This window comes from Folsomia candida, unplaced genomic scaffold (genome assembly GCF_002217175.1).
Source record: "Folsomia candida strain VU population unplaced genomic scaffold, ASM221717v1 Fcan01_Sc010, whole genome shotgun sequence".
In the NCBI taxonomy this organism is placed as follows: domain Eukaryota; kingdom Metazoa; phylum Arthropoda; class Collembola; order Entomobryomorpha; family Isotomidae; genus Folsomia; species Folsomia candida.
Genome location: NW_019091202.1, coordinates 4,864,932 through 4,937,020, shown reverse-complemented (window position 1 = coordinate 4,937,020; position 72,089 = coordinate 4,864,932). Strand labels below are relative to the sequence as shown.

General features: G+C 36.9%; 5 protein-coding genes across 7 annotated transcripts; 4 read left to right on the top strand and 1 right to left on the bottom strand.

Annotated features, from left to right (window-relative positions):
* Positions 1 to 17,885: 17,885 nt before the first annotated feature.
* LOC118436682 (O-acyltransferase WSD-like) lies at positions 17,886 to 19,861 on the top strand. The gene is made up of 4 exons (XM_035855199.1): positions 17,886 to 18,314; positions 18,661 to 18,899; positions 19,193 to 19,656; positions 19,803 to 19,861. The coding sequence occupies exons 1-4, from the start codon at positions 17,886 to 17,888 to the stop codon at positions 19,859 to 19,861; spliced, it is 1,191 nt and encodes a 396-aa protein (XP_035711092.1).
* A 4,685-nt stretch (positions 19,862 to 24,546) lies between these two features.
* LOC118436866 lies at positions 24,547 to 25,921 on the bottom strand. The gene is made up of 2 exons (XM_035855510.1): positions 25,637 to 25,921; positions 24,547 to 25,071 (listed from the first exon to the last, which is right to left on the bottom strand). Exons 1-2 carry the CDS (start codon positions 25,762 to 25,764, stop codon positions 24,579 to 24,581), a joined length of 621 nt encoding a protein of 206 aa, XP_035711403.1. The 5' UTR covers positions 25,765 to 25,921; the 3' UTR covers positions 24,547 to 24,578.
* An 11,810-nt stretch (positions 25,922 to 37,731) lies between these two features.
* LOC118436868 lies at positions 37,732 to 39,469 on the top strand. Its single transcript, XM_035855512.1, has 2 exons — positions 37,732 to 38,016; positions 38,582 to 39,469. The coding sequence occupies exons 1-2, from the start codon at positions 37,889 to 37,891 to the stop codon at positions 39,072 to 39,074; spliced, it is 621 nt and encodes a 206-aa protein (XP_035711405.1). The 5' UTR covers positions 37,732 to 37,888; the 3' UTR covers positions 39,075 to 39,469.
* Positions 39,470 to 41,073: 1,604 nt separating this feature from the next.
* On the top strand, positions 41,074 to 45,727 carry LOC110854499 (lipase-like). Its single transcript, XM_022102931.2, has 7 exons — positions 41,074 to 41,961; positions 42,240 to 42,407; positions 42,503 to 42,591; positions 42,671 to 42,773; positions 43,235 to 43,648; positions 43,927 to 44,162; positions 45,171 to 45,727. The coding sequence occupies exons 1-7, from the start codon at positions 41,944 to 41,946 to the stop codon at positions 45,598 to 45,600; spliced, it is 1,458 nt and encodes a 485-aa protein (XP_021958623.2). The 5' UTR covers positions 41,074 to 41,943; the 3' UTR covers positions 45,601 to 45,727.
* A 695-nt stretch (positions 45,728 to 46,422) lies between these two features.
* Positions 46,423 to 53,403, top strand: LOC110854714. Of its 3 annotated transcripts, XM_035855382.1 has the most exons (6): positions 46,423 to 46,647; positions 47,053 to 47,220; positions 49,820 to 49,936; positions 50,371 to 50,693; positions 51,401 to 51,699; positions 52,588 to 53,403. In XM_035855382.1, the coding sequence occupies exons 3-6, from the start codon at positions 49,882 to 49,884 to the stop codon at positions 52,892 to 52,894; spliced, it is 984 nt and encodes a 327-aa protein (XP_035711275.1). In that variant the 5' UTR covers positions 46,423 to 46,647; positions 47,053 to 47,220; positions 49,820 to 49,881; the 3' UTR covers positions 52,895 to 53,403. The 3 variants fall into 3 exon arrangements, 2 of the variants coding, with proteins under 2 accessions (XP_035711275.1, XP_021958867.1); XR_002548357.2 differs by lacking the exons at positions 46,423 to 46,647; positions 47,053 to 47,220 and having other exon boundaries at positions 49,339 to 49,936; positions 51,411 to 51,699; XM_022103175.2 differs by lacking the exons at positions 46,423 to 46,647; positions 47,053 to 47,220 and having other exon boundaries at positions 49,350 to 49,936.
* The last annotated feature ends 18,686 nt before the right edge of the window (positions 53,404 to 72,089 follow it).

Here is a 72,089-nt window from a genome sequence, read left to right as displayed (position 1 = left end):
GAATGTGGATGGTTAGAAGTTTTGTGTAACTTTGTATGATTAATCCACGTTAAACCAGAATCAACTATGATCTACGCGTAAAAATTTGATCTTTTTTGTATGTGCTTCTTTTACATGGAAGGGTCTAACTATAAAATACCAACAACAGGATAACCATACAAAATAAGAAATGTTATGAAACCTGTTTAGAAATAATTCCCTCAAAGAAGAATTATCCAGGAAAATCCAAAAGTTATCAGAATCAGATCGAGTTTTTGGGAAAGGTTTCCGACGCTTTTAAATAGTTGGAATTCATATGAGGGGGTATACAAATTCAGGCACGAACGAGGACTCGTAACCTGAATATGTACATACTATACTACTATTTGCAACTAATTCAAATTGCACTCTACCCATGTTGAATAATAGATATCGTCTGGAATTATATTATTATCCTGGTAAACATACATACAGAAATAAAATATTCGATATACATAAATATAAAAGATATATCTAGAACTATTTTAACTAATGTATACTATCTACTTATCAAGCTCCAATTTTTCTCAACATTGCCAATAAATACACTCCTAAAAATCTGCTGAAGTCACATATACGTACACCATAGTCTGGGTGTTTATGATCCTCCCGGATTGGTAATAGCTTGTTCCTATGCAAGTCAGCTAAATTTTTATTATCACAACGGGACACTTCATTACCTGAGGGTAATGCGCGTCATTTTCGGACACCGATTGGTAATTATCCAATACTCTTTGGCTAAGAGTGTGCATATTCATATGTATCTCTGCATAATGTATGTCTTCAATCTCCAATTTAAGATTACACACACATGTGCATACACACATACATACGTAAACCAGGTATGTATAAATTTGATTAAATTTGATCGAGTTTGAAGATTATTCAAATTTAAAGAAAATAGTGCAGGATATGTATGTAACCACTTACATACATATCTATGTAAATAGTTTATGCATTATTCAAGGTTACCTTTTAGGAGTTGTTTTCCTGCGTTTAAAAATATCTTCAAAACGAACTTTGCTACAAGTTTATTTAGCAGCTAGTAAAGTCTGGCATATTTACTTGTGTCACGAAAATTTCCTAAAACTCTGAAAATGTACCACGACAAAGCCTTAAAACATATGCATCGTGCCATTCATGCCATTCAACGAAGTACTTTTCGCAAGGCGTATTGTTTTCACTGGGACAGCAAAAAACGGCGGGCAATTGCGCTGCAAAATGGGAAAAAATATCGAAACTTTCAAATTCTCTGTAACATCTTTATCTTTCTCCTTACGCCCGTATTCATCGCGAGAAGTTGTCACTTGGCGACCACAATCCGACAAGAAACTCCGACCTCGATAGCTGTCACGTTCACGGTCTCCGCCGCAGTGACGGGTTTTATTCCCTTGGCCTGGTTCTTGCGACGACCATCCGGCCCGAGAAAATATGTCTTCGTTTACGATGCAACTTGGCTGGAAAAGTATTTTGAGGGTAAGCAGCTTATCTTTGAAGCATATCTGTTCAAAAATTTACTTTTCATTCAAAAGTCAGTCAGCACGATTTCCGAGTGATGATTTTCATCCATATCCAGTTATTTCTAAAAAATTGATTGAATTTCACTTCATATAACTTCATTTCTTACTTCGCCCTTTGTATTAAGGATAAGCATACGGTGAAAAATGAAATGAGTGAGAAATCTTTCATTCACGGTCATTCATCTGAAATGGCGGAATGTTTCAATCATTTGTGCTCAAACGATAGGAAGTTCATTTTAATTCACTATCATTCACCATTATAATCACCCAAATGAATGAAAGTGAACAGGTATGCTTCAAAATTGATTTCATTTTACGGCTTTTGTGAATTTCATCCAACCAAACCATCGAGGCAAGATCCTAGATATGTATGTAGTCCTGGGTAACATTGTAGAAGCCGTAAATTCTGTACACTTTTTCAAAACCAAAAATATATTTCTTAGGAAAATCAGCTCGCAATTTTGTTAATAGTCAGATCAAGGGGTCCATTTTGTTGTGCATAAGCTTGCAAAATTATTTCATAGAACTTAAAAACCTTACCAATTACAAAGTGTATTGCCTAATTTTTACATTCTGTTTGTAGCACTTGTAGCACTCTGCCAAAATTATGATCTCAACCCAACCTCACTCCAGGGGGTCAAGACCTTTAACCTTTAGGATCCCAGTCCACGAATGTCATGGAATTTATTAAATTTTCACTTAAATCCCATGTACACGAGTGTCATGGAATTTGTAAAACATCCCACAAATCCCAAGTCCACGAATGTCATGGAATTTTGAAATTTGACCCTGTGTCCCAGATACATGAATATCATGGATACGCGACAAAATGCGTTGAATCCCGTATACACAAATACGTGTATTTTCAAAAAATTACAAATTTGGCGACCGTGGAAACATTGCATGAAATTGAAGGGTTTTGATATGGCGCCCGAGTTAGGGCTTATGGAATCGTGATGGTTGTCCGTCTGTCTGTCTGTCCGTGAACAGGCTAGAGCCAAAACGACTGACCCGATTCACATGAAATTTTTAGTATATGCAAATTGGACAAAGTTAGAAACGAGTTCGCAGATGGGGAAATTGGTCAAGTGGTTGACCGGTGGGGGTCGTCTGAGTGGATGGGGTACTATACACTAAAATTTCAAAATTGTCATAGAAAGCTGAAATTTGGTATAGAGCTTGCTAATGGCTTCTATTGAAAGAATATGAAGTAAAATTGCAAAATCTTACCGAGGGGATCCTATGGGTGACCCATGCCGGTTTTAAGACATTGTCGTAAAAATATAAAAATCGGCATAGGATACTGAATGGGTTCTCATGAAAGTATATGAAGTTCAAAGTGGTCAATGTGTAACCTTAGTGACTCTAGAGGGTGACCCATACTGGTTTTAAAAGTTGCTATTTTCAGCTGGAATTTGGGATAGGGGCTAAAAATGACTTCTGAATAGCAAATAAAACTTTGGAAGATTTGAAAGAAGCAAGTCACAGTGGTCCTGGTAGTCAAGGAAGGATTTGTAAATACTCCACAAAATAACAAATATTCTGCACACATTCGACCATTCCCAACACGGGGTGTGGTAATCGCAGTCCGGTCAATTCGGACAAAAATTTAGGAGCGGTCCGTCCTTGACTAAGGACATTGTATAATTGCAGACAATGTAGGTTTGTGGCTATTTTTGAAAATCGGTATGGGTCATCTCCCTCCTCCACCCCATATTGTCCCTCTGGTTAAATATTTTTAGATTTCCCCTCCGAGTCTTTCATTACACGCCATTAGCACTCAATGTGCTGAATTTCAGCTTTCTAGCGATATTTTCAAGTTTGGTGTCGATTCCACCCACCTATCTATATGACCTCACTCGACAGATTTGGCTCACTTGCGAACTCGATTATTTTTGGCACCTGCAAAATTTGAAGGCAAACCGTTTTGGGTGTATGGTATCGGTGGACCGAAAGACAGACATGGCAAATACATAAGGCCTCACTGGGATAAAAATTTCTGGTTCGGGCTATGCGAAGCTGTACTAATAGGTTTTTCACCACGGTAATTGTATATGTATATGGGAAGTAGTTTTTGTGGATTATCATTGCATGTGATAATACAAATATATTCCGTTGGTTTTTTCTTGAAAATAAAATTCGGGTCAGTGTGGTCGAAAAAGATTCAGCAGCTTGGGTGCGTGAGGACAGATAGCTGACAATTATTTGGGCCTTAAAGGGCATTTAATTGAAGATTAATTAGGGACTTAGTGATACGATTTTTCGTGACAACAATTTTGAAATGGGATCCTAAAGGTTAATAAATTGTTAAACCCATTCTTTTTCGCGCTTGAATATGTCGCGCCATTGATTTTCGGCATCATCTCATTCTCCCCCGCTAGCCCGGCGTACACGGCTATTCGTGCTGTCAGAAACTTTGAACGTCGCGGGAAACTATGCTCCGTCATTGTTCTACTACCGTCTGGAATTCTATCCACACTTGGCGGATTGTTCTTCCTGGCTACGTTGGGGGCATGCATACTTGTTTCGGGTTACGGGGTAGTCTGTCTGTACATTTGGACGGTGGCAATGACCCCAAGGTTAGCCAGGTCAGGCACACCTGTTCATTTTCATTCATTTGACTGATTATGCTCTTGAATGAGTGTGAATTTATTTCCTCTAATTTGAGCGTAAATGACTGGTAGATTTCGACACTTCTGATGAATCCTGGTGAATGAAAGGATTGTTACTCCTTTCATCTTCAACCCTATGCCTACAGCATGGGGCGAAGTAAGAGATGAAGTCCGATATAGTGAAATGAAATTATGTTAAACAAAAATATTGTTTGATTCAAAAGTCAGTCATCCCAATTTCTGAGTAAAAGTTTTGATTCACATTTGGTAATTTTCTTTTAAATTCATTTCACTTCATCGGACTTCATTTCTTACTTTGCTCCATGCTTTAGTAATTTTGTTGAAGATGAAACGAGTCATAATCCTTTCTGTTGCCTTAAATAATGGAATCATTCACAATGGAACCCGTTCTCAACTACATCGGGATCCTCTAACGAGTTATGTATAAGTATTAAAAATTAGGGATCCCATAGCACTTCATTTTTTTCGTTTGAATGACTCATTTGAAGAAAAATATTGGCGGCAAAGTTTAATTTTTAGTGCATATCCGCTGCCGCCCGGGGTGGAAACCCGGGCTGAGGACCAGGGTTGCAGAAATCTCATCTCACCCTCGTAAATCTCATCTCACTGAGATATAATGAGAAATAGTGAGACATGAGAAATATGAGATTTAGTGAGATTTATGAGCCATGCACTAGCGCCACCTAGCGGACGGGGTCATTAACTACATGTTTATCTCATTATTTCTCATATTTCTCACTCAGCCCCAAGTGAGATAAATGATATAAATCATTAAATCTCACTAAATCTCACTCAGTGATATATATCACTTGTAACCCTGCTGAGGACGTGTAGCTTTGCCCCCAAAGGGGCCATTCAACTAAAATTATTTTCGGACTGATTTTCGCTAGACAATCCCAACGTGCATAGCTTTAAAAACTCCCCATCTTCAATCATTTTCGCTAATATGAAAGAACATTCAATCTCATTAAGTGTCATAATCGGTCAAATGAATGAAATGAACATTTAAATATACCATAAGTTAGAAATCTCGATTACCTCAGACTCTCGACTGAAAATATTTCTTGAATAGGTTCAGGGTCAGGACAGGATTGCCTTTCAAAACGGCCGTCCACATGCATAACTGCCACGTGACCATGCTGCATTCCGAAGTGGCCCACGACATGGTGGTGATTTGCCTACACCACGCCGCCATGGTACTGACATCTACGATCGCGTTGTACAACATAATCACCGAGTTGGCGAAGGGAGAAGGAATGTCCTTGATGCTAATCTGGATGGGCGTGGCACTCATCTCAGTCAGCGTAGTGATTGAAATATTCGCAATTTACTTCAACGGCATGGCGTCCACGTGGTCGAAACGGTTTTTGGAAAAGATGCGACTGGCGCATGGAGGGAATAAATATAAGCGAAAAGTTTTGCAGTGCTTTGCTGCCAAATTATATCGCCTTGGAAATCGTGAGTTCGGCGAATACTTTTAAGAATGGGGTTCAGATGGAGTACTTTGCCAATTATTTTACAAGAGTGACCGATAATACCGTGGATTTGTTGTTGGCGAATAAATAATTTTCCAATGTTGCCTTCATAATTAGATGCACCCGGTGGCGACCAGCTAATGTGTTCAAAGAGTTTCCAATTTTTGAATTTATGACGAAAAACACCGAAACGATATTTTTTAACTTTGGTCGGTGTAGGGAAAATCTTAAAATTTGAGAAGTGAAATTTATACAAAATCCAGTTCAAGATAAATTATTAGTGGTGTGCAATGGAGTCATTTTTGTTTTCCAGCAAATTATAATTCATTTCTACAAACCAATTATAAATGGCTGCTGTTTGAATGCTCCACTTTTGTTTAAATTTTATTTGTATCATGCACCATTTCAAATAACTTGAATCTGGATTAAAGCCCGACTAAAAAAATAATTTCTTGAGCAGCAAGTGTCATGCAGCAAATTTAAGTGAGTTAAATTCCAACTTCCAACTGCAGCTGATGCTCAGAACAAGCGAAATAAGTGTCCTATTGCAGAAATAATTCAGGGGTGGATGGGGGTGGATTTGATGGGGGTGGGGGTGGATTTGGGTGGGGGTGGTTTTATAAATGCCGATAAAATTCATCGTCAGTTTTGGATACAAACCACAAAAGAATTTCGTCTTCATTAATCTGGTTAGAGTGAAAAGGTGGCGGTGAAAAATACGCACATGTTTCATGTCTAACGAAAAATAAATTTATTTATTTAATCGTTTTACACTTGCCTGAGATTCTTCATCAGCGTGAGCCGGAAGATATACAATTGGAAATTCTGTGACATCATTCACGTATCTTGCAATTCGTCGATACATCCTGCATGTTGTCGTTCATTCGGTCTATGACCCTGGGACTGATGGATGTAAATCTGCTGGTGTCTGCTGGTTCTGCTATCCATCAATCCATCTTGATGTGTCAGTTTTTGACCATATTCGAAACGCTTTTAAATTGACATGATCATCTGAACAACCTTTTATTTGTGTCATCCCCTTTTTACCCAACCTTTAGTAAATATTTTATTCATTTGTAAGTCAATTGTGTGGTATTGCCGAATGAGGGACGTGAGACGAGTTCGGATAGTTTTCAGTGGAAGTAGATGTTTATTCAGAAAGATGTTCAACCGTACAGAACCAAGAGTGAATACTGCTCACTCTTTTTATCATGTAGAGTCGGAGAAAGTAGAACTTTCTCCGACTTTTACAATTGTTGTACGCAATGTTCTGGTTTCTCTCTTTGTCTGATGCTTATGCATCGTGACACATTTTTGTTTAGAGTGCACTGCCATTGGGGTTTCAATGCAGTTTTAACTAATTGCATTGGGGATTACGCTGGGCCCTGAGAATTTCAAATCCATAGGTTGAATTCGCCACGCGGACCTCGCAACCATATCGAACGAAACAACATACTAAATACTACTACCATGTACAACTAATTCAAATTGCATTCTACAGATTATGAATAATAGATATCCCCTTGAATTATGTTATTATCTTCGCATGCATAAAAACATAAAATATTAAAAACATATCTATTTATAAAGCAATACTTATTTGAACTGCTAGCAATACCATCTACTTATCGAGCTATAATTTCGATCGGCATAGCCAATAAGCATGTTTCTACATAATGCATATCTTCGCAACCTCCAATTTATGATTACATACATACACATGTGCCTACGTAAACCACATATAAATTTAAATTTGATTAAATATGATCGAGTTTGAAGATTATTCCAATGTCAAGAAAATTGTGCTGGATATGTATAAATAATTTATGTAATACTGAAGATTAATATTTACGAGTTGCGTTCCTGCGCTTAAAAATATGTTTGAATCCAAGTTTACTACAAATTTGTGCAGCAGCCGGCAAAGTCGGGCATACTTGTGTCACGGAAATTTATAAAAAATCTGACAATGTACCAGGACAAAGCCTTAGAACATATCCATCGCACAATTCATGCCATCCAACGGAGCACTTTTCGTCAGGCGTATTGTTTTCACTGGGACAGCAAAAAACGGTGGACAATTCCGCTGCAAAATGGGACAAAGTATCGAAATTTTCAAATTCTCTGCAACCTCTTCATATTTCTCTTCACTCCCGCATTCATCGCGAGAAGTTGTCACTTGGCGACCACAATCCGACAAGAAACTCCGACCTCGATAGCTGTCACGTTCATGGCCGCAGCCGTATTGACGGGATCTGTTCCATTATTATTGTTCTTACGACGACCATCCGGCCCGAAGAAATATATATTCCTTTATAATGCAACCCTGCGGCTGGAAAAGTATTTGGAAGGTAAGTGTAAGTAGATAAGCAGCTTATAAATATAGAAACCGTCCATAAATTGCGTCACGCAGAAATGGCGATTTTCTAGGCCCCCTCCCTCCCCCTTAAGCACATGTACATAGCATAGGCACGATATCACGGAAGCCTTAGACCGCCCCCTCTCGCGTTACGTAATTTCTGGACTGTCCCTCATCTTCGAAATTGTTGATTTCGTTTTACGGTTTTTTTTCGAATTTCATCCAAACCATTGAGGAAGTTCGAGAATGTATCGTGTCCATGGTAACATTGTAGAATCCGTAAATTCTTTATATGTACATACAAACTTTTACAAAACTTGGCAAATATTTCTGAGGGAAATTATCTCACAAATTCTTTCAGTCAGATTAAGGGAGCCCCTTTGAGCCTATTCATATATTATGTCATCAAAAATTCTCGATTTTAGTATCTAACGTACACATTTAGGGACAGGGAATTTTAAAATGGAAAGATTGAAAGATCTGAACCACACACCCACTAAAATCATTACGTAACATGTGTACGCTCACTATGATTGTGTAAAAGTTGGCCAAATTATTTCACAAAACTTAAGTATTTTGCCCATTATGTAGTGGATTATTCATATGTAAAAATTCGCATCTTTTGTGGTAGCACTCTGCCAAAATTACGATCTCAACCCAACCTCTCTCCAGACGGTCAAGACCTTTAATAAAATGGGAAGCTCATTTTTCTTCGGGCTTGACTACGTCGCGCCATTGATCTTCAGCATCGTTTCATTCTCCCACGCCAGCCCGGCATACACGGCTATTCGTGCCATCAGAAACTTTGAACGCCATGGGAAACTCTACTCCATCTTGGTCCTACTACTGTCTGGAATTCTATCCTCGCTCGGTTGCTTATTTCTCATAGCGATGCTGAGCGCGTGCATACTTGTTTCGGGCTATGGCGTGGTCTGTTTGTATCTTTGGACAGTGGCAATGACCCCAAGGTCAGGCACACCTGTGCACATTCATTCATTTTACAGATTATTATCGTGAATGATGATAAATTTCTCTCATTTGTGATTGATGGATATCGACTTTTCTGATGAATGCTGGTGAATAAAAGGATTTTCCATTCCTCTCATCTTCAACAGCATGGGACGAAGTAATTAAGAAATGAAGTCCGATGTGAAGTGAAATGATTTTTTAATTAAAATGTATACACTCTCGGCAATTTTTTAATACGATTGTTACCGATATGCAATTCTACCGCTTCGGTAATAATTTATCACCTAAGGGAAACATATACAGAGGCTAAATCCTGCTCAGCCCGAGTGTCAACGCTGTGGTAATAAAAACATTTCCGTCACCGGAGGCAAGTTTCTTACCTTGAGTAGATAACGGTTACCATTCGGTAGAATTGCACAGTATCTCTGCCGGTAACATTCATATCATATCAAAAAAACTTTTCATTCAAAATTAAGACTGAAGATTTTGATTCACACTCTTTCAAACTCATTTCAGTTCACTTCATTTGACTTCAGTTCTTACTTCGCACCATGTATTAAGCATAATGTGAAAAATGCAATGAGTGAGAAATCCTTTCATTCACAGTTACTCATCTGAAATTACTCAAGCTTTCACTCATTTTCATTGAAATCACACGAAATTTATTTTTATTTACTGTCATTCACCATCAAAATCAGTCACATGAATGAAAGTGAACAGGTATGATTATATCACACAATTATTGAGAGTTAAATATTTTTTAACAGGTCCTGGGTCGGGGCAGAATTTCCTTTCAAAATGTCCATCCACATGCATAACTGCCTCCGCCACGTGACCATACTGCATTCCGAAGTTGCCCATGACATGGTGGTGACCTGCCTGCACCACGCCGCCATGGTGCTGATATCTACGATCGGGCTGTACAACATAATAACCGAGTTGGCTAAAGGAGAAGGGATGTCCTTGATGCTAATTTGCATAGGCGTGGCACTCATCTCTTTCAGCGTAATGATTGAAACATTCGCAATTTACTTCAACGGCATGGCGTCCACCTGGTCGAAACGGTTTTTGGAAAAGCTTAGACTGGCGCATGGAGGAAATAAGTATAAGCGAAAAGTTTTGCGGTCATTGCTGCCAAATTATATCGCCCTGGAAATCCTGAGTTCGGCCAATACTTTAAAGAATGGGATTCAAATGGAGTACTTTGCAAATTATTTTACAAGAGTGACCGATAATACGGTGGATTTGCTGCTAGCGAATAAATAATTCTTGGTTTGACACGTGGGTAAAAAATTGAGTATTAGATCAACATTATAAATTTGTATCGTAACGTGTTGCAAAAATTATGTACGGTGGTTACGTTATGCACGGTTTAAAATATAAATAAAGTCAATTTTCTCTGTTGAATGTATTTACAGACATAGATAAACAATTTATGTATTTAGCTGATCACATAATTTAAAGTAATGTTGTCACGGCAGTCCTGGTTTTATAAAGGAGGCATAAATGCATTTCGGGCATGGACAAAATTAACGTGCCTACCAGGAAAAGGAACTACAGGTATGGCATGCTTTTTTGCTTTTGTAAATTTCCAAGTACATATTTACATAACCAAAATGACACTTTGTTTGAATAATTTGTACGAGTACATGTTCATGCACATTTTTAATACAATGGTCACATTTTAGCATATGTACCCAGTCACCAGTACAATAATAATTTTTTAGACTAACAATAAAGTTTATTCTATGTAATTTCATCACAATTTGTCAGAGTGAAGAGCAATAAATACAATCATCTTTTTTCATAAATTTTTTACATATATATATTTAGCTACATAATTTCTAAAATCAAATAATTTGGTTAATCTAAAAAAAAACTACTTATTTTTTAATCAAACAAGAAAGGAAAATGTATACATAAGTCCAAATTCAATGCAGATATATATGTATGTACATACGTAGATGGTCTCATCCCACTGAAAACAGTATTAAAAAATTTAAAAAATGTATACTTCTCCATTTATTTTTCGCACTGTTAAAAATAATACTACCATTTTGTGAAGTAAATGCACTCTGATTTCTAAATTAAGTAAACTATATATGTGCATATCCAGGGTAAACTTTACTCTCTTTCTGAATTTTAACCTTACTCTGGATTACGTGTCGTATACCCAATTTAAAATTGAGACTTGTCCAAGGGAAAACATTATTTTTAAGAGTGTGCTTTAATTTACAGAAAGTTTACCAGCATTAGTGGTCATCGTGAGGAGCGGAGTTGTCCCGCGGCCCGTGGCAAAACACACCCACGAATTTCTTGGCCTTACGGGGCTGGGTCGTCGCGTCGTATTTGGGGCTCGTGTCGTCACTGATGGTCCTTGGCAGATGCATGATTCTGAATATCCGTCCAGTCGAGTTAACACAACCTTGCTTCCAAAAGAGTTACATCGTCCTGAAAAAAAGTTGGCAAATTTTCTAGTGCTCCATATGAATTCGAGTTCAGGATTCGAATTCAAAGTCCGATTCCGACTCTCTGGTCAGAGTCGAATTCATCCATCTGGCAATGGAACCCTTTTGCAAGCTACGCCGGGATTATGTAACGACTTATATAAAAAAATCAAGCCAAAAATAATGAATGACGCTTATCTTTCCGAAAGATAAACGCCACGTGATTCTGAATTTTTGGCTTGATTTTTTGACATAACTCGCAATCCTTGTGTACCCATAGTTTAAAAAAAGTTCCATCGTGAGTCTGAATTCGACATTTTGGGATTCGACTCCAGACTCGGATTCATGTGGAACACTATTAAATAAGCCTTGAAAACACAATTTCTTCCAATATTTATTTCAACTTGCGATGATTTAGATATAAAACGTGTCCATTTTCTTCATCCTCGGGACCGTTGAAGCTAAAGGAAAGGACCAAAAGGTGGAAGATAATTCCAAAAATTACGAAAGTTTTCATACCGAAATTTGTATTGGGTAAGGATTTATTTTCTGTGCGGGTGATTAAAAAATCTCCGTATTAAATTGGGGAGATGTCTGTGAGCGAGGTTGAGGAATAATGGTTCCGGAGGAGTGAAGACGAATTAAGCTACAGCACCGCATTTGACCCAACACCTCACGGCAGGATTTTCGTCGTATGCTCGCAATGCTAATTCATTTTCATAAAAGTAATAATGGGGGGTGAACGGTACCACCTACAGGTTTGCCTGTGATACAACTTTTGAAAGCTGAATAGCTTGCCTACAATATTATGTGGTCACATTTTGTAATTTTGCCTTTGTTCAATTACTATTTTAGTTTAAATATCGGTAAAAATTTTATGTGAGTTTGTATTTTATATAATTTAATAGAGACAAAATTGCAAAATGTGACCACTTAACATTGTAGGCAAACTATTCAGCTTTCAGAAGTTGTAGTAGAAGCAAAGCTGTGGGTGGTACCGTTCACCCCCCATTATCGCTTCTATGTCAAAATTTTTGATCAAATCCAAAATATGCGGTACTAGATCCTGCGCGAGTGCGCCCATTCAAACTTTTGACCGGCTTTCGTCTTCCACCAGTTCCACCACCAAAAATATTTCAGAGTTTTTTCGCCACAACCACCAAAATTATTTCGCACGATTTTTCGTCACTCGACCACCTTTTCTACTTCGAAGGACGACTTTTAGCCAGTTCATGACCACTACAACTATATCGTCCTACCACGTTGGAGGACGATTTTCGCCACCCCAAGAGATGACACAAGGGCCCGTTCATATGTTACGTAAACATTTTATGGAGGGAGGCACGCTGCGGTGGCCTTATGGGGCACTTTCCAACAATTCCCCAGACCTAGTTCTGCATATATTTTTGCATATGTATTCTTCCGTCCTGAGGGCTGGAAGGACCGTCGCAATACTGCGCCCGGCGTTGTGGTTGACCAAATACTTTCAAATTTGAGGGGAAAATACACACACATAGACCTACAACCTATGCCAATTTTAATGTCAAAGGTCAACCGGGGGACCATTTCGCCCGCAGGGGGTGTGGCCCAACGAAATTTCACTGAGGTCCTTCCAGCCCTCAGGACGGAAGAATATGCAAAAAATATATGCAGAACGAGGTCTGGGGTATTGTTGGAAAGTGCCCCATAAGGCCACCGCAGCGTGGTACCGTAATTTGGTAAATCGACGCCATGAACTAAAAAGAATTTGATGACTCAACGAGCAATTTTTAAAATCACTGAAAATATATCTCGCGTTGATGAGTAATGCTACACACGAAATGCATTTTAGGCCATGTTAGAATTTGAGAGGTTTTAAAAATTCCCATTCAAGGGTATGCATACTTACATACGTATATATGTAGAAAAATTAATGAATTTGTAAAGGAACCTCTTTCCCAATTATGATGAGAAGTTTCTGTCACCATTGGGGGGTCAAGCAAATGTTGATGATTATTGACAAAGGGAGGTTAGGTGGGTGTCGAAGAACTTTTCTCGACATAATATATGAACGGGCCCCAAGATACCAGGTGATTGAGTGGTGGTGGTGGGTGTGCTGGTGGTGGCCCCTCTCGGGCCACCGCCGGACAATTTTCTCTGGTGGTAAACTTTCTTACCACTAGAGAACAGATCAAATGCGGTGCCGAAGCTTAATTCGAATTATTCATGTCTGCATTCATACATATCTATTGCTCAAAATTTGCCGTGGTGATGATGCATACATAAATGTTGTCACAAATAGTAGTAGAAAGTGTTCATATGCACGTTCGCACATACATACGTGTACATTCTTAAGAATTTTGTAATACGTGTATACCGGCGGAGGTACTAAATATGCAATTCTTCCGAGTGGTGATAAATTGTCTTCTGAGGGTTAAAAATTGCCTCCGGTGTCGGTTATATTTTTGTTATCATATTTATGTAATAACGGCCACTACTGTAAATTTATCACTCACAATGCGATGACGCCAGCGGTCTCGCTCCGATTTTGATGAAACCACGATAATTATGAAGCCTTAGGTAAATAATTAAACAAGTGTTTCAGGATTTTTCATAATGCTCAGCTTAAACAAAGTTATGATGGTATGAGTTGCCGAAAATTCGCATTTTTCTCCCTTAAAAAAAGAAAACCTTCACGAGAAATTAATTAATTAATTAATTAATTTTAATTAATTATTAATTAATTGTTTAATTCATTATTTATCGCAGGCTACACAATTATCTTGGTTGCATCAAAATCGGAGCGAGACAGCTGGCGTCATCGCATTGTCACACACAAACTGCTACCAATCCGGTATGAAGTGATTACCAAATCAATACTAGTGCCGATTATAAATGTGACTCTACCTGATCCGCAACAGTGTAGGGTAATAATATAAGCTTGAGTCACATTTCCTTATTCTCCGAAAAATGTTTCCATCCTTTATGCCAGACACCTTTTTTCCTTGGGAGACAAGGATTTGAATTTATCGAGCCGAATTAGTGTCTAAATTGAACTATTGTTTTACTCGAGAAATTCCAGATTAAACAAGTTTTGCATTGATTCTGGCAAGTGCAAATTCTTGACAAACTAGTAATACAAAGATTTGTGAATTAACAAATTGACAAGTTGTGCAACGTCAGCAATGAAATGAGAATACATAAATCAAGTCAAATATTTATGCTAGTTGGGCCAAACTTTAGGATATGTGCGTAATATTTTACCCGAATTTTATTTTCCAAGGGGTCTGACCCCGTAGTTGTCAAATGGTTTTTTACCAAGTATGAAACATGGCATCCAAATGATATTTTTCCAACAAACCATTTAACCTCTTTAGTATTATTAATTGTATTAAAAAAATTCCCCTTAGAATGGTGTTGATTTCACAAGTACTTGAGTTTTTTGATGAAAAAACGAAAATCAACTTTATAACATTGATCGGGGATTAGGGAAAATTCCTAACCTTGAGAAGAAAAATATCTTAAAAAATCCACTTTTTACCATAAAGTTTTTCTCAAAATACAAAAAGAAATATTCTTATTTTTGAGAAATTTTGGTGTCAGGGTAATTTATGCGGTGCACATACTCCTGTTTTTTATGATACGATCCTCGACGTCATCACTCTAATTACTAATAGCATTGCAGTGGTGACGTCGAGGGTCGTATCGCAAATAAACGGACTGTACATACATATTTGTGTATTTCGTCGTCAACGGAAAATAAAATACTAGACATTTATTTAGGTGGAAACTAGATTCGCAAGGATAAAAATCTCTTTAAAATGGAGTTCTCCAAACGTAATATCAACTCAGTTTTTCTTTTCCATCCCGCGCTGGTATCCTCCCCACGCTATTAGTATGGTAGGGATACGAAGCGGGAATCAAATTTTTGGTAAAGTAATTCTGAGTCAGTAGTATGCCCAGGGCACAGAAAACTCTGGGGCTTTGCGGGTATGCTACCTGGGTTTTGCGGGAAGTCGGGGTGGCCAAAGTTTTGGTGGTAAGCTTAGTCAGCGTCTCATGTATTAAAAACAATCTTCTTTTTAGGGATTTTTTTAATTTTAACGCAACGCACGAATTTATTCTAATTAATAAACTAAATTAAATCATCGATTACAAATAATTTTTATAAAAATATTGAGGCGACGTCTTCTCGACAAGGTTTTATAAATTTGACAATCATGGGTTAAAAGTCAGTGCTTGTCTCCTGTATGCCTCTTAAAATGTTACAATTTTTTATTATTTAGGACAGTTTCATAATTCATAAACTATCATTACTCAATATAATTACAAGTTCGGTAATTTCGGCATAAAATGTGTGGGCATAAGTTGGGAGATCTCCACGGTTAGTTTGGGTACCGATCAAGCTGTGAGCCGTACACATGTTTAGATTTGTGATCACTTTATGGACCCTAAATATGTACGCTGTGCTGATTAACTTATGTAATTCACGTGCTGCCTTGATTGTCTGGTTACAAAACGCAACTCTATCTGTGTTAGCGCACCATGAAAACATGCTATTAGGAAGCCGACTGTAATAATTCGTTTATTTATAATAAACCGTGGTAAACGCACATAAAGAAGTAGCTTCACTCGAACTACCGAAGTGACAGAGTACGTAATTTCACTCTATTTCGTTAATTTTCAATTTCAGTAAAATCGCATTTCCCCCGTACCATACATACCTCCTTCGTGGGAAGGGTGCGGCTCAGCGCGGGAACACGTAAATTTACTCTGTGCATTCAATTTTAGTCATAATCCCATAAGCCCCGACCACACCCTCTTACCTCTAGAGGGGTGGTGCGATTGATTCCAAAAAATTGACCGGATCCTCCCCCTGGGGTCATGTATTGATGTGTATCATGCCGCAAACCGATTAGGATTATCTTGCTCGGTTCTAGGACAGACAGACAAAGTCTTCACCCTAAGTAGCTTCAGGTACTTTAGTTCATGCATTATTTACCCCATGGAATCGTTCAAAAATTATGTAACTTGAGAAAGGCAAAGCGATTGATATCGTGCATGTGTTCTACATTTTAAAGGGGGTCTAGAAATTCGCGATTTTTGCATCACATAATTTTTGAATGGCCCCCAAGTGTGAACACACTGGTTGTAAATATGTACCTGATTAATAGATTTACCACCCATAATTGGTCGTAAAACACTTCTAAATGAGGCCAGATTCCATGTCGAATATAATCTCTGAAAACAATCTTATCAAATTTTCATCGATGCGTGAATTTGAGTAGGAACGGACCTCCTCACCTTTAAAACTGATCTAACACGAGATTAGTTTATCCTTATCCGGACCCGTGTCCACACCTGGTCCAAATTCCAGTAAGGATTTAATTAATTAATCCGAAATGAGGAAAAAGTTAAGAAATTTATTTTTATTTCTGACTTCAATCTTTATCCTGATTTTCATAATTCCGCTGACTTTGCTCTTTGTAATACTTCCACTGATTTTATACCGGAAACTTATCATATTTCTGGCCTCGTGGAAAACCGGGATTTATGTTCCCCTCAACATCTCCAGTATTTCGTTTGCTTGGGATGATATTTACGGAAAACCGGATTGTTCCATTTGTGTGGCAATTTATCTAAAGGGCGGGCATGACATGGGTCAGGTGATGCAGAGACTGGAGAATGTGGTGAAAATTGTAAGCATTTTCTTGAAATCGAGTTTAAGGCTGTATTGTATGGAAGGCATGTACTCTCGATATTTCGAGATCTCGAAATTTCGATATTACAATACCGAAATATCGGTATTTCGACTTTGTCACATCCTCAAAGTTTTCAAAATTGATTTTTTGGCTTGGTTACACCCCCAAGTTCCCAAAATTTAAGTTTGACTAGGTTACACCCCTAACGTTGCCTGAATTCAATTTTGACTGGGTCACACCCTCAAAGTTGCCCAAAATCGAATTTTGACTCGGTTACACCCCCAAAGTTCCCTAAATAAATTTCGATATTTCAATATCGATATTTCGGTACTTGAATACCGAATACCAAAACCCCGAAATACCGAAACCGAGATTACATGCCCTACTTATATGCGGGTTTCGAGTTTCCATTTCCGTGTCTCAACTTTCCCTTATTTAAATGGTAATTTAGAAACATTTTAATTTGCCTGGGTTTTCTTAGAAAATGAGATTTTGTTGAGCATGAATGTCCATAATTTTGAGTTTATAAAAATCCCCCTCTCTTTTTAATGTTCGCATGTTAATCATATGTTAATCATCGCGTACTTTTGTCTCAAATTTTAGCCCTAAAATCTGATAAGAACACAAATTGTTTCCCGTACTTACAATTAGTTTAATTACCTTTCAAAATTCATCAACCTACTCCTCCCAATACATAAATTCACTAATTAAATATTACCGCATTATAAAAATAATCATTCTTCCCATTCCAAGCACCCCGAACTAACGTGCACATTACACTCGTGGATGGGAACCCTATTTTGGAAGAAATCCCCAACTTTCCAGCTGGCTCAGCATGTCACCCTAAATGAAGAATCCGACCCGGCCAAAATCCAGCAATTCTTGGACACCCTGTCGGAAACACCGTATCCGAAAGGCCTCCCGCTCTGGGAATGCGTCTCCTTCCCCAATTACCCCAGGGGTAACTACGACACTAAATCTGCCCTCGTGTTTCGCCTGCATCACACGGTGACAGACGTTTACGGACTTTTGACACTTTTGCACGATTTCTTTGATAACAAAGATTCCGAAAAATATCAGGAAAATTTTACAAATTCGAAACCCTCCAAATGGACTACGAATATTTGGAATGTCTTCCAATTGATCTTTGTCACTCCGACGGAAGCCATTTTCTATCTGTTGAAAGGAATCGACTCCAATCCGCTCACACTCAAGGTGCTTGACAATATTTGACATATTTACATTCATGCTGTTCACATTCATTTATTCAGTGAATGAACCAATAAATTATTTACTTATTCACTATTCAAAAAATAAGTTCATAAATAATGACTGAAAAATTGTTCCAAAATTTTAGTTTGAATGAATATAAATGAATAATTTTATTCATTTTCTACATACATGAAAAAACCAAGTATCTAGCAAGACAAATTTGACAAAATGAAAAATAAACCAATAGTGAATCAATATATATTTTTAAATTTTTAATAAATGAAAAATGAGTGAAAATTTCTTACAATATATTTTGAATGAATTTTGAATGAAAGAATTGCATTAACAGGCATTCCGACGAAGTGGGGAAGTGGTCCGGTGTCACAATCCCGTCGCCATGGAGATGAAAAACCTCAAGCGGATTTCCCACGCTGCCCGGACAGATAACACAGCACTCATGTTCGCCGGGGTGGCCGGGGCTGTGAGGCGAATTATGAAGGAAAGAGGGGGAAATTTAAACCTGGATGCAACATCGCTTTACACGCTGCGGAGCATTTCGAGTCATCCGGGTACAATGATGAATAATCTGTAAGTATGAAATAAACCAGTATCACGTTATTAGTAGGGTGCCCTGTTATAATAATTCCGATATGAATGTACAGAACAGCCGGACAGTCAGACAGACAGACGAACGGACAGACAGACAGACAGACGGACAGACGGACAGACAGACAGACGGATAGACAGACAGACAGACGTAAATTAGGCCAAACTACGTCTTTTTCTATCCCACAGAGATATTTACTCTGCTATACTAACGATACAAGGATTTATTAATTTCTGTACACATTCAATTATGCAATACATGTTTATCTTTTCAGGACTACAGCCCCACTAAGAATGCCACTCTCCGAGGAGAAAACGGATCAAAGATTGATACAAATTTCCGAACAATTTCGGTACCTCTTCAACTCCAACAAGCTCCTTGGCGCGGCCGCAATTTGTAGAGGGCTGGGACTAATCAGTGGCACGCTCAGGAAGGATTTAACGTTTGCCAACTATGGAACTCTGCTTCATTCTAACGTTCCGTCTTTTAGGGAAAATCGATATGAATTACTTGTAAATCCGGTGGAGCAATTTGTTCCAATCACTGCGCTGTGTCAGAAATCGTGCGCCATATCGATAATGAGTATTAGTTATAATGGCAAAATGGGGATTTCAATAACCGCGGATAAAGCACTATTTGGGAGAAAAGTTGACTTAGAAAGGTTTATTAATCAGATTATAAATGAGATTAGTGAAATTGGAGACATTAGTTGGGAGAGAGAAAAAGTGGAAATTAGAGGTTTGAAAAAAGACTGTTCTATCTTCCATATTTAGGTTTCGAATAGTCCGTTCCGTTAAAAATTTGCGTGACACTCCAGCATTCTTGTACGACTTTCTGGATGGATACGATTTTTTCATACGGTTATGATTATGGTTATGATTTAGGTTATGATTCCGGTTATGCTTCCGTTACAGTCAAGATTCCGGTTATGACTACGCGATAATTTAAGTTATGATTTGGTTATAATTTCCGTTATACTATCGGTTATGATTTCGGTTTTACTTTCGGTAACACTTACCTTCGTGTCAGTCATTATTTTCGTTATGATTTTAGGTATCATTTCTTTAATTATTTCTGTAATGATTCAGGTTACTATTTCGGTGATGATCTCGGTTATTATTTAGCTTATGATTTCGGTAATGACTTCATTCCGATTATAATTTCTGTTATGATTTCTGTTAAAATTTGGATTATAATTTTAGTCATATGAAATTTCGGTTATGAGTTCGTTCAAGTCTTGCTTTCGGTTATGATTTCTATTATAATTAATTTCGTCTATTATTTGGATTATGATTTCGGTTTTGACTTCGGTAAGAATTAAGGTTATAATTTCTGTTATGATTTTGGTTATGATTTCTGCTACGATTTCTGTTAAGATTTGGATTATGATTTTGATCATATGAAATTTCGATTATGAGTTTCTTCTAGTCATGGTTTCGATTACGACTTCAGTTATTATTTCAGTTATGATTGCTGTTATGATTTTGGTTCTGATTTGTTTTATAATTTGATCTCTTATTTATCCTATTATTTAGATTATGATTTCGTTTATGATTTAGGTTACGATTTCCGTCATTAGTTCGGTTATGAGTTACATTATCCGCTAAGAGTTATGATTTCTGCTAACAATTATTATTTCGGTTATGATTTCTGTTATAATTTAGCTTATACATAAGTTAGATCATGGGTTCGATTATGATTTCTGTTATAATTTTGGTTATGATTTCTGTTATCAGAAAAATAAAATTTTAAAAACAATTCAGCAACCTGAAAAAACCGATTTGCAACAGTAAACAAATTAACGTTTATGATTTCTGAAGTTTGAATACTTTGTGTACAATGACAATCCTTGGTACTGCTAAGAGTACCTCTGTTGTGCCGCGTCAACCGCCTTGGCTCATCTGTGAAAACGTCTACCACATAGCACGTCACAAAAAAATTCAAATCCAAATTCCAGACACAAAATTGTATAAGTTGTACATCGAAATAAAGTGGTGTTAAACAATATTTAGTGAAGCACTCCTCGATCCTAACCAACTCACCTTTTTTCCTCCACCAGCCCGAAATCTGGTTCCACCGAAATCCCTTGTTTTATGCATTGTTTATGGTGTTACAATTTTAAAAAAACTATCAGTACAGCTTAGGATTAGCTTAGCACGGAGCAGGATTAGTAAACCCATGTTTATCCTTAGTTTTCTATAAAATTACGTATTACTATTTTGCATTAATTCTTGCATTACGAATACGTAATGATGGAAATCATAACCTAACTCATAAACAAAATTATAGCCGAAATCATGATCTAACTTCCAAGATAAATAGTAGACAAAATTATAACAGAAGTCACAACCGAAACCATGACGAGAACGAACTCATAACCGAAATTTCATATGACCTAAATAATAATGCAAATCTTAACAGAAATCATAACTTAAATCATTACATAAATAATTAACGAAATGATAACCTAAATCATAACGAAAAAAATGATTGACACGAAAGTATGTACTTATTACCGAAATTATAACCAAATCATAACCTAAATCATCGCGGAGTCACAACCGGAATCATAACCGAAATCATAAGCTAAATCATCGCATAACCATAACCATATCAAAAAAACTTATCCTTGCAGAAGGTCGTACCAGAATGCTGGAGTGTCACGCAAAGTTGTAACGGGACCGACCATTGGAAACTAAAATATGGAAGAGTATAAGTCTTTTTTTAAACCAGACTCATTCCCACCTTTTCTCTCTTCCAACTAATGTCACCAACTTCACTAATCTCATTTATAATCTGATTAATAAACCTTTCCAAGTCAACTTTTCTCCCAAATAGTGCTTTATCCGCGGTTATTGAAATCCCCATTTTGCCATTATAACTAATACTCATTATCGATATGGCGCACGATCTCTGACACAGCGCAGTGATTGGAACAAATTGCTCCACCGGATTTCCAAATAATTCATATCGAGTTTCCTTAAAAGGGGCAACGTTAGAATTAAGCAGAGTTCCATAGTTCGCAAACATTAAATCCTTCCCTACCGTGCCACTGATTAGTCCCAGCCCTCTACAAATTGCGGCTGCGCCAAGAGCATGTTGGAGTTGGAGGGGTAACGAAATTGTTCAGAAATTTGTATCAATGTTTGATCCGTTTTCACTTCAGAGAGTGGCATTCGCAGTGGGGCTATAATCCTGAAAAGATAAACATGTATTGGATAATTGAAGGTGGAAGTTAAGAAATTCTTGTAACTTTAGTTTTGCAGAGTAAATATCTTTGTGGGACGGAAAAAGACGTAGTTTGGACTCATTTACGTCCGTCTGTCTGTCTGTCCGTCTGTCTATCTGTGCGTTTGTCTGTCCGGTCCGTCTGTCCGTCTGTCGGTCTGTCCACCTATTCTGTACGTTTGCGCAAAGTTATATCCGAATTACTATAAGATGGCCAGCCACTTGTATCGTTGCACTGGTTTATGTATTTCATACATACAGATTATTCGTCATAGTCCCAGGATGACTCGAAATGCTCGGCAGCGTATAAAGTGATGCGGCATCCCGGTTTAAATTTCCCCCTCTTTCCTTCACAATTCGCCTCACCGCCCCGGCCACTCCGGCGAACATAAGGGCTGTGATATTTGTCCGGGAAGCGTGTTAAATCCGCTTAAATTCGGCATCCCCATGGTGACGGGATTGTTACACCGGACCACGTCCCCACTTCGTCTGAATGCCTGTTCAATCAATTTGTTCATTCAAAATTCATTCAAGAATAAGTTACCACTTGAATAAGGGAATGTTGAGATATGCAAATTGAAATTTACATCTCGGTATTTTCATGAAGTTCGGTATTCAAATATCGAAATTAAAATTGAATTTTAGAAATTTCGAGGTAAACTTGGAGACACCCCCACAGTTACAAAATTGATTGCAACTTGATTACACCCTAACTCTGAATTCACGCACGCCCGAATGCGTTTCATTAATAACATAAATTTATAAATTACAAGCTACCAAGTTCGAGATTTCAACCTCCAAATATCGATTTTCGGTATTTAAATAATGATAATTTCTGTATTGTAATATCGAAATTTCGGAATCTCGAAATATTGAGAATATGTACATGCCCAACATACAATACAGCCTTAAACTAGATTTCAAGAAAATACTTACAATTTTCACGACATTTTCCACTCTCTGCATCACCTGGCCCATGTCATACCCACCCTTCGGATAAATTGCCACCCAAATGGAACAATCCGGTTTTCCGTAAATGTCATCCCTAGCAAACGAAATACTGCTGATGTTGAGGGGAACATAAATCCTGGTTTTCCACGAGGCCAGAAATATGATAAGTTTCGGTATATAATCAACTGAACTATTACAAAGAGCAAAATCAGGGTTAAGATAGAAGTCAGAAATGGAAGTAAATTTCTGAACTTTTTCCTCATTTCGAATTCATTAATTAAATATTTACTGGAATTTAGACCAGGTGTGGGAACGGGAACGAATAAGGGTAAACTAATATCATGTGAGATCATTTTTTGAAGGTGAGGAAGTCCATTCCTACTCAAATTCACACATCGATGAAAGTTTGATAAGATTATTTTCAAAGATGATAAGGAATAAAGCCCTATTTTGAAGTACATTACGACTAATTATAAGTGGTAAATCTTGGCAGTATTATTAAGTAGCTTCAGCTACTTTATGTGAAGACTTTGTCTGTCTGTCTGTCTGTCTGTCTGTCTGTCTGTCTGTCTGTCTGTCTGTCTGTCTGTCCGTCTGTCTGTCAGCAGGATAACGGGAGAACGGATAAAGATAATCGAAATCGGTTTTCGCCATCATACATAATACCCCAGGGGGAGGATCCTATCAACTTTTGGGTGCAACCGGACCACACCCCCGGTCGCCAGGGGGTGTGGTCGGGGCAAAATGAGATTTTTAGTGCAATTGAATCTATGGATGAAATGGAGTGAAATTTTGAGTTCCCCCGTTGTGCCACACCCCCCGGGCGCCAGGGGGTGTGGTCGGGGCAAAATGAGATTTTTGAAAAAATTGAATGCATAGATGTAGCATTAATTATGTAACGTGCAATTTGCAATATTTTGACATTAAAATATTTGTGGATTCAGCAGTTTTATCTCCATTCCTCTGAAAATTTGCCTCAATGTATTCCAATATATGGTGAATAATTGGTATGAAAACAGTTTTGAAATATCTACCTGTTCTTGGGAAAATTGAAGTTGAATTTGAAATTAAAAATCGTAGCATTAAATAAGTTACATACTGTATATACATAAGCACATACATATGTACATATATACATACATAAATATGTGACTTTACCGACAAACTAATACATTTATTACTGGCTGGTAGAAATGTGTTTTAAACAAACTGATAATATTTTTGAGTTCTGTAGTTGGATTTATTATTATCGCGGCAGTAAATTTACTGCCAGTCGATTATTTACAAATTTATTACTATATCGGTTAATTGTATACTCCGGCTGGTAATACCTTGTTAACGAATTATTTAGAGCTTGTGCGAGACGTAAGGCTGTTCTCGTACTTCATTTATTTCGAATTTCTAGATATTAATTAGAAAATTTCTAATAGAAATTATTTATTAAATTTCTATGTTTAAATTTCTAACTAAATTTCTATATATTAATTTCGATTAAACTTGACACTTTCAGAAACCTCTAGATAAATGTCGTCTCCTAAATTCAAATCAGGGTCTTTTCCCGCCCCTTGCTTAATCTTCCGCACAAATCCTAGCTTCTCCCCTAATACGACCCACGCGTTCACCTCGGCCGGCCTTGCCTTTTTCCAGCTTCCCCCAATGGCCGCGTATTTCACCAAATTGGGAAACATTTCCACCGCCCTGTCCCAAAATTCGGAGGAATCCCGCCACTCGCAAGACTCACCCGTTACCTGCCTAAACTTCTCCTCGGGCGGGAACGGGACATCTAATCGTTTCACACTCTCACCCCGCGAATTACCTTTGCGGAGGAAAGATTTGTACAAAAATGACACACTTGTCTCGAAATATTCCCCCACCGACAATTTGTCCATGGCCTCTGTGGAAATATCTTGAACAAGGTGGGACTTTGAAATCCTGATAGTTTCCAGAACGGGGAATTGATCTTCGTATACCAACCTGTTAAAAAAATATTTCTTCATTTAATTTAAAAATTGGGGAACATTATTCATTAAATATTCATTTATTCAAGACTTGACAGTAAATATGTACTTTTTTATTATTCATTTGATCTAAAACTGGTTTAAGGATTACTTGAATTTCTCAATATAACGCATATTTATATTAGTCATAGCGTGAAAAATGAATAAAAGTGGTAATTTACTCTTCATGAATATGAAATGAATAAATATTTTTTGAAATGATATTCATTCAATTTAAAAATTGGAAAAAATTATTCATTCATTATTAATCATTTTATCTAAAACCCGCCTTATTAGATAGATTTCTCAATATACCCCATATATGTATGAATGTATTAAGCATACCGTGAAAAAATAATGAATAAAATTATTCATTCATTCCTTACGAATAAATATGGAATGAACAAATATTTGTTCAATATTCATTAATTCATTCAAAAATTGTGAAAAAACAATATTTCCTAAATCTTCATGAATTAATCAATGAATAAATAAATTACTCATTCTTTATCTCATAAATGAATGTGACCAGGTACACCAACCTTCCCGCGGGATTGTCCTCTCCTCCATTAAACTTCAATACCAGCCTTGGCGTCACGACCGAATTTCCGTACTTTCTACGATCCGTCCACTGACTTTGAACTAGTTCAAACCCCCTTAATTTCCTCATGGCGGGAAGAACTATGCTATAATCGGCTAATTTAGCATAATCCACATCAACGTTTTTAACCTCGGAAAATTTAACGTGTTGCAACGTTCCCGCGACAAACTTGAGCACATTCGACGTATCCAGAGGACGCCGAATTCCTAACTCGAGCCGGGTAATATTTTATGCTACCATCGGTCGCAGTATCTTGACACCCGCCAACTTCAAAAATGTCACCGTCCTGGGGGGAACGAAATTGAGGGGGTTTTCCAGCACTGACCAACCCACGTTGGAAAACGCGAGCCCGATCAGATTCGGAAAAAGGGGGATTATTGCCGCGAAGATGGAGGAAAGTTCGGCCCCGCTGGTCACATCACTCGTCGCGAGTTCTAGTCTCTTTACCTTCGAGAAGGAAACCGTTTCTGGCGCGAAGATCGTCTCATATGTGGAAAGGGACAATAGAGTTACATGTAATTTAAGCGAGGTCACGTGCGGGAAGGAATTTGCGATGAAGTGCAAAGATTCTAGACACGTGGGACGGCTTGGTGGGAATAAATTTGTCGTTAAGGTTCTCACTTTGTGGGCGTGGTTGGTAAGGAAATTTTTGTAGAGGGGGTGATCTGAGAAGAAATAGAGGCACACGTTTCGCGGGCAGTTTCCTCGGGCGGTGACAACTGCGTCGTCCCGGGTGATATTTTGGGGGATTAGGATAAGTCGGTCGAAACCGAGGAGAATTTTGCGGACTTCGGTTTCCCACGTGGAGTTGATTAAGGTGCACGTGAGGAGGGAAGATTTGAGAGAAAAGTGGCAATCTTTGCTAATATCTGGAAGTATGTAGGTAAGGACGGATTAGGTATTCAAATTTTCGATTATTATGTAAATATGTATTCAAACGTGGTTTCGCTCACTCACTCATAACTTAGGTAACTAAATACGTATATACATAGGTTATACAATTAATACGGTAAAATAATAGTTTTTTAATTGGATTATGAATTTATGGAAAAACTAAAGTTTTTGCTCTTGAGTTTGGAGGTAGTTCCTGCGAGGACTCTAACTGATACACAGTTAGAGTTCCTAGAAAGTGTATTTGAAAAACAGCCAACGCAAAACAGATGAAAAAGTGAGATTTTGGGAGCACACACGATTTCGTGCATTTTCTGCCAAACGTGGTGGCTGCAACTCTCGCCGTCACCACCGCTTATATCCAGATATCCTGGCATCAAAAAATTACGTTCGCAGCACATAGGTGGCGTCCGCACCCCTATTTGAACATATTCTCGCCAATTTCAGAGTCGCGTCTCCCGAAATTTGATGCTCTACGATGGTGTGCGTTGTGCCAAATAGGGGTGCCGACGCCACCTAGGTGCTTCCAACGTAATTTTTTCATGCGAAGATATGTGGATATGAGCGGTGGTGCACCACCATCGTGGGGCGAAGCACACACTGCTCGGGCGTGCAGCAGCTACCACGCGCTGCGTTAATGCTACCAATAGGGGGTCAGAAATCGTACCTCTATCGTGGCGTTTTTCCTTATGCACTTTCCACGAACCCTTCCTGGCTCACTCCAAATAAAAAAGCCAGGTGGGTTCGTCGCGGGAACTAGTTTAGAGGGGCGTTGTTTTGCAGATTAATTCGATCCTACTACAACTTGTGTCAGTTTGTTCGATTTAAACAAAACTTTAAAAATCCAGACTTGAAGAATTTTAAAAATTTACGCCCTATTTTTAATTTGTAACTCTTCTCAACGTAAAAAAAATTGAGCTCAAGTTTTACGAATTTTGCAGGTCCGGATTTTTTATACAAAAAATCTGTTTTATCATGTAATTAATCTCTAAAGCAAACTCCCCATCCCCCCAAGTGCCAAAACCTTGTACGCATGGGAACGTCCATAAAGTATGTCACGCAAAAACGTGGATTTTTATATACATATCCTGCCTCCTCCTGGTCACAATTTACGCCTCATTTTAACAAAGGGCGCAAATGGGCTTTTATACTCCCTTGGCTGTGTTATAATTTGTGGACATCACTTAATTGCATATTTATACCAATAATTATAACAATTAATGTACATAACTAGGCAGATATGTGGAACTGTGAGTAAATTTACATATGTACCTATGTATGTATTTACATATATGTAAACATTCAATTATTTACCTCGGGAAGTACCACGGTGAGATGAGGGTTGTCTTTGTGTTCGCCATAATCCATTTCTGTGTTGCATGATACAACTTGTATGTATACGAAACCAGCTAAATAAGTAAATGTGTATGTACATATGTATCCTCACAAACATGCCGAAATTTTGCAACATGTAAATATTTAGCAATCTTTGTCTCAAACTAAAGTAACCACAAACCTTATGTGCATACGTTTGTATCTCTTTACGTAATCAGGGTATGGAAATTCACAATTTCACAATTACACAAATTACACTCAAATCAAAACGAAAAACCAAATTATATTCACAGAGAAAAATCGGCTGGCTTGAAATGTCAAAAGATTGGACGGTGGAGGTGATGGAATGCTGACCAGCGTGGAAAATGTGACCCTTTGTACATTCATGAAACCTTTTTTGACAAAAATAGATTTATGGCCAGAGGACAGATATGTGTATATGCTGTTATTTTTAATTTTTTCGGTTCCTTAATTCCACATTAGACAGGTTGAGCAAGAGTACAATATTGTAAAAAAATGATTGTATGTTCTTGAGGTTGAGCAAGAATATTTTATGGGAGGATTGTAATTCTCATTAATTTCCGGCGGCAGATTTGAAATTCCTGCAAGTTGGGTATATGAGTACAATACAATGCTGCCTGGAGACGGAGATTTGTAATCCTGAGTTTGACTAAAAGTTTGACTAATGTTTTGACTAATTTTCTCGCTGTGTTTACAATCGCAAAATACAATCATGTACTCTTGCTCAACCTGTCTATTATTTAAGAGGTTTATCAAATCTTTACTGGAATTGAGGCGAGGTGTGGAGATTGTATGAATGAGGCTCACCTTATGTGCATATATCGTGTTGGACGTACATATGTATAGTGTGGTCTGAAAGGTGGGAAAGTCCAGACAATTATTTTATTTTATCCTACTCAAATTCATGCATTCATGCAAATTTGATTAGATTATTTTCAAACATGATTTCCGACTTGGCTACGCTCATTATGAACTGACAAGTAATTATAAATGGGAGATTTGGGCAGCATTATTTATCAGGTACAAACCATCCTTCAAATAGTCGGACTTGAGGACCGTTCATAAATTATGCCGTGCAAAAATCGCGATCTTTTCCCCCTTTTAGCATATGCACGATCTCATTGCATCCTTGCACTCTTACTTCCCCTTTCATGTTACATAATTTATGAACGCGGGAATAAAGCCCTATTTTGAAGTACATTACGACTAATTATAAGTGGTAAATCTTGGCAGTATTATTAAGTAGCTTCAGCTACTTTATGTGAAGACTTTGTCTGTCTGTCTGTCTGTCTGTCTGTCCGTCTGTCTGTCAGCAGGATAACGGGAGAACGGATAAAGATAATCGAAATCGGTTTTCGCCATCATACATAATACCCCAGGGGGAGGATCCTATCAACTTTTGGGTGCAACCGGACCACACCCCCGGTCGCCAGGGGGTGTGGTCGGGGCAAAATGAGATTTTTAGTGCAATTGAATCTATGGATGAAATGGAGTGAAATTTTGAGTTCCCCCGTTGTGCCACACCCCCCGGGCGCCAGGGGGTGTGGTCGGGGCAAAATGAGATTTTTGAAAAAATTGAATGCATAGATGAAATACAGTAGAATAAAGTGCTCCCGAGTTGTGCCACACCCCCTCGTCACTAGGGGGTGTGGTCGGGGCAAAATGAGATTTTTGAAAAAATTGAATGTATAGATGAAATACAGTAAAATCAAGTGTTCCCGCGATGTCGTGGGAGTGCTTGGAGTGAAGTAGTCTGAAGCTACTTCCGTATGCGCGTTTGCGACGGTTTATTTATCAAGTACATATGTACGTACATATGTACAACCATTGCTTGGGGGCTGTTCATAAATTATGTCGTAAAAATCGCGAATTTCTAGACCCTCCCCCATTTAAGATGAATCACACATGCACGACATCATTCGAGACGTGCATATGTATAAACCTCGCTTTGCCACTCTCGCGTTACATAATTTATGAATGGCCCCTTGGGGTAAATAATGCATTAATTAATTTTGGCGTGTGGAGTCCAAGTTCCATGATTTAATAAAGAGTGTTCACAATTTAAGGTCGATTGTGCAAAAACGCAGAATATTGAGAAGATGTTATTTAGTTATGAATCAGGCTTAACTCTACGTACATAAGTCATCATAAGACTCATTAAGTAATGAGTTAAGCGTTGGGTCAGGAAGGTGAGTCATTGGTACCACAGCGCGTGTTATTTCTTGACTCGTCAGGCTTGGTAATGCTTGGGTTATTAACACATAACTTCAAGGTTCTCTCGCATGCATGTCTTACAATATTGTAAGACACTTCTGATTTAAGAAGTGCAATATCAGCTATTATGTATTTGTTAAAGATACATACATGCCGTTTTCGGGGTCTTAACAATCTTAGTGAAAATTTAAGTCCAATTAATTCATGTAATTATTTATCCAGAATATGTATCGTACTCGTGACATTAAAATAAGGTTGCTTAATTAGTTAAGTATGTCATTAATTCCTAATTACTTTTCTTGACTCTACTGTAGAGGAAGTAATTAATCACAAATGTATTACAGTTTTTTATAAAGTCATGCAGTTAGGGGTATTAAAGAACTTACTTTAGACTAGGACGTGGACCACGCAATTTCAAAATTTGAATCGAATCGGGGAAATACACTTCACACCATCGCATTGTAAGTAAAATATTTTAGATTGCTAGATTATTAGATTTCGTTATCACATTTAGGCGGTTATGATTTTTTTGTAAAATCTAACACCGCTTTACTCAAGAGTGTATGTCGACTCTACCTCCACCAGTGACACCATTTAGGTCAGACTCGAAAGACAGTTTCCTTGAGGCGAAGACGTGTTTTATTCCTTAACAGTTTGTATTTTATAATAAGACCCTTTTCCTCATTAGAAATGCAAACAAAAAAGGGACTAATTATAAAATAAAACGTTAGGTAAACCAGCTTTCTAGAATTCCCCGCCGTGACTATGATATATGCCCCAACTGCATTGACGAATTACGCAGCGGTTAATCCGACGCCTCCTGATGCTGCATGAATTAGTATAGTGTCGTCGTTTTTCATCTTCACAAAAGTAGCGGCTGGAAGTATGGACGCTTCTTTATGTTTTAAAAAAATTGGTAGCTTCCAAACCATCTTTTGCAATTGATGTAGATAATTAAGGAATTGCCAAAATTGATCAATAATATATTCGTAAAAATTGAGTTCTTACATTTTCAGAAGTGATAATATGTAAAGATATCGCCTTGGTTATGACATCCAAACACCATGCCTCCAATTTGATACTTATATTCCGAATTTCTAATTCGAGATTCAATGAGATTTTCAGCAAAATTATCGCTTCCTTGACTTCGTCGGTGATGCAGGCAAACGTTGCGTACTCTTCTTTCCCAATTTTCATTGCAAGGAGATTATTCTGCTGTGAAAGGGATCCAGCAAATTTTGTTGAGAGAAAGGAAGATAATGCAATAATGGCTCGATGTTCAGAGCGTCTCACCTATTTATCGAAAATCTCAAGAAAAGGAGGCACATTTACTGGGTAACTAATTAATTGCGATGTCACATGTATCAGTTAAGATTAAAGAAAGTAATCATACTTTGGGTACGTGGAAAGATTAAGCGAGTGTGCCAAAACAAGTAAATAGGATGTTCGGATCAGTGTTTATGCTGTTAAGAAATACCTGTACGAAAGTAGTGTACTAAGAATTTTATTTTTAATCCGCCAATATTACAAAATTCCCTAAATATGTAAATACCATTTTATGCATTTTTATGCACCATGCATAGTACATATACATAAATATTGTGTGCAATCCCGGAACACTGTGGACTACCTCACACCTGTTTTTTTTATTTGGAGCAATGATCTTATCTACAGATCAAACATTTATGTTAATATATTTATGCATTTCTGATTTCGGAATATGGAGCGGAATTACTTAACCGATGGTTAAAGTCTTGAATTTCCAAGTACACGACGGAAATCTTGTAACATTTATTCATGTGGAAACTATAGATGCGCGAAGATTTCTTTAAAATGGAGACCTCCAAACGTATGCCCAGGGTAAGGAACCACCAACCCGTGAAACCCCACTATTTTAATGTCAATGGACCACAAGCTTAATATGAAATTTGCAAATGACGCTACTCCCTAGTTGCAGGTTTGGCGGACAAATTTTCATCCAAGAAGGAGGAAATGCTCCGTAGTGTTGCTAAATTTTGCACTTCTCTACCTTTTTTCTCCACTTCGGATGCAAATATTTCCGCTAAATGTTGAGATGGTGTCATTTGCAAATTTCATATTAGACAAATTTGTAATGCATTGGGATTCGTTTGCATACATTGTGTGGGCTTACGTTGGGAGATCTCGGCTGGTAGTTTGGGTACAGATTAAGGTCTGACCGGGTACTCATGTTTAGATTTGTGATTACGTTATGCACCGTAAACACGCAGTGCTGATTACCTTAATTCACGTACTGCCATGTTTTCCTAGTTACAACATGCAATTTTATTCATCTTATTGCACAAGGAAAAGATCGTACGATTAGGAAGCCGTGTGAAATTCATTTATTCGATTTTATTTACATATGATACATACCTAAATCCTGGCAAACCCACATGAACAAGTAGCTTCAGTCTCTCTTCACCCTAACCACATGACTGAGTGGGAACACGTAATTTCAGTTGAAATCTCATTTCCCCCCGGCCACATCTTCTACTTAGGACTGGGCGCGGCTCAGCGCGGTAACAAATAAATTCCCTCTATTTCATCCGTAGATAGACCCAATTTCAGTAAAATTCTCATTTTCCACCGACCACACCCCATTACCCCCAAAAGTTGCTCTGATCCTCCCCCTGGGGTAATGTGTGCGATGCCGCAAACCGATTTAGATTATCTCAATTCGCTCTCGGACAGACGGACAAACTCTTCACAAGAAGTATGTAGTAGAAGCTACTTAATAATTCATGCATTATTTTAAATAATTTATTTACCCAACGCGGTGTTAGATTTTACAAAAAAATCATAACCGCCTAAATGTGATAACGAAATCTAATAATCTAGCAATCTAAAATATTTTACTTACAATGCGATGGTGTGAAGTGTATTTCCCCGATTCGATTCAAATTTTGAAATTGCGTGGTCCACGTCCTAGTCTAAAGTAAGTTCTTTAATACCCCTAACTGCATGACTTTATAAAAAACTGTAATACATTTGTGATTAATTACTTCCTCTACAGTAGAGTCAAGAAAAGTAATTAGGAATTAATGACATACTTAACTAATTAAGCAACCTTATTTTAATGTCACGAGTACGATACATATTCTGGATAAATAATTACATGAATTAATTGGACTTAAATTTTCACTAAGATTGTTAAGACCCCGAAAACGGCATGTATGTATCTTTAACAAATACATAATAGCTGATATTGCACTTCTTAAATCAGAAGTGTCTTACAATATTGTAAGACATGCATGCGAGAGAACCTTGAAGTTATGTGTTAATAACCCAAGCATTACCAAGCCTGACGAGTCAAGAAATAACACGCGCTGTGGTACCAATGACTCACCTTCCTGACCCAACGCTTAACTCATTACTTAATGAGTCTTATGATGACTTATGTACGTAGAGTTAAGCCTGATTCATAACTAAATAACATCTTCTCAATATTCTGCGTTTTTGCACAATCGACCTTAAATTGTGAACACTCTTTATTAAATCATGGAACTTGGACTCCACACGCCAAAATTAATTAATGCATTATTTACCCCAAGGGGCCATTCATAAATTATGTAACGCGAGAGTGGCAAAGCGAGGTTTATACATATGCACGTCTCGAATGATGTCGTGCATGTGTGATTCATCTTAAATGGGGGAGGGTCTAGAAATTCGCGATTTTTACGACATAATTTATGAACAGCCCCCAAGCAATGGTTGTACATATGTACGTACATATGTACTTGATAAATAAACCGTCGCAAACGCGCATACGGAAGTAGCTTCAGACTACTTCACTCCAAGCACTCCCACGACATCGCGGGAACACTTGATTTTACTGTATTTCATCTATACATTCAATTTTTTCAAAAATCTCATTTTGCCCCGACCACACCCCCTAGTGACGAGGGGGTGTGGCACAACTCGGGAGCACTTTATTCTACTGTATTTCATCTATGCATTCAATTTTTTCAAAAATCTCATTTTGCCCCGACCACACCCCCTGGCGCCCGGGGGTGTGGCACAACGGGGGAACTCAAAATTTCACTCCATTTCATCCATAGATTCAATTGCACTAAAAATCTCATTTTGCCCCGACCACACCCCCTGGCGACCGGGGGTGTGGTCCGGTTGCACCCAAAAGTTGATAGGATCCTCCCCCTGGGGTATTATGTATGATGGCGAAAACCGATTTCGATTATCTTTATCCGTTCTCCCGTTATCCTGCTGACAGACAGACGGACAGACAGACAGACAGACAGACAGACAAAGTCTTCACATAAAGTAGCTGAAGCTACTTAATAATACTGCCAAGATTTACCACTTATAATTAGTCGTAATGTACTTCAAAATAGGGCTTTATTCCCGCGTTCATAAATTATGTAACATGAAAGGGGAAGTAAGAGTGCAAGGATGCAATGAGATCGTGCATATGCTAAAAGGGGGAAAAGATCGCGATTTTTGCACGGCATAATTTATGAACGGTCCTCAAGTCCGACTATTTGAAGGATGGTTTGTACCTGATAAATAATGCTGCCCAAATCTCCCATTTATAATTACTTGTCAGTTCATAATGAGCGTAGCCAAGTCGGAAATCATGTTTGAAAATAATCTAATCAAATTTGCATGAATGCATGAATTTGAGTAGGATAAAATAAAATAATTGTCTGGACTTTCCCACCTTTCAGACCACACTATACATATGTACGTCCAACACGATATATGCACATAAGGTGAGCCTCATTCATACAATCTCCACACCTCGCCTCAATTCCAGTAAAGATTTGATAAACCTCTTAAATAATAGACAGGTTGAGCAAGAGTACATGATTGTATTTTGCGATTGTAAACACAGCGAGAAAATTAGTCAAAACATTAGTCAAACTTTTAGTCAAACTCAGGATTACAAATCTCCGTCTCCAGGCAGCATTGTATTGTACTCATATACCCAACTTGCAGGAATTTCAAATCTGCCGCCGGAAATTAATGAGAATTACAATCCTCCCATAAAATATTCTTGCTCAACCTCAAGAACATACAATCATTTTTTTACAATATTGTACTCTTGCTCAACCTGTCTAATGTGGAATTAAGGAACCGAAAAAATTAAAAATAACAGCATATACACATATCTGTCCTCTGGCCATAAATCTATTTTTGTCAAAAAAGGTTTCATGAATGTACAAAGGGTCACATTTTCCACGCTGGTCAGCATTCCATCACCTCCACCGTCCAATCTTTTGACATTTCAAGCCAGCCGATTTTTCTCTGTGAATATAATTTGGTTTTTCGTTTTGATTTGAGTGTAATTTGTGTAATTGTGAAATTGTGAATTTCCATACCCTGATTACGTAAAGAGATACAAACGTATGCACATAAGGTTTGTGGTTACTTTAGTTTGAGACAAAGATTGCTAAATATTTACATGTTGCAAAATTTCGGCATGTTTGTGAGGATACATATGTACATACACATTTACTTATTTAGCTGGTTTCGTATACATACAAGTTGTATCATGCAACACAGAAATGGATTATGGCGAACACAAAGACAACCCTCATCTCACCGTGGTACTTCCCGAGGTAAATAATTGAATGTTTACATATATGTAAATACATACATAGGTACATATGTAAATTTACTCACAGTTCCACATATCTGCCTAGTTATGTACATTAATTGTTATAATTATTGGTATAAATATGCAATTAAGTGATGTCCACAAATTATAACACAGCCAAGGGAGTATAAAAGCCCATTTGCGCCCTTTGTTAAAATGAGGCGTAAATTGTGACCAGGAGGAGGCAGGATATGTATATAAAAATCCACGTTTTTGCGTGACATACTTTATGGACGTTCCCATGCGTACAAGGTTTTGGCACTTGGGGGATGGGGAGTTTGCTTTAGAGATTAATTACATGATAAAACAGATTTTTTGTATAAAAAATCCGGACCTGCAAAATTCGTAAAACTTGAGCTCAATTTTTTTTACGTTGAGAAGAGTTACAAATTAAAAATAGGGCGTAAATTTTTAAAATTCTTCAAGTCTGGATTTTTAAAGTTTTGTTTAAATCGAACAAACTGACACAAGTTGTAGTAGGATCGAATTAATCTGCAAAACAACGCCCCTCTAAACTAGTTCCCGCGACGAACCCACCTGGCTTTTTTATTTGGAGTGAGCCAGGAAGGGTTCGTGGAAAGTGCATAAGGAAAAACGCCACGATAGAGGTACGATTTCTGACCCCCTATTGGTAGCATTAACGCAGCGCGTGGTAGCTGCTGCACGCCCGAGCAGTGTGTGCTTCGCCCCACGATGGTGGTGCACCACCGCTCATATCCACATATCTTCGCATGAAAAAATTACGTTGGAAGCACCTAGGTGGCGTCGGCACCCCTATTTGGCACAACGCACACCATCGTAGAGCATCAAATTTCGGGAGACGCGACTCTGAAATTGGCGAGAATATGTTCAAATAGGGGTGCGGACGCCACCTATGTGCTGCGAACGTAATTTTTTGATGCCAGGATATCTGGATATAAGCGGTGGTGACGGCGAGAGTTGCAGCCACCACGTTTGGCAGAAAATGCACGAAATCGTGTGTGCTCCCAAAATCTCACTTTTTCATCTGTTTTGCGTTGGCTGTTTTTCAAATACACTTTCTAGGAACTCTAACTGTGTATCAGTTAGAGTCCTCGCAGGAACTACCTCCAAACTCAAGAGCAAAAACTTTAGTTTTTCCATAAATTCATAATCCAATTAAAAAACTATTATTTTACCGTATTAATTGTATAACCTATGTATATACGTATTTAGTTACCTAAGTTATGAGTGAGTGAGCGAAACCACGTTTGAATACATATTTACATAATAATCGAAAATTTGAATACCTAATCCGTCCTTACCTACATACTTCCAGATATTAGCAAAGATTGCCACTTTTCTCTCAAATCTTCCCTCCTCACGTGCACCTTAATCAACTCCACGTGGGAAACCGAAGTCCGCAAAATTCTCCTCGGTTTCGACCGACTTATCCTAATCCCCCAAAATATCACCCGGGACGACGCAGTTGTCACCGCCCGAGGAAACTGCCCGCGAAACGTGTGCCTCTATTTCTTCTCAGATCACCCCCTCTACAAAAATTTCCTTACCAACCACGCCCACAAAGTGAGAACCTTAACGACAAATTTATTCCCACCAAGCCGTCCCACGTGTCTAGAATCTTTGCACTTCATCGCAAATTCCTTCCCGCACGTGACCTCGCTTAAATTACATGTAACTCTATTGTCCCTTTCCACATATGAGACGATCTTCGCGCCAGAAACGGTTTCCTTCTCGAAGGTAAAGAGACTAGAACTCGCGACGAGTGATGTGACCAGCGGGGCCGAACTTTCCTCCATCTTCGCGGCAATAATCCCCCTTTTTCCGAATCTGATCGGGCTCGCGTTTTCCAACGTGGGTTGGTCAGTGCTGGAAAACCCCCTCAATTTCGTTCCCCCCAGGACGGTGACATTTTTGAAGTTGGCGGGTGTCAAGATACTGCGACCGATGGTAGCATAAAATATTACCCGGCTCGAGTTAGGAATTCGGCGTCCTCTGGATACGTCGAATGTGCTCAAGTTTGTCGCGGGAACGTTGCAACACGTTAAATTTTCCGAGGTTAAAAACGTTGATGTGGATTATGCTAAATTAGCCGATTATAGCATAGTTCTTCCCGCCATGAGGAAATTAAGGGGGTTTGAACTAGTTCAAAGTCAGTGGACGGATCGTAGAAAGTACGGAAATTCGGTCGTGACGCCAAGGCTGGTATTGAAGTTTAATGGAGGAGAGGACAATCCCGCGGGAAGGTTGGTGTACCTGGTCACATTCATTTATGAGATAAAGAATGAGTAATTTATTTATTCATTGATTAATTCATGAAGATTTAGGAAATATTGTTTTTTCACAATTTTTGAATGAATTAATGAATATTGAACAAATATTTGTTCATTCCATATTTATTCGTAAGGAATGAATGAATAATTTTATTCATTATTTTTTCACGGTATGCTTAATACATTCATACATATATGGGGTATATTGAGAAATCTATCTAATAAGGCGGGTTTTAGATAAAATGATTAATAATGAATGAATAATTTTTTCCAATTTTTAAATTGAATGAATATCATTTCAAAAAATATTTATTCATTTCATATTCATGAAGAGTAAATTACCACTTTTATTCATTTTTCACGCTATGACTAATATAAATATGCGTTATATTGAGAAATTCAAGTAATCCTTAAACCAGTTTTAGATCAAATGAATAATAAAAAAGTACATATTTACTGTCAAGTCTTGAATAAATGAATATTTAATGAATAATGTTCCCCAATTTTTAAATTAAATGAAGAAATATTTTTTTAACAGGTTGGTATACGAAGATCAATTCCCCGTTCTGGAAACTATCAGGATTTCAAAGTCCCACCTTGTTCAAGATATTTCCACAGAGGCCATGGACAAATTGTCGGTGGGGGAATATTTCGAGACAAGTGTGTCATTTTTGTACAAATCTTTCCTCCGCAAAGGTAATTCGCGGGGTGAGAGTGTGAAACGATTAGATGTCCCGTTCCCGCCCGAGGAGAAGTTTAGGCAGGTAACGGGTGAGTCTTGCGAGTGGCGGGATTCCTCCGAATTTTGGGACAGGGCGGTGGAAATGTTTCCCAATTTGGTGAAATACGCGGCCATTGGGGGAAGCTGGAAAAAGGCAAGGCCGGCCGAGGTGAACGCGTGGGTCGTATTAGGGGAGAAGCTAGGATTTGTGCGGAAGATTAAGCAAGGGGCGGGAAAAGACCCTGATTTGAATTTAGGAGACGACATTTATCTAGAGGTTTCTGAAAGTGTCAAGTTTAATCGAAATTAATATATAGAAATTTAGTTAGAAATTTAAACATAGAAATTTAATAAATAATTTCTATTAGAAATTTTCTAATTAATATCTAGAAATTCGAAATAAATGAAGTACGAGAACAGCCTTACGTCTCGCACAAGCTCTAAATAATTCGTTAACAAGGTATTACCAGCCGGAGTATACAATTAACCGATATAGTAATAAATTTGTAAATAATCGACTGGCAGTAAATTTACTGCCGCGATAATAATAAATCCAACTACAGAACTCAAAAATATTATCAGTTTGTTTAAAACACATTTCTACCAGCCAGTAATAAATGTATTAGTTTGTCGGTAAAGTCACATATTTATGTATGTATATATGTACATATGTATGTGCTTATGTATATACAGTATGTAACTTATTTAATGCTACGATTTTTAATTTCAAATTCAACTTCAATTTTCCCAAGAACAGGTAGATATTTCAAAACTGTTTTCATACCAATTATTCACCATATATTGGAATACATTGAGGCAAATTTTCAGAGGAATGGAGATAAAACTGCTGAATCCACAAATATTTTAATGTCAAAATATTGCAAATTGCACGTTACATAATTAATGCTACGGGGGTAGGAGCGGTTCAATATTTCGTTAGACCCCAGTAACTGATTGAAATCGTTTGGGCATCTAATCCACCAAGCTTTCGGTTATGCTATGGTCGGTGTTTATTTATTTTCTGTTATCACGGTGTGTCGGGGAGCCGTGCTTATCGGTTTTGGTGTTGTCACCAGACGCCGCAGGGTTTTTACGTTATGCTCGATCGAGTTGAGGTCAAGAAATTTTAGTGTCCAGTCCAAAACCTTTATATTATTATCCTTGAGGCATTTAAGATGATTTTTGTAATATTTGTCTAATATCCGGCCATTGTTGAAAATAATTCTCTGACCAGAGTCTTTCTTTGTTGTGAATTGGCCAAGACTTATTTCTAACAAAGCAAGGTAAACCTCTTTGATCAAGATCCCATCGACGTACGTCAGTGCTACTACCCTGTGGCAACATATACTGCCCCAAAACCTGACCTCCCCGGAAGATTTCGAAAGTTTCATACCAGGGTTTAGCGGTTCACACAGCTTAGATTTCCTTATCTCTGCTATGTTCGATAATTTGTCTCAGAAATTAATTCCTTGAAACTTCTTTGGGCTCCAAACACACTCTTACCGTTCCATCTGAGCTAAAAAGTTGAATTATGGTCTAATCTGGGAACAGAAATTTTTTCCGGTAGACATGGGATCATCTTCGCTTTGCATTGCCCACCCCAAGTGTTTCTTGTGGTTGCTCCATAAGATGCATGGTGTAGAATTTGGAATTTCCCCGGATATTCCTGCGAATATCAGCCTGCGTCTAATCATTCATAGGTGTAGAGCAGTAAAACGGTCACTTTGAACATCTTTCGCAATTTCTGGCGCGGACAGACAAGCATTATTGTCACTGTTTTTACAATCGTCGCGTCCGCGTGTGTTGTTTTACTGGGTTTTCGACCCTGACGATGACAATTCGCTACAGCTCCTGTGGTTTTCCTTTCCTTCGCGAGTTTTGGAACAGATTCGGTGTGTATTTTAAATCATTTCCGAAGTTTCCTTGAATTTAGACGTTATTAATGGAGACAGGTCAATTTTCCAATATTTTGATACTGAGAACGGTGTTATTTATTTATTATAATTCGGCAGATTATGTTCATCTGTAGTAGAAATACTACAGAATTGTTTGTCCATTCGAAACTCTGCTCCGTATTTATGAAAAACGGCAAATTTGCACCGGTTGTGTATCGTAGCATTAATTATGTAACGTGCAATTCGCAATATTTTGGCATTAAAATATTTGTGGATTCAACCGTTCTATCTCCATTCCTCTGAAAATTTGCCTCAATGTAGTCCAATATATGGTGAATAATTGGTATGAAAACAGTTTTGAAATATCTACCTGTTCTTGGGAAAATTGAAGTTGAATTTGAAATTAAAAATCGTAGCATTAAATAAGTTACATACTGTACATACATAAATACGTACTCCGGCCAGTAATACCTTGTTGTATTGTTACCGGACTACTTACGTAGAGTGCAAGTTTCCAATGCCATTTTTCAATTGGCGAAATACATAAATTTGAAAATAATGTAAAAATCTCGATTTAACGATAAACCGCTCTGCTTTATAAGATCATAAAAATCACCAAATTTTTCCACCTAGTGGTCCTATGATCGAGGCATTAAAATTAAAGATATTTTTACATGAATTTCTTTTGTACAAATGTCTTTAATTATAATTCCTCGACCATAGCTTCGTATACCTTATAATTAAGTACATATGTACTTAATTTCCATATTTAGTCTGGGCGATGGTTCTTGTCTTTGTTGTTCATACATTTATTATTCGTCAAATCCCATCAATTATAAAAGCTTCCACAAATAATAAATGTCAAGTTTGCGATCTTGATTAGATCACATTTGAATCGCACATATCGAAATCTGTCATTTGTCGTTTGACCTGTGTTTGAGTAACGTGACAGCACGCATGGAAATAAGTAGTGCAAGTTAAACAAATTTCGATATTAAAAATAAAGATTTGACAGTTAATGTCGAATTGTGGCGAATTCGATTTATTTAATTAGTGTCACTTACATACATATGTATCTATGTATAGTATATTAATAATATTAATAATAACTATAAATTTGTTTAATTTTAATTAGCTAAACTTGTTTAGTTATTCAAGTTATATGTAAGTGGTCTCACATTTAAATATATAAATTTATATTCGAGTGTATTGCGTATGTTGTCCAAAGCTGAAAAACAATGATTGATTGTAATCCTTAATGAGAACTTAATCAATCAGTCAGAAATGACACATTGGAATCAGGTTTGATATCGATATTTTGATAAGAACTGAAGCCAAGTATTCAGGACGGATTTTTCATGTGAAGCTGCAGATGTTTTGCTTTGTAGTAAACTTGTCCTTCACCTGAATTACTAGAATTTCACTACAAATTATATTAAACTCGAGGTCCGATTTCTTCAAAATCAATTACAGAATGTTACATACATATGTTATTTTTTCCCATTCCTCACGCGAAAAATCCGACCTGAGTACTATGTAGACCTAAGAACACAATCTACAAGATTTTTTTAAATGCACAGATTTTCAAATTTCTTATCATCATGACCAGTGTTGGCGTATCAATTGCTATTGTCAATTTCACGAGGGAGAGATTGCGCAAAACTGAGGCTTTAAAGTTTAATGGCAACCAGACAAATTACTTTCTTCAACCAAAATTAAATTCCACACGTCAACCAAAAAGTCGTAACGTGAGTATGATTAGTAAATAAATACATAAATATGGTATAATTTATTTTTTATTGAAACTTAATATTAAATTAATTCGGGAATTTTTATTAAGCAGGCAGGGGCATCTGGTGGTGTTAAAAAAGTGAAAAATAATCATAAGAAAAAATCATGCCGGCCTTTTCCGTTCAATATTTATGGAGGATGGTAACAAATAAATACATAAAACCTGACCTGCTTAAATACATGTACATATTTAAATAATTTAGAATTTTTACTTTTTTAGTCATCCCAAAAATACTGCCTATTCCGATAAAAATGAGGAAACGTCTACAAAGGGCAACTATTTAGGGAGGTTCGCAGAAATGAAAGCTCAATTAACTGGAGATGTGAGTAAACTAAATATTTAAATTTTATGAGTTGCAAATTATGTGATGTGTATGTACATAAGTTGAGAAACTTCGGCATCTTTTAAAAAACATTAGAAAGTTAAAGAGTGAATTATTGGGATTAAGAAGTGTCCACATAATGTAAGTGTCAGGACCTTTAGGCCTACGAAAAATGAACATGTGAATCAAATGTAATAAAATTTATATATATATAAATTTTTGATAAACGTTTGATTCACATGTTCCAATGGAATACTAACTAACGATGGGCATACTGATGCTTAAAATTCGTGCCTAGCGCTCCAATTAACGCATTAGGAAAAATGCAAAAATACGGGCATGCTTATTTTCTGTTATGAACAAAATAAACTTGGTCCCATTAAAATCTGAGTTGCAGATGTAAAAGACTTGCATTATAAGTAAATTTTTAAGAGTGTCCTTATGTTTCTATTTCGCCCCAGGTATCAACCGCACTCGGCGAGATCACCAATCTATGGGATAGTCCGGTTTTCGACTATTCCCGCCCAGTCAAAACTACCAGAACGGTCCCCTTGAACATCCAGGAGCTTGAGTATTACAACTATTTCTCTGCCTCGATCTACTGTCCGACAAGCCTGGCAAATCTGACATGCCCGTATTGTGACCACTTTAACCAGACCGTCACAGAATTTAAGATCTTTTACAATGAAAATTACGGAACTAAAGCGATGATCACGCTGCATCCGGGCCTGGACGAAATTGTCGTCACTTTCAGGGGCACGGTAAGCATGGTAAATTGGATTTTGGACTACCAAATGTATGGAACCCCACTCGGGCGTGAAGGAGTCGAGGTGCATACAGGACTTTATTTGAGCTTGATGTCACTCTACAACCCGGTACGCAGAATTAATTTATTGTTTCTCAAAGCTGAGGAATTGTATGGAAAATTTAAAAAAATATTTTTTTCTACTCAAATTTTTGGAATTTTTGCTATATCGATCAAAAGGGGATTTTTCATGCTTTTGGTCAAACACCTGGTTGGAATGAATATTTCAACCAGTCTTTTATGCAAATTTGAAATGACTGTTATGTGTGTAATTATGAAGAGAAATTTTGCTTAAAAAATTAGTAGTAAATATTTACGAAAGTGGTTAATTAGTTTAGTTTTATTCAGGTTGTACAAGAAGTTGGCACTCTGCTCGGGCGAAATCCGGGATTTCGCGTTGTCGTAACCGGTCATAGTCTTGGAGCAGCGATGGCGTCCATTTTCGTCTATTTGATGACAAGTCTGGACCAATTTCCTGGCACGAATTATGTCCTCGTAACGTTTGGTCAGCCTAGGACGGGAAATGTGGAATATGCCGACTACATGAATGCCCTCCCAATCCCGATGATTAGGGTGGTAGGGGCGTAAGTAAATAATCCAAATAAATGGTTTATAAAAAAGTCTGGATATTCAATCTATAGATTGCATATCCAGACTATTGGTATTAGTAATATTCTGCTTAAAATTATGGTCGTGGTCGTTATCACCAAATGTCTGGTGATAACGTTTATTATAAAATTATCACCACACTTCTACAAGTTTTCACAAAACGTAAAACAATAGGGACTCTCAAGACTTTAAAACAAATTATAGAAATCATTGCAGAAAAATCTAAAATTATTTTTTTTGCTGCTCAAATCTTACCAAGGTATCATTTTTTACCTATCATATTTCTCAAAGATTTTTGACATTTTGAGGGAAATCCAAAGTTTCACGAGTTGATAGAGTAACGGAATTAGTAGAATTGTAAGAAAAAAACTTAGCTCAAACCTTGGTGGTTTTTCTTCAGCAAGAAAATCCTATGTTGAGCGAAATCGCATGCGCAGAGAGGTCGATACAGAGGCGCAGCTTCGCAATGGTACAAGGATAGGAAATAAAATTTCTTTAGCGGCAGCGACACATACAATGCTGCCGGCGGTGCGTAAAATAGATAATATCGGCCTCGTACGATCGGCGCCCACGTGTCACCTAGCAGATAATCAACGAGCAGAAAAATCTGATTTTTTCGTTAAATTTGAGAACCACTAATGAGCCATTCTTATTTTCATTACATGTACAGAGTGGATTAAATGTTTTGCTACAATGGAAAATTTTTCGAAGGGAAAAGCTCCTAAATCTCCATGAAATAGTCAAAAAGATTGAAATTGGTATTAATTATTACATATCAAAACTGATCGATGTCTGTGACAAAACGTGAATGATGTTTGTCTGTGACAAAATTCTATAAAGGCTGAATTTTAGATACAAAATTTCATAACTAATAACATTACATAATAACTAATAACATTGTTTTCATAACCTTACGAATTTTTCCCCTCGAAAAATTGTCTATTGTAGCCAAAAATTTAAACCACCCTGTATATAAATTCTAGATCAGAAGGCGTCCCACACATCCCACCGCACAAGGCCTTTGAAATTTTCTACATCCCCACGAAAATTGTCTACGTGCATCACGGGCAAGAAGTCTGGCTTAACGAGAACGAGGTGTACTACTGTTCCAAAGATGTCTACGAAGATCCCTACTGTTCCAACTCGATAGGACGAAATTTTAATAAACTGGACCATTTATTCTACTTCGATGCGGACTACTCGATCTGCCTTTTTATCGAGGGATGGTTAAACGTTGATTTTTTCACGGTGCCGGGATTCACCCCGACAAATTTTATCCCACCCGTGCCCACATGGGCTGCGGTACGGCCCTCCGGGCCGTACGGCCTGGAAACCGTAATCCAGTTAAATCCACCTTTGTCGCGGCACTGGCTGTCAGAAAATCCGCTAAGAAATCCTCATATTAAACTATAAATTGTTTAATGTTTTTTTTCTCTTCATTTCTAAGTTATGAAAAATTTATAATTAATTTTTAAGCACAACTATCCACTTCAGCCTTCTTCCAAATAAACGTTGACTATTGGAAGTCAATAAAAAATTATTGCATAATCACATATCATATTTACAGAGATCTCTTCCTCGCTTTCATGTATAACCTAGCCTCAAACAACTACATATATAAATACATATTTAAATATTTACATATGTATTACACAGAAATGGCCCTTTTCGCTTAAAATGGGAAAACTTGACCATCTGTTTTAAAAAATATATGTAATAGCGGATAACAAAGTGTCAAATTTTTCTCATTTACAGAAGTAAATTTGGCAAAAAGAGTGCGGCGTATCCAGTAATTTAGGACTGAAAGGTCACTCTTTCTGTACACGGAAGTGATTCAACACAAATTGCATACGTAAATTTGTATGAATAAAAATTGTTGATCTCACTTATGTTGATCCATCTTACGTATATTGAAAAGTGATGGAATTAATCTGATTAAATTGCTGCGTAAGTAATTTCCGGGTAGCGTGAGTTAACTACATAGGTTGACGTACGTGAGGATGAAAAACTTATCGCTTTGTGGTGTGCATACAATTATTTTTGTGGATTCTGATGACTGTACAATGTGATTGAATGAATAGCTTAGTTAATTAAATATATTAATGATTGAGAATTTGCTTTTTGTCAAAGATTTAATTATTAAACGCTTCTTTGTATTGATAAAATGCTGAGGTGGGTATATGTTCCCATTAAATAAGACCTCGCTGAGGTTGTTGACTCAGTTTGTGTCAAAAATTTGGGACGACAACATAATTCATAAGGTGACACATTGATGTGTTATTGATTTTCGTCTTGCCCCACAAATTTGTTAATTACGCATTACAAGTTTTGGTGAATTTAATATTAATTTTCCAACCGCAAAATGTTCGAGGGTGTGACCGTGTTTTACTTGAATGCAATCGCCACCACTCTAATTTCATGGACTTCCCTGCCCGAGAATGGTGTCCATATTTTAATGAGGTATGTATATATTTAATTAAGGTGAAGTTACTCGGTTATACATAGAAAATGAATTCGCCATTCGATATTTTTTATCATATCAATATTTTTGTAGTACAGAAAAATTACTTTACCTTAAAGTATGGAAAATTCCATTGATATCAAAACTCAAGAAGATGGTGTTACTTAGAAACTTACAATTTAAAAGGTTGCACAGGGAAAAAATGAGATTAAAAATCTATGCATATCGCATTAAATCGTCATCCTATGTACATACTTCTTACCTTGACAAATTGATAAAACAATAACAACCTGGATTATGAAATTAGCAAATATAATGTATGCACTAATTCATAATTTGGCCTAGTATGTAATAAGGAAATAATATTTCCTTATAACATATTATGTAAAATATGTATGTTGCAGGACTAACGGCGGAAATATATCGGGACCACAGTGGGCCGTTCGACAAGAACTTCCCAACAATTCCACCTTTTGCAACAACTTTGATGAAAAGATGAATCGGGCCGTGGACACAATTTCTGAAGGACTAGGAGCCATGAAATTGTCCACGAACCGGTTACACGAATCAATGTACGTGGGTGTTTTATTACTGATTTTCAAAAGGTATGTTCCGCACTGTTTCTGACCAAACTTTTCACGAAATAACATACTTCAAATACATTTAGCAGGCTGTGATTTTTTTCAGTTCTGTAGGTTAACATTAACACTAGCAGTAAATCAGTAAACTTTACCTCGAAAATAAGCAAAAATTTACGATTGGATTTCATTATCACCTTAACATCTTTCCCCTTGATGTTTGTGTCCAACTTTCGAAACGAATAATAATCACTAAGGGTCCAATCTAGACTGTACGGGAGGTGGTTTATGACGGTGAAGCGATTTTCGTCTGCAGCATCCCTCGAAACCAGCGAGGTATTTGGTGACGCGTTGTCGTGTCAAAGATGCACCCAACTCTTTTCTTTGACCCCACGTTTCTTTTCAACCGTAGCATGAAGCTCCTTCGGGCTTTCTGCATATGATGACACATTTATCGTAGTATTTCAGGTAGTGTTGCCACAAGCTGAGGCCAGGTGAGTTTTCAGGCAAGCTCAGCTCACCTCACTTTAAATGAGTTAAGTGAGTTGAGCTGGCTTGTTTACTAAAACTCAGCTCAGCTCACCTCACTTTAAATGAGTTGAGGTGAGTTGAGCTCATTTACCATTCTACGCACGCAGATAAATACGTAAATATGTGCAGATTTAACTTGTACAAATTTGAAAGGTGGATTTTCATTTCAATATAATTGTATTATTTGTACAAAAGATCACACTCCATTATACAATAATCTGTTCGCAGTTTAGAATTGTTTTGTTCTATTCTATTTATTACTAGAGTATACAAAAATTGTCACTGTCTGATTATCTGCAACCTGATCGTGAACTTTAATGCCGTGTAACCTATTTAAAAACTTAAAAAACACCTACGAATGGTAAGATTTTATTAATAGTATTAATTTACTGCCAAAAAGAAGTAGAAATTTGCGACATGCACAATTATTGACACTTTGACCATGGATTACATAAATATTCACGACATTTATTTGCCTAGTTAGCACAATCACATTTATAATAAAGTTGACTTTTATAAAAATTTCGGCAATAAGAAATCCTTATCGGGGTTGAGGTATTGATTGTGTAAAAAAAATTTGGTAATTAATTGGACAGGAGCAAAGATGCGACGTGTTACATCAGGCATCAGGTTGTGTGCTTATGTACGAGCGGAAGAGAATCGCGCATTTATTCTCGTCCCCATGTATGGGAAACCTGATTCTGGCTAAATGAGCTGGCTTGTGAGTTCAACTCACCTCACCTCAACTCACCTCAGCTTGTTTAGCTCATGAGCTCAACTCACCTCAGCTCATTTAAGGCAAGCTCAGCTCACCTCATAACTCAGCTCACATGAGTTGAGGTGAGTTTAGCTCACCTCACCGGCAACACTAATTTCAGGCAATAAATTTTATAGGGAGGGTACTTTAGGTTTCACAGAAAATGGTCATCTTCCATTTTTTGGTAGATTTTTGCACTTTTGCGTTCACGGGCGGCGGTGACCCCCTGTGTTTCCATTGCATAGATTATAGTTTGGTCTCATTATCACAGTAGTAAACCCAAGTATCATATCCAACTACTGAAGTATAAATCAGGTTCCAGTTTTCATCTAAAAGGTCAAAATCTTCATTACAAAAGTCGACTCGATCCAGTTTTTGGGATGGAGAGGGCAATTTTGGTACCCTATGGGCGGAAACCATTTTGATACCCAAGTCTTCAGTTAACATGGAACAAATTGTTGGTTTTCGAACACCCATCTCATCAGCTAAATTGGACAGTTTCAATCGTGGATTTCTCATTATTGGTTCTCTAGTTTCTGGAGGTTTCCTGTGGAGGAAACGGATTTTGAGCGTCCTGGCGATTTTTTTGTCCCTGACCTCTTTTCGCCATCATTTGAAGTTATTGACCCAATTTATATTGTGCTTTGTGCTGGGCAGTTTTCATCGTAAACTTTAAGCATACAATCATAAATCTGCGACACGGATTGCCCCTCCAGCATTAAAAATTAAATCACACTAGGGTATTTAATTTGCAAATATGACATTTTTCCGTCGAGGTAAAGTTTGCTGATTTATTGCTAGTGTTTATGTTAACCCACTGAGCTGAAAAAATCACAGCCTCTTAAATGTATTTGAAGTTTGTTATTTCATCAAAAGTTTGGTTACAAACAGTGCGGAACATATCGTTTGAAAATCAATAATAAAACACCTACGTATGTAATTTTACACCAACAATGAGGATATTCGTTATCCTTTCGTGTCCTTAGTATCGTAAAATACTTACACATTTTACGAAGAAAAAACAAGGTGTCAGGTTTCGTAAAAATCGTAACCAAATTTCGTAAAAATCGATTTTCGATGACAAAATCTTTCAAGGCCTACAAAATCTCAGAACCGTCGCAACTTATTTTACGATACTAAGGAGACGAAGAAATAATGAATACCCTCAATATTTCACTCGATACAAAAATGCATAAAATTTTTACATTATCATTCACGTCTGTCTCCGATTTTAACCCACCCGATCCAAGCGATGATGTACAAAAACAGATTGACGAGTTGAAGCAGGGCATTACTGATTTGCAGGCAAAATCGCAGGTATTGATCCGGACGGTGACCTGGATCAACTTCGGGAGGCAGTGGCCATCATGCAGGAGCAAATGGCGGTTTTGAATACTGCGCTGGACAACGCTACCAAACAGGGTAACGTTCAATTTTAATTGGTTATGTGCTCTTAAAAAGAATGTTACCCTTTTAAAATTAAATGCAGTCTCAATTTTAAATTAACCTTTTAACGAACTGTACTATCTATAGTCAATTTTACTCTTTTCAAGTTAAGTCACGTTTTATATCATTTTTGAAAGCGTGGGTTTTTCAAGTACTGCATTAACTTGAAAATGACAATTTATCAAATTAAAAAAACTCTTTTTTGTTTCTCATTTCTTGTTTAATTCATAGAAAAAGCAGTAAATATTTTCCTACTTGAATATTTATTGCGGATAATTTCTTTGAGAGTATTGAGTAATTATTGTACAATTTTAAACTTTAATCAATTTTTTAATCACTTTCAGATTTTTAAAATTAAGAAATTACAACAATTGTACATATAACGATTTCATACCATTTTGATGTTTCAGCGATTAACGAGCTACAACCGGAAATAGATGAACTCACCTTTTCCCTCAGCACGGTCGCGGCCAGTTTATACGCGCTAAAAGTGGCCATCGCCAATGTAGAAAGTGCCCTTGAAGAGACCCAAATTGTAGATATCGTTTCCGGAATACTTTACGGATCCATAGCTGAGGCTGTGTTCCGGTACGAACACGGCGTCTTCAAGAGGACCAGTGCCTACAACGCGATGTCAACCATTGTGACGTTAGCCTATCCCGAATTCCTGAAAAACACTGATTATTTCCTAAACTTTTTGAACTTTCTGTCCGAACTGAAGAACGATCTGCATGTGAGTAATGAATTTTTTTCCGCTATTTTTGCACGTGGTTGATATAAATTTCTCGAACAAAACCACGCTCACTTGCAGGGGTGTACCCATACCTGTTCACTTTCATTCATTTGACTGATATTGATTGAGATTGAATTTCCTGTTATATGAATAAAAATGACGGAAAGACTCCGTCATATGTATCATATGAAGGACAGTGAATGAAAGGACTTCTGACTCTTATTCATTTTTATTTCGTATTCATTTTTAACCCTATGCTTAATACAAGGGGCGAAGTAAGAAATGAAGTCCGACGAAAATGGAATGAGTTGAAAGAAAAATGCTGAGTGTTAATGAAATCTTCAGTCAGAAACCGGGATGACTGAACTTTGAATGAAAAAAGTTTTTTTTGAACAATGGGTGTACATGTATATATATGTAACGCTACCACCCCCTGCCTATCGCATGGTGCCCTAGATCCCCTAGTGTAAATTCATAAAAGTGAATTTATTTAATGATCTAGGGCCATACATTAAATTGAAGAGTAATCATTTCTACATCAAAATTTCCAAGATTCCCACTCAAAATTTTTCAGAAAAATACAAGTGTTTCAAAAAATAATGAAAACTGAGTTTTCCATGTATATTTTGACTTTTTATGAAAAATTTTAATTGCAAATTTTTATTATCTAGAAATGTTATGGTTACAAGCTTATTACTTGTTTTCAGAAACTTTTAGGTTACCAAGACCTATACTTCGCGGTCCTTGCGAACGGTCAGCTCTACAATGTCCCGCAGCCGTTCATCCTCGCCTATAAAATCTCCAACCTTCACGAAACCTCAAACAGCGTCATCGCATGGAAAGCGAAATATTTTCTTACCAAAGTTGTCCATCCTGTAATTTCGACAATCGTCTTTCAATCTGCTCTTCCTCTCGCGTTGAAATGGGGCCTTAACTTAAGCAAACAAAATTGCATCTTTGGATTCATCGTACCAAGGGAGGATGAAATTCGTAAATATGATCTCGAGTACGTTTATACATACATAAGTAAATGAGCTTGAAAATTTTTGCATTTTGTTTTACTCCAAAATTTTAGTGCTCGGAAATTTTAAGCAATATCTGTAATGTCAAAAGTTTGGCTCTCAAAAAAGATGTGATTTCTTAAAAAGTTGTGCTTTGTTCAGAAAGGATGCATAGGCTATGCATTAAAGTTTTACGTGTTTCACGACGCCATGCAATGTCAAGTCGCAATCTATTACTGTTAAATTCCGGACTAAAAACTGTGTTGTATCGCTCTGGCTCTGGTCTTTCAAGCGCAGCGCTACACCTCACCAAGTATCTAAATATGTATGTAAATATTCTGGTCCCTGGCTTGTCCGTCAGGGTTTGAATTGGTAAAAACCAAATTGACCAAAGTAGGGGAAATCCATAAATTATGTCACGCAGAAATCCCGATTTTATAGACCCCCCTCCTCTCCACTTTAACATGTGTCACATATGTAGGCACGATATCATTGGAGGCTTGGACCTCCCCTCTCGCGCGCGACATAATTTATGGACCAATCAGTAGTGGGAAAAATCCATTTTTCACCCACCCAACCTGGGCGAAATTACGAATACATGAAGTCGAATTCCGAAAATATTAAAGAAATTATATAGCTCTCCCTATTACATATTAATGTGCATGGGTACAGATATTCTATTATTTTCAACGGTAAAAGAGTTTTCTAACATTTTCGATTCCCCAACTGCAATTTAAAACATAGTGTTTGACAAAAACCAAACTCTAATATAAAAAATTGATATTTTCTTGAAAAACGTTTATTTCGAGTATTTGGTTGATAAGTATTCCAATGTTAAAAAAGTTTTGTGGATTTAGGTACGTACTTGTAAATATGTACTTATGATTTTCCAGTCTGCCCTATTCCTTTGAGGGCTCGGATATGTACAGCATGTTACGTGGCTGGACATACGCACACAATGTGAAGGATCCAGGTAGCGAAATATGGTATCTCCTTCGTCGTGGGAATACCTTGAGTACGAGAATGACAGTGAGAAAGAATGAGACCGATTTTTTTTACACGTACGACAGCCTGGACATGGAAACCAAATGTGACTTCCATGATTGTTCACAGTCCGTCCTACCCGTCACAAATGGAGTGTCGTACCTGGTATTTGGTCGAAACATGACTTGTCTGTCGCCCCAAGTACATATTTCATGATTTGAGTTATAAAAACTAAATATTTATTTAATAAATATTCTCTCATTTTCTAAATTCGACAGTTATGTATCTAAATATATTGCATAATAATTCAATGGGGTTGGTGAAAAGAGAGCATACAAATGTATATTTTAAAAATATATGTCTGTCTTAAATTAGTATGTAATGCTCAGTTTTAATAAATTGGATATAAATCAGATTTTTCCGGTTTTCATAATTATTTATTAACTAGTTCCTTAATTATTTTTTAAGTTCTCCTAAATCGTAAATTTTCGCGATGATTTTCACCTTTCAAGTTAAGAATTTTGAGTTAGATTTGCCATATTATGGCACATGTATGTATAAACAGCTTCCCCAACATAATCACAAATAATTATATACTGAAGTAGTAAATACATACTTTGTATCTGACAGGTAAATAAATAGTTTCAAATGGATGCGTGTTAGAGCTTAACAAATACGTAATTATGTACTATCAAATTTTTTAAATAAATTTCAATTTGGTAGAATTTCAATTTGCTGAACGTCTAAGTATACTAAATAATAATAGTAGGTGCAGACATTAATCGGACCTGTGTACTCAGCGTGAATTTCGACAATTTGAAAAATAATTGTGGTACACTTAATGAAAATTTGACTGCTGAAACATAGTTGCATACATACATACATACATACACCATGAATTGTTGTACATAAATACAGTTAAAATTATGCTTCAGTTAAGTATATGATTTACCCTTGAGCAAAGTACAGGCATTTACCGATGCATGCTGATATCTGCATGTGAACATACATACATATTTCTAAATAATTTGGGGTTGCAATCCACACATATTTTTAAAGAATACTGGATATTAGGGTTATTAAAGTAATTTTGAACATGACAAGCTCCATGGCTTGCACAAATTTATTCCCGGACAATTGTAAAAAGCAGAATAGATAAAAATTGGAACGACTTTTCGACCTTTAAGTTTAATATTCCTCTTTCAACCTTCAGCAGCTACATACATATTTACATACATTGGTCACAATGATTACAAAATTTATGAAGTCCTCCAAATCTTGGAGAATGTGCCCCCTTTCCTTCACAGCGTATCAGGCCCTTCAAAATTTCGCAATATTCAGCGAATCCCTCTATTGTCAGTATTTTACGTGGGATCGGTCTTCATGGAAGCCACACCCGACAAAACGAAAAAAGCTGGGTGTGTGGTACTTCATGTCTTTGCTTCTCATCCTGACAACAGTATCATACTTTTGGATCATATTTCAGCAAATTTTGGCACATCAGAAGGACCCAAAATTTACTATTGTTACCAGCGTATTATTTATGCTGAACGTTTGTGTCTACGCGTACGATGTGGTCGTGATAATGACACAGGTCTGCAAAGTGAAGGAATTATGCTTCGTGCTGGGAAATCTACAGATCGTAAAGGAATCCACAGTCGATATCGGGGGTATGCTAAAAAACTTAATATTTATTTTTTTTTCAAATTTGACATCCACGTTTTTATTAAGGGGTCGTCCATAAATTACATAACGCAAAAATTGCGATTTTCTAAACCCCCTCTTCTCCCTTTAACCTGTGTAATACATATATTTACACGATATCATTAGACCCTTCCTTCCAGCGTTACGTAATTTAAGGTCGGACCCTAATGAACAATTAAACTTTGAAACATTTTTTAGCAGTTTTTATTAAGTTGGACAAGTTTTTGAAAACTTTGTAACTACGTAAGGCTTAATCAAATTAAAAGTATTTATGAACTACACCTACTTTTTTTTTACTAAAGGGAACGGCGAATCAAAGTTTCTCGGATTACTGCTGCACGCCATGATTCCGGCACCGTTTGGAACAGCCATCATATTTTCGAGTATCCCCATCCTACTCCCCAACGTGGACCCGAGCTACTTCCTCTTTCAAAATTTGTCTACTTTCTCTCCAAGTCTTGCCCTAATTTTCAGAGTCTTCATCATATCTACCACAACATTTCACGGCTCTATAATAATTTATACTTCTGTCATAAACACGACAAATATAATATTGACAATTCACAACTGTTTGAAAGTCATGACAGATCGGAAACCTTTAGAAACCTCGACAGAATTCAATACATCCCGAATTTCTGAAAAATTCTATGGCATTGTCCGCTTTCCTAGAAACTTTTCCAAATATAGACAACTCCAAGCAATGGTTACAATCATAAACCACATCACCTTCGCAACACTACCCTTTTCCATGCTGGTTGCACTAGTTTGCTGTGTCGGGTTTGGATATATTTTAGTCAAATTAAGTTGTACTGTGCCAATACTGGTTACAATTATGGCCATATTTTTTCTAACTTTATTCATTGGAATTATTCACGCCTTGTTTCCCGTAATTGTAGAGGTAGCGGTAAAGTCTGAAAAGTTTTTGGAAATTTCAAAACTTCAAAATGTGTCCAAGTATAGGAAAAAGCAATTACAGAGTTGTCGCCTCTTGAAGATGTCGATAGGTCCCTTCTGCTCAGCAACGAAGGGAATAAGGATCCAATGTCTGTCTTTTGCGTTGTATCATACGGTACAATTGATTATTTTAGTGTAAATACTATTTACATGCCACCTTGAACAATTGCAGTTGAATAATACAAATTAGTAGGATTAAAGAATAGAAAAAATTAGACAATATTGTAACTATATCAGAAGGAATGTTTGATAAAATTTAGGTTTCTTTCGTGTTTCTGGAACCATTTGCATCCGATTTTAATCTTGATGAGTTCTGAAAAATTGTATGAAGTGACTAGATATATGCAACAGCGAGCAATAAATAAAGATCATCCACTATCGAGTTGGACTGCCCCGTAAATGCGCGCTAGGCGGGAACACAGCGAAATTAAATTTCGAAAAAATTATTTTTGAATAGATCAAGTTATAAGCTTGCCATTGATATATGTCAACAATTATTGAGTCATGGCTAAGGCTAGAATAACTTGAGTTGAAAGGCAAGAGTTGAAAAAAAGAGTGATCGTGTTTCACAAAAATCGAACAAACTATGATTCTAAAATCACTTGGCACTTTTTCAAGCAAGAAGGTATTCCTCATTCAAATGTCAACTCTTACATAAAAAAGTACGAGGAATCCAATGAACTCGAATTCAAAGTCCCCACTGGTCGACCTGCAAAGCTAGCGACGACAAAAGTCGAAAATCGCATAAAAAAATCTTCAAAAATTATCCATCAACGACAACGGCTGGCGCGGAAAGGAAGGTCAACATTTCAAAAAGCTATCTAAGCAAAATCAAAGTCCATAAACTAGGGATTATAGCCAGGGAAAAAAAACCAGCACCAAATTACAAACCAACACAAAATGAAATGATTCATATGTGATGCAAGAAATAATTGAAGAAAATTCGGGGAAACGTGCACTCTAAGAAACCTGGTGATAACTATCACCGCGCGGTGGTCATATGTGACTCTACCGGAATGGTGACAGCTGCAACCACCGAACGGTGACAACTGCACCACCGCACGGTGATTGATCATCACTAAGCTGGTGATGGGCATCCACCCTCCGGTGGTCTTCTGCCACCTGCCGGTAGAGTCACATATGACCACCGCGCTGGTGATAAAATTTCTTAGAGTGTGGTCATCATGGACGATGAGCCCTACGTTACAGCTGACCCTTCAAATCTTCCAGGAAGGCATTTTTTCCATATTTCCAACCCCTGTGAAGTAAAATATGAAGACAAAGTCCAAAAGAAAGACCAATTCCCAAAAAGATGAAGAATTTGGCAACGCATGTCTTGCATTGGTCATGTTTCCGATCCCGTTATTTTGGAGGGCACTATAAACCAGGGGGTTTATCTTAAATCATGCATTAAAGGGGGATTGGAATCTTTTATTACTAAAGATCATAAAAAAATAAAGTTTTGTTTTGGCCTGACCTCGCAAGGTCCCATGACGCCAAAAAGGTCACTCAGTACCGACATCTGAAAGAAATTGAACTTGTGCCAAAAAATGGAAACCCACCAAATTTTCCTCAACTGCGACCAATTGAGAAATTCTGAGCGCTGACTAAGTCCAAATGTTCTAAGCTTTCAGAAACGCTAGACACCTTGCGAAAATTTAAGAACAGATGGAAGAAAATCACCTTGAAAGTAGGAGCAGTCTATGGGCGGAATTTGACGCGAAATCGGAAGAAGAAACTGCAATCTGTAGCAGACAGTGGAATTGAATCATTAAAATTTGAACTGTATGGCAATCCAAACCCTTTGGTAGTAAACATATGCAACTTTTTGGAAATTGCATTAACTGTGTAAAAAGTTCTGAGCATTTTATTTCGTCAGTCCAACTCGTTAGTGGATCCTCTTTATGTAGTGTAGATACTCTAAATCCACGCAGGATTGAACTTTTACAGAAATTGAGAATTGGTTGAAAGTATGCCACTGTCAGTCTCAAATTCCCTCCTGAGCATAAGAAAAATTCTTCTTAGACTCACAGTGGTTTAGTTGCTCAGAATACTCAATTTCTGAAGAAGTTCAATCATGTGTCGATTTAAATTGTTTAGTGCGGCTGGTGGTGGTCGCTCTGGACATCTGTCTGTTCGTTCGCCACCACGGAAATTATGGGCAGCATAGACTATTCTGTTTTCACTAAATTGCATCTAATTGTTTAGCGCAAGTAAAATTATGTGGACACCACTACTACGACTGGGTGTGGCAATCTTGTTAGAAACTAATTTTATCTTTGTGTATACATACATATAAATACTATTACATATTGTAGTCAACCCTGGTCAAACGTTTGCATATATGTATGTATAAGGTCACCCCCACCTAAGGTAGGGTCAGGGTCAGGGTCAAGGTCAAGCATCAATATAACGTACACATGGAGAATCAACGTAAAATAAACAATTTTAATACAGCAAATCACACAATAGCAAATATAACTAGGAAATACGATTGGTTTAGTTACGCAAAGTAGCCTCAGCTACTTTGTGTCAAGAGTTTGAACCTAGTTTCAAGGTAGGTATGAGGTGGTGAACCAAAGTGAAAGATGTGGTAAATGAGGAAACGGTTGCTGTAGCCGTAAAACTGATCGTTTTACTGTTGTCTTATTATGATTTAGATATGTAAATACGTAAAACCTCATGTACGGACAAAATCTCCCTTTTGGGATGAAAACGGTGATTTTGCCCTAGGGATGATGCTGCTTCTCTTAAGAGAGAAAGCAGCATCTTGTCGTCAGTCTTTGTTCGTCTCTCGTCTCGTATAAATAAACTCATCGTCTCGTTTCACTTTTCACAAACAAAAGCTTAAATCGACAATACACACTTATTTGCATAAAGGTTCATATTGTGAGCCAGCTCAACTATGGACAAAGATGCATTCATGCAGCTTTGTCAACCTTTGTCCAAGGCGTCAAATTCGGGAGAGAATTTGGGCTCAAGTTTTACGACTTGACCGATGACCCTTTCCCACACCGGATGGAGAGCAACAACGTTGCATTAGAAATAAGGTTAAATGTATGCATGTCTGGATGTATGTATGTATGTGAGGCAAAAAAGGAAAGAAAAGATTATTCTGTCTTGGGGCTTCGGGTGAGAAGGGAATAAATGCTCTGATTGGAAATCTCAAACTGCCTCCGTTTACACACACTCATTTATGCGACAGAAAAGTGACACATTTTTCACTCCTGATTTTCATATGCAAACACACGTACATAAAAATTCCAAATAAAATTCTCAAACTTCACCCGTGTTTACAATATTGAATTCGACAATTACTCCAACAGTGGCCAATCAACTGAGCTTTACTGTATCGAAATGGTTTTATGCAAATAATGTATAATAAAATATGTATTAATAAATATATGAAACTGTTGCAATAACTTCGCACAACACTTGCCACGTTTATGCCCGAAAAACTAAGATAAAATCAAAAAAGCTAATCACAATATAAGAATGCAAAGAACGAGCTGATGCAGAGGTCCAATAAAAGTCGTGACTTTTTTAAATTTTGGAGATGATCATCATGTACCTCCAACAAAGATTTATTTGAACGCGCTAAATGTAATGATGATGACCGATTTCGTTCAGGATAGGATTCCAGCAACAGTCACTAAAGAAACACATGAAGAATATACAGATGTATATTTCCAAATTCAACTCGAAAATATTAACAAAATGTCGAAGCGGCAACAGGCTACAAATTGTCAATTTGATTGCTATCGAATTGAATGTTTTGCCGTTCTTGTTGGTTGCTTGTGTCTATCACCAAGTTGTGTTTAACAACAGGCGGACAACAAGTGCAAATGAACTTTACTGAACAGCACCGATTGATGGAAATAATGTGGAGAATCTTGAAGAATATCAACGAAGTCTGCATGAGTTATGGAAATTCAATTAAATCGAAACATATAGCTAATGTAATATTAAAACTGCGCAGTTTTAATTTAAACCAGTTTGCTACTCCCTACTAGAAGTGACTATGGATACTTAAATTATTTATAAAAAAGAACTGGCCCATTAATTACTTTACCGTCTTCTGAGATAATCTTGGAGAAAGTTAAGACGCAACTTGACAAGCATGGCTTTTATTCTAGAGGCCCTATGTATTACACTGGTAGTTGCCATTCACTGCTCCTGCCTAAAAAATGACCGGTAGAATGTTGGTCATTTTCTTTTTAAGCACTTAATCTGTAATGAAATTTTGATTAATTTATCGATTAAGCTAAGAACAAAACCAAAGCACGCGATAACAACCTTTGATTGTAACCGAACTCAGTGCATGGTTAAATTTGGCTTGGGAATTAATGAACAACTCTGGATAAGAAAACACACTTCCTACATAAATAATTTAAACATTAAGTGAGAGAACCTATTTGAGAAGAATATAATTTTAGCAAATAAAACCTATTGACCTTGATGTTTTTTTTTCATCAATTTCTGGCATAGGGAAAGTAATTTGATCAGTCGAAATTGTTTCCGCAATACAGGGTCTTAATTACATTTATCAGAAAATTTCATGGCACAATATACTTATAAAGAAAAATATAAATATGTTTACCTTTACACCATTCAATTTTCCTAATTATGATGAAAATGTGATTTTGATGATTTCGCTTCGCTCTATACACTTTCCTTCTCCATCAACATATTGAACAATATATGTACATCCTTCACTTAATATGCATGACTTATATTATTTGTCAATGCATAATGCCTTAGAAAGTCCATCACAAGATGAGAAAATTAAAATTTTCATTATACTATAAATTAAAAGAATAAAAATGCAGATAAAATTGAAATGAATACAATAAAACTGAGATCGTCCTAGCTATGATAAATTTTCGCCTTCATCTAAGACTCAAAGCTGAATTAACAAATTCGGATCCGCCCGTAACTAATCAGCCTATTTCTAGTCGCACAACTCTCTGTATAAATAGGTACAAAGGTATAATTAAGTTGAGCTTAATACAATGTTACGTTAATAGAGGTTAATACTTCTCTTCGCATTTAGCAACTTAACTTAAAAAAGTTTATACTCTTTGGTGAGTTTGTAATTCAATCACAACTCACTCCTTTTTGAAACTTAATTAATTAGAAAAATATTAACTGCTTAAAGTTACTCAACCATTATAACAGAATACTAGTAAATTTAACTGGTATTTTCATCGGTGAGCACCAAGCTCAGCAACTGGATTTCGTTGAAGTAATTTTCAATGTTTCTCTTCCTCCTCCCCCATCAGAATCATCATTATGGGTAAAAAAATAAAAAAATAATGTGTTATTGAAGTAATTTCATCGGCATCGGAAAATTAATTATTGTTTACAATTATTATTGATTTAATTTTAATTAAAACCTAGAAATCAATTTACTGATAACATTCGCTTCCTCATCGTGTTTTTCACCATCACCATCATCGTTGGCGTAACTTATGTAGTAATTCACTACTAGTGAAGAATAACATACTCATACCGACGAACTGATCAACAACCAGAAACTACTCCAATCTTTGAAATGCATGAAAATTACTATGTTGAAACTTCACTGCTGTACTTATTACTATTACTGCTTTATTCATTGCAGGAAACATTTAAAATCCAATTCTAATTCCAGTTCAAATTAAATCGACATATGTAAACTCGGAAAATATCGTCAAGGCTCCTTTCACACATTTCCTTTCTCTCCTCTCTCGCTCTCCCTCTCTTCAAGAACACATTCATTCATTCATCTCACACTTGAGTTCTCTCAACCTCCCCTTTCACACTATGTCGTCTCCATATTTCACGAGAAGCTATAGAGGCAAATTGAGACAAGGAAAAATACACGTCAATTAATAAAATAAAAATTCAAAAAAATTACGAAAAAAATAAAGACCATTTGTTTCCACAAACAACTTTAATCATTTACTTGTTAACAAAAGGTTCAAAAATTTAATTTCAGCAACACTGCGATCAATAGAAGAAGAAATATTATAAACGTATTCCCTCCAAAACAATCTTTCAATGAATGCAAGCTACTTAAATAACATTTCGGCTTGGCAACGAACAGGAACGAAGGAGAGAAAGAGAACAAATGCGAAGTGTGAGATGCTTAATACATACGCCGAATTGCATGCGCCATCTGCTAAACATTTACATATGCAACAACAGCTTATTCGTACTACTTCGTAAACTTCCTTTAGTCACTTTCTCCGCGTAAACTCTATTCACGTCAAATGAATGTTATTTGACGTGAATACTACTACACCGAGAAAGTGAAAAATTGCGTACATAAGACTTTTTGTTCTTTTTGTTCTTCCAATTTTGTTCTTTTGCCTTACTCCAGTCAATATACTATTCCAACAGATTATGGGACAAAGTTTACTTTTCAAAAAAATTAATGTGGGTATAAAACAGGGGTCCAAATGGTAACTCCTGATCTGTGGGACCAATCTTAAAAAAATGACAATGCTGATGTAGTATTAAAACTACAATCAGAATTTAAAGTCGCATTTACCTGAGGCGGGGGCGTGGTCAAACAGTAATCCACACAAAAGAACGGAATAACCTAACGTAAACCATTTTAAAATAATATTTACCAACAACATTACAATTAAGAACTGGGATGAGTTGAATTACATATTTAAGCGACCACCTTCGTAAATATTTTGGTTAGGATTACGAATTTCCAACAACACTCAAGTAAAATAATGACAGGACGAGTACAGTTTACATTAATTTGCACGGTGCGGCTTACATATTTGCCTGATTTTTGTACCAGTGCTTGTTCATGTTACATAGATATTTATGCTACGTAAATATGTACGCACGTGTAGATTTCGATAACTTTGAAAACATGACTTAGAGTGTACACAGTTCTACACTCCAAGCAGCTCTTAGAGTGTTGTAACCACTAATTAGTGAAGTTAATTGTCATAATGACTGTCGAGAAGATGTAACGATTCTGCAAAAACTGTGTGGGCAGGACATACAAAAGTGTGTATTCGTATAAAACGTAGTGCCAAAGGATACTTAAACGTCGTCCAGACTGGATAATGTTGACGGCAACTGGAGTTTCGGCCGTGTGCCACTTTCTCGACGTGGGGAGTGCCTTGAAACTCTTCCCCTTTGATTGGGACGTTAAACAACAATGTTTCAAGCGGGCGGGACGACGACATCGGTTTTACTTCAAACTTCACAAATTGATCAATCTTTTCATGAACGTGTTAGCCGCTGGGAGACTGATGCAGGCCACGAGGCGTGCCTACTTTCCCCTTGTGCTACGCATCCTGAATACCGTTTGGCTCATGGCGTACACACTGACAACGCTTTGTTTCGTACAGTTCGAGACGAAGGAGGGGGAAATATTACAGTTTGTAAATTGCTTGTTGCGCTATGTGAGGAGGACGAGTATTCGAAAAAATTGTGAGTTTTTCTAAGTTCCTGGGAAATGCAAAAGACAAATAAGTATGCATGTAACGAGTAAGATTTTTATTTAGACGAACTCAAGAAGACGATCAAAATTGGCCAGAATTTGTGCAGACTCATACATATGTAGCAGATAATTTTTGACAAATTTTTGTTTTCTGGTGCGACCGACAAGCCAGATTTTAACGGAAATATTTATTTTAAAAATGTCACAAAGGGTGAATTCTATTTGCTACCAAATTGTCATAAAAGGTTATTGCATAATCTGTGCAGAATATTTTCAGTTGGGAAATTTCCATCCGTTTCTGTTTTCCACAAAAATTTTAAATTTTGATAAGTCCACGCGAATTTTGCGCAACAGTCAAATTTAATAATGCAGAAATTCATGGATTTTTAGTTGGAATTTCTATCTAAAAAGTTCTCAGAAATTTTGGAAATTTTACTAGACATTTTTTATATGACATTATCCACGTTTACACAAATAAGTACCTATGCAAATTTTAAATCAATTTCCCCACAGATTCGGAAAAACCAGTATCCAAGAAAAGCACCACAGAATTGTACGAGCAGAAAAAACTTAGCAACTTCATTTTTTTCGGCATGCTCATGTTGGTGGGAAAACCGTTCGTACATATTTTACTGGTTGACGAGAGTCCGTACGCCCCACATTTTGTGAGCTCCTTCTTTCTTCCGTGCGAAGGGTTTAAGAATTCCTACTTCCCGTTCTGGCACAAAGTTCCCTTCATGGCGGCAGAGTATTACTTGACGACCGTCTTCTTCTTCTCCTGGTCCCTCAACTGGACCATCATATTTTTAGGGATGTCCTGGATCGTGACGGAATTGAGTAGAATGTCGTAAGTAGAATATACTTCTTGAAATTTCGATATTTCTGTATTCATGTACATACATAGTGGGGTCATAAGTTCTCGTGAATGCATTTCCGGTAATAAATCCCAAAGTATTAGAGCTATCTGTTCGAAATTTTTATGGATTAACAAGGTATTAATATTGTTTAGAAATCATAACTTCTTTGTCAAGATTTCGTCCACGGGCAATTAGACAAGACATAACTCGTGACGGCCACAGGTCGATCGTGGTACGCGCCAATTTTCGTGCAAAAAGTATTTCAGACTTTTCACCGTTAGCAAAAAATTTAATAGAAAAAAAGGCCAGATATTTGTTGTACAGAAGTCTGACATCCGTTTAAGTATGCGGAAGTCAATACGAAGTCATCACCGTGGTGTGCATGGGAGCAAGTTGGCTGGAGAAATGAAATCTCTGTTTTTTACCGCAAAGGGTACAAGTTGAAGCCAAGAATTATTTTCAGAGTGTCCTAAAGCCAAACGTTAATAACCTGAACCCTGGACCCTCCGAAAATCGACATTGGACCTTTCAACAAGACCCTGTTCCTGCGCAAGGTGCAAAATTGTCCAAAACTGGCTTCAGACGAATTTTCATGACTTTTTTCATCCGTAGAACGGTGCTCAGTATCTGCAGACCTTAATCCCCTGAATTATGACTGGTGGTCAAAATTATAGGTACAAGTATGCTCTAAATTTCACCCAAGTGTGGAAGGGCTGAGGTCGCACTTACTGAAGATCTGGCGCTTTTCCCTGGAAATCCGTGCGTGCCGCGATCGAGCAGTTTTCGCCACGACTTATGTCTTGTGTACAAGCCCATGGCGGAAATTGTGAAAACGAAGTTATGATTTCTAAACAAGATTAATACCTTGTTCATCCACAAAAATTTCTATCAGATAGCTCTAATACTTTGGGCTTTATCACCGGAAATGCATTCACGGGAACTTATGGTCGGACTATGTATGTACATAAATAAATATGTATAGCATGTCTTAGGATTAGTTATGTAGTTATGTAAGACATGGATGATGAGTTTAGGCATATAGATAATGGGGAAATTTGTGGACATTTAATTATTTGCATGGCCATTTGGAGGGACTCATGTAATTAAATGCTAAAAATCCCAGAGATTTGTCTCCATACTAAAAATATTTGGAATTTAATTTGATTTCAAACAACTCAGGAATTTATCAGTATTTTCATGGAAAAAATCCCATGAATTTCGTTTCATACTAGAAACGTCTAGAATTTAGTGTCATTCTCTCCTCATTGTCAAATCTGGTTTTAAATTGATGCGTATATTTAATTATACTATCCGTGTAATGAAAATCTTTCTGGCATACATAAAAATATCTTATTTCTCGATCAATACTTAGATACAATTTATCGCACGGATTAGAAACCACGGTGCAGCAGTACCGTTCCATCGAATGCATCGCCACCTTAATGAACAAAGCTTTTTTCCTGTACCTCTCTACCTTTCCGACCCTCCTCTTCGCCATCGTGTCGATCCTGATGTTCGGCGTTATCCGCATCTGGCACTACGCACCTGGTTCCAATCTCATGTTGTAAGTCGTGACTTTGATAATTATAAAAATTTCACATTTTACTATGTAAGTATAACACTTAATTAATCTGTACGTAATAGTGCCGTGTGCGGGATCCGCTGTTCTTTCGAGGCCGTCACCCCGCTCGCCGTGGCCGGCGAGGTGAACGATAAGAACAAGGAGGTCGTTCAAACGTGGGGGCAACGCATCGTGGCGACGAAAAGAATGGTGAAAAAGGAGGCGATCGCGTATCAAAAGTCGTTTCACGCCGTGCGATGCACGGCCGGGTCATTGTACACGTTTGAAAATTCGATCGTTCTTTGTTGTCTGAATAATTGTATACAACTCACGCTCGATCTGTTCCTCACGTTTAAGTAGGACACGAAACATGTTCAAAAATTGATTGAAAACCAGACAAGGTGTACCAAAATACCTTAAACTAACCCAATCTATACATGCATATATTGAGGATGCATATTCAGAATTCCTTAGGATTCTTACACTGTTAAAATGTGGTGAAGTCACGTCAATCCGTAGAGGTATTGGTTCGGGAATATACATAGTGCGACCATAAGTTCCCGTGAATGCATTTCCAGTGATAAAGCCCAAAGTATTAGAGCTATCTGATAGAAATTTTTGTGGATGAACAAGGTATTAATCTTGTTTAGAAATCAGGATCGACACGATGGCGAAGAGGAGGGTCGGAAAGGTAGAGAGGTACAGGAAAAAAGCTTTGTTCATTAAGGTGGCGATGCATTCGATGGAACGGTACTGCTGCACCGTGGTTTCTAATCCGTGCGATAAATTGTATCTAAGTATTGATCGAGAAATAAGATATTTTTATGTATGCCAGAAAGATTTTCATTACACGGATAGTATAATTAAATATACGCATCAATTTAAAACCAGATTTGACAATGAGGAGAGAATGACACTAAATTCTAGACGTTTCTAGTATGAAACGAAATTCATGGGATTTTTTCCATGAAAATACTGATAAATTCCTGAGTTGTTTGAAATCAAATTAAATTCCAAATATTTTTAGTATGGAGACAAATCTCTGGGATTTTTAGCATTTAATTACATGAGTCCCTCCAAATGGCCATGCAAATAATTAAATGTCCACAAATTTCCCCATTATCTATATGCCTAAACTCATCATCCATGTCTTACATAACTACATAACTAATCCTAAGACATGCTATACATATTTATTTATGTACATACATAGTCCGACCATAAGTTCCCGTGAATGCATTTCCGGTGATAAAGCCCAAAGTATTAGAGCTATCTGATAGAAATTTTTGTGGATGAACAAGGTATTAATCTTGTTTAGAAATCATAACTTCGTTTTCACAATTTCCGCCATGGGCTTGTACACAAGACATAAGTCGTGGCGAAAACTGCTCGATCGCGGCACGCACGGATTTCCAGGGAAAAGCGCCAGATCTTCAGTAAGTGCGACCTCAGCCCTTCCACACTTGGGTGAAATTTAGAGCATACTTGTACCTATAATTTTCACCACCAGTCATAATTCAGGGGATTAAGGTCTGCAGATACTGAGCACCGTTCTACGGATGAAAAAAGTCATGAAAATTCGTCTGAAGCCAGTTTTGGACAATTTTGCACCTTGCGCAGGAACAGGGTCTTGTTGAAAGGTCCAATGTCGATTTTCGGAGGGTCCAGGGTTCAGGTTATTAACGTTTGGCTTTAGGACACTCTGAAAATAATTCTTGGCTTCAACTTGTACCCTTTGCGGTAAAAAACAGAGATTTCATTTCTCCAGCCAACTTGCTCCCATGCACACCACGGTGATGACTTCGTATTGACTTCCGCATACTTAAACGGATGTCAGACTTCTGTACAACAAATATCTGGCCTTTTTTTCTATTAAATTTTTTGCTAACGGTGAAAAGTCTGAAATACTTTTTGCACGAAAATTGGCGCGTACCACGATCGACCTGTGGCCGTCACGAGTTATGTCTTGTCTAATTGCCCGTGGACGAAATCTTGACAAAGAAGTTATGATTTCTAAACAATATTAATACCTTGTTAATCCATAAAAATTTCGAACAGATAGCTCTAATACTTTGGGATTTATTACCGGAAATGCATTCACGAGAACTTATGACCCCACTATGTATTCCTCTAGGCAATATACTTAAGAATAGAATGAAATACAAAGGAGGTTCTTCTATTTTTGCAGTATTTATGTAATATGTTCGAAAATTGTAAAGTACTTATTTGATAATAAATGCATTTCTAATTGGCATATATGGAGTTCATGAACAGTTCTCCTTGAAATATTTCTCTTGGTTAGCAGACAAGTATACAATTTAGCAAAAGAGTAAAATCGCATCAAATGAACAAGTTAAAATTTCATATTACTTGGCTAATTTGAATAGCAGGTTGCAATGTTCATGTTTAAACTAATTCTTTTCAAACTGTGCCATTTTTCAGGATGATGTTTATCATGACAACTTGGTAATTTATCTAACGAAGACAAACCATCAAGTCCTTCTCATTTTGGTTTTTACCCCTCCGTAATTATTAATTGAAGATAAATGAAGAACAACATTTTGCATAAACTAATTTTGCTTTAAAGCAGTCCGTGCATGATTGTATGTACATACGCATATGTAATTCGTCCACTGTTGATAAAAGAAAATAATAGCCCAGGTATTGGTTTAAAATCCATACAATATTTCGTATCGTACCTATATATTAATTTTCAGCGTAATTAGCGGTGTCTGTACACCGCTTATTGCATTTACACAATGGTTCAAAATTACAGCCATTACGGATATGAAGGAATTTCCATTTGAAAACATAACTTAGAAAATTAAATTCATATTTATTTACACGCCAGTCTCTGGTTTAATTTTGATGACGCATCTGGCATAAAGAATGCAAATTATTAACCTGTCATTGCCTAAATCTCACAGCATGAAATAGGCTAAGTTTGAGACATTATTATTTATTTAAGATGTAACTCTATGATTACAAGTTTAAATGAAAAACGTCAATTTTCCTGATACACAGCAGGGTCAAAACTGTTTCCCTTTCTGAATTATTGACTAAAGGAGGTGAAGCTAGTGGTCGTTCGTTAATAAAATACCGAATGTCGCATATGCAGAGCAATTAATATAAATTTAGAGTGCAGCATATAACATGTGTTGCTTTGTGTTGGTTGGCTTTCATGTGTTCAGTCATTTCTTGCCTCCCCCATAAATAATTTGAGAACATGTTTCAGTTAATTTCAGTTTTCGGAGAAGTTAAGTACTGCATATCAACCTGAGAAAATGGACACACGTCGGAATAAAATAATCCATGGAGTGCGTGACATTTGGCAATTTGTGGTATTGCAGGTGCACTTATTTCTTCGGCTATTTTTACTCTTCAAAGAAATTGATAACTATTAAAAATTTGACTGCTCGTCACAAGAAATGATGGGACAACTTTACGTCAGAGCAATCCATTCATTAGAACCGAGATAACGTATATAAGATACTTCTTAATACCGTTGCAATCACGCTTTTTCGTAAAAATATTAACCTAAATTTTCTACAAATTTTGAAAATGAACTGAATTTACTATAAAATGATAACTCAAGTTTTTAAAAGCTACCTTGTCAATTACATAAACGTTAGTTGTTTCGTCTGGTTTTCGCCAGTTTTTTGGAATTCGGCCCGTTCTAAGATAGAATTTATAAGGGATAAGAAGCGTAAAAATGTGGTACGTATGCAGAGAGCGGTTTTTACCTTGTACGTGGTGGGAATGGTGCCTGGCGTGATAAGCGGAGATGCATCAACGGACGTCAAGCTTCAATCTATGGCAATGATTCCGACGTGTTTCGCGATTCTGTTTCTGACGTGGATTTGGGGACTAGAAATTTCCTCGTTACAACTGTTCAACTCGTTGAGTAAATTTGAACAGTATGTGATTAAAGGTAACAGAGAAAATTGTATTTAATTATTCAATGAGATTTTTTTTCAAAATCTTACACGATATGCGGAAAAGGAGCAAAAATCAGACATCATTTTGATAGATATCAAACTTGAGAACAAGTTTCGTACACTCAAAGCAAAAATTTGTCAAATCAACACCGCCGGTGTCAGTATATGACTTAACTGCCATGGTTACAATTGTGATTCCGAGTGGTAATGAAATTTTTCCATCCGCTCATAACATTATAACTGCCGGTATCAAAATCATCGTAACTCGGATTCAACATTTTAACCAAGGCGGTTAAGTGATATATTGACACCGGCGGGGTTGATTTGACAAATTTCAGTATTATGCTATAGCATAATTTTTCTAATGTTGATCTTTAAACACGTGCAATTTTACATTTGTCTTAATCGTGTTTTAAATTTCTTAATTAGCCATTAACAAATTTTTAATCAGTCATGAATTATGACTCATAATTCACCGATTTCAGAATATCGTCACATAATATTCTGGCGACGTTTGGCAACTACAAGGATGTCGACTCAAGGAATGGTTCTATTTTGTCGAATTTTGTCCCTTACTTTGGTCTCATGTCCAATTCTGTGTTTCGGTTTTGTACTTGCTAACCCCTGCCAGCCTCCATTTCTTGGATCGAGAACAAATTTTTGTAAGAGTGGCGTCTGGCCGACTTCCGTGATGGCGAAAGTGTTCAGAATACCATTTTCTTTGATTGATCTTTGGTGCTTCTATTTATTGAATACTGGCGGTGGATTTTTCATCGTCATGTTCTTTGGAGTTTGTGTGACTTCATTTCTCGAGTATTTGGACATAATTAACAAGTTAGTGCAAAATAAATTTGAGCCTAAATACGTTGCCAAGTTGTTATTGAGTAACGATAGATTTTCATTAGGAGAATTCAATTTCGTTTAGGAACGAAGAAAAGAAGACTTGGATTTTTTTTAATTGCTTAATTACCTAATTATTTAGACCTTGCGGCAAAATTTTGAACATAATTATCAAGAAAATCATGATCTTTTAGAATTTTGACTCGATTAAAAAAATCTAAGTATGTATCTATCTGCATAGCTTGTTATTGAATTTTGCAAAATATGAACATTTTCAAATTTGTATTGATTCTTTTGCTACTGTTCGTCCAGCATTATTAGTCGCAAAAAATTCTGAAAGGTTACCTGGCAGCCTATTTTTTTCAAATAGCAACCAAATAACCTCTCAGAAAAATTTTCCAAGAAATTGCGACTATTAAGATTAGATGAACAGTAGTTGCTGAATTTAGAAAAAATTCAAAATGTTTATTCCAGGTATTCATAAAATAAAATGAAATCCTCGATAACAACTTCGCATTTTTAATAGTTCATTAAATACTTTGATTATTTTACGAAAATATGTTAACCTAATCCTTTTCAGAGATTTGGATCGATCCGCTTCACCAAGATTAAGACTGATGCCATCCATACGACTGTACAGAAAAATCTTGATCGTTGAACGAATGCTAAACGCCACTTTCTCCGCCGCCGTATTTCCCACCATGTTACTTAGCTGCATTTCAGTCCAAATATTTTCAGGTTTTGTAACAATTTCGAGACGTTCCGTAATTCCGATGCCACAATATCTCATGTTTCCCATTATTTGGTTGAATTGTCTCGCGTTTAACTTGTTAGTGACGACTCTTTCGTCCTATATTTATGGAAATTCGAGCAGAATAAAGGAAAATCTGGCGAGGATAGGGACCCAATTAAGATTCAGATATGGTAGAAGACTTGTCCAGAGAGAGCTGAGATCGTGCACTCCGCTAAAAATAAAGTTCGGTAATAATTTTATTGATGGAAGGACCCCTCTCGTGAATCAGGATTTAGCTTGGAATCAAACAATGTCGTTGATGTTACTTCGGAAATCGTAATTCAGAGCAGCTTCACGTAATAATTAGCCGGTGCATGAATGACAATTATATAGGATGTATTTTCATGCTATGCTGATTTATTCAATGTTAAACTTAATTTCTAATCTATGCATTTGCAACAGTAAAAATAATGCTAGCCTTTTAAAAGGTACATATTTACATAAATACGTACAGTCTGAATTTGATATTACCTCAACTATAGCAAATACTGTTTCTCAGGTTAACGTTACTCTAAATTCGGTGTATGTAGTTTAGTTAATATATAAAATTCAGAGTGTATACTTTACTTTTCTAAAGGGCAACATTATTTTTACACTCTTAAAGAAATCAATAACCGTTGGTATTGATACGTGACTCTACCGCGTGGTATTGATCCGGTATGGAATTAATACTACGTGGTAAAAAATTTAATACCAATTAGTATTAACATTATTACCATGAGGTATAATTTCAATACCGGTTTTATACCAATATGGTATAACCGTTTAATACCAAGACGGTAGAGTCACGTATCAATACCGTTAGGTTTTTTTCAATACCACGTTTCTAAGAGTGTACGACTGTAAATACAGAATTATTGGATTCGTAGCAATTTAACTGTACCTAGGTATGTAGTCTTGTGTAATAACTTTTATGGTTTTGAAGATTTGTCGCAATTATATATGTCAAATATGTTTTTCGTATCCAGGTACATAAAAATACTTTGTATTTAAATTGATTCTATGTAACGTAACAGTTTTTCTCATGAATGTTATACATACATAAATACATTTTGTGGCAGTAAAACTTGTGGTGTTTACCGTACAAGATATGACAAATTCATCTATACTTACATCTATACATAACCCTACGTCAAACATGTCTTTCCTAGAAACATTATTTGTTAATCATACAGCTTCATTAACTTACCCTTTAAGTCGTTCCTCATTGAAAATTTTAACCTAAAGTACTATTTGTAACAAGTGGCACTTTATTCGAGCACAAAGAGCTAATTTGCGGTTTCTAGTCAATAAAATTTTAGAAGAATGTTA

Excerpts from the sequence above, each read along its gene's own strand:
- LOC118436682 (XM_035855199.1), top strand. The coding sequence starts at position 17,886 with ATGGGAACCCTATTTTGGAAGAAATCCCCAACTTTCCAGCTGGCTCAG. Across the intron at positions 18,315-18,660 it reads CCAATCCGCTCACACTCAAG|GCATTCCGACGAAGTGGGGA; the intron begins GTGCTTGACAAT and ends TTGCATTAACAG. Across the intron at positions 19,657-19,802 it reads AGAAAAAGTGGAAATTAGAG|GTTATGATTCCGGTTATGCT; the intron begins GTTTGAAAAAAG and ends GTTATGATTTAG.
- LOC118436866 (XM_035855510.1), bottom strand. The coding sequence starts at position 25,764 with ATGAGGAAATTAAGGGGGTTTGAACTAGTTCAAAGTCAGTGGACGGAT. Across the intron at positions 25,072-25,636 it reads GAGGACAATCCCGCGGGAAG|GTTGGTATACGAAGATCAAT; the intron begins GTTGGTGTACCT and ends TTTTTTTAACAG.
- LOC118436868 (XM_035855512.1), top strand. The coding sequence starts at position 37,889 with ATGAGGAAATTAAGGGGGTTTGAACTAGTTCAAAGTCAGTGGACGGAT. Across the intron at positions 38,017-38,581 it reads GAGGACAATCCCGCGGGAAG|GTTGGTATACGAAGATCAAT; the intron begins GTTGGTGTACCT and ends TTTTTTTAACAG.
- LOC110854499 (XM_022102931.2), top strand. Across the intron at positions 42,592-42,670 it reads TTCAATATTTATGGAGGATG|TCATCCCAAAAATACTGCCT; the intron begins GTAACAAATAAA and ends TTACTTTTTTAG. Across the intron at positions 42,774-43,234 it reads AAGCTCAATTAACTGGAGAT|GTATCAACCGCACTCGGCGA; the intron begins GTGAGTAAACTA and ends ATTTCGCCCCAG.
- LOC110854714 (XM_035855382.1), top strand. The coding sequence starts at position 49,882 with ATGCAGGAGCAAATGGCGGTTTTGAATACTGCGCTGGACAACGCTACC. Across the intron at positions 49,937-50,370 it reads GGACAACGCTACCAAACAGG|CGATTAACGAGCTACAACCG; the intron begins GTAACGTTCAAT and ends TTGATGTTTCAG. Across the intron at positions 51,700-52,587 it reads ATTCGTAAATATGATCTCGA|TCTGCCCTATTCCTTTGAGG; the intron begins GTACGTTTATAC and ends ATGATTTTCCAG.